Raw genomic sequence first — 61,249 nt, 5'->3', positions numbered from 1 at the left:
CACGTTTAAAACCGTTGTGAATTTATGATTACAATGTAATATCCATTGATGGTTTATTCCATCCCCCATTTGATTTGAAATAAGATTTTATCTACCAATACGTGTAAGTAATACTATTGTTTAAAAGAATGAGGCCAGAATATTTTCGGCGAATATAATCAATTATGGGAATCAGAGGCTCTTTGTAGCTAGTTTTGCACGTACATCCCCTCCTCCCCTTTGGCAACACAAAACAGGTAAAGAAAATAAAAAGAGGAAAGGGAGGATAAATGTCGTACGCGCCTACTGCTTGCATTGCCTAGAGTGAGTATTGGGCAGATCATACACTATAGTGTGTGAAGTTTAGAGCGGAGCAAAATTGTCGGCGGAGCAAACGTCATGGAACCTCAATTTCATCCTATATTTTGTTTCTTTCTCCTTCCATACATTAATTTCCAAAAGGAATGACTTCATTTGAGAAAAGAGAAATCGATGGTCATCGATAAGATTATCAATATTACAAGATAAAAAGACCAACTTGACTGAACCATGGATACTATTAAACAATGATAATTCCACATGTTCAGGAGGAATTGTTTAATTCACTTGAAAATGAGGAGAAATATTTCATATTTCATAGAATAAAATACAAAAGAAATAGTGAGTGGATGACGTCGTCAGTCTCCTCATTTATACTGACCAGGATGTGCATCACCTGTTTTGTGAAATTAAGCGAAACTTTAAAATGTCTAACTTTCTTACATCCGATTTTGATGAAATTTTCAGTGTTATGCTTCGGTTGGATTTTTCTCTTTTTATTCAAATCAACTTTGTGTTGGGGTAGACTTTTCATGATAGATGTGTTACATTTTCATCATAAAAGCATGCTATGCATTGCACACTCTTTTAGAAAATCTTATAGTAGAATTCGCATGTGAAGAATCTAAGTAATTTTAGGCTTTTAAGTTACTTTCTTTAAAAAAATGTCAGTAACTTCACTAATAAACGAATGGATTGTTTAATGAAAATCTTACGCGGAATTCGCACGTGAGCCTACATGGGCCCGTATTCTGAAGTAAAATTTAACTTAGACCATGCATGGTCTAAGTCTGTGCCAAAATTATGGGGAGCCGAAAATTCTAACATTCTGTGTATATTTCTTATGATTACTATTTTGTTTCATTTTGCTTTCATAATGATGAAAAATACTTCAGTTATCATTCCCAGACAAATTGGGTGTCATAAAATTGGCTGTGTACTGTTAAGGGTTTGTGCCCCAGTTTGGCTCTCCATAATTAAACAACAGCTTTAAACCAGGGTTTAATTAATTAAAACCCGGGTTCAGAATGCGGGCCTATAAGTAAATATTTGGCCATTTAGTTATTTCTTTAAAGTGTCAGTAACTTCACTGATACGAATGTTCTCAATTTATGATAAATTTCGACCGATACTGGATTACTATGGGGTATTGATAACTAACTCCTTGATTTGACAAGCCCCCCAAAAAGGGTTTCACTTCAAGAAAATGAAGTAAGGTCATTTTTGTGTTCTGAGAAATTTGACAAGCAAAATAAAAAGTTTTCTGCACAAAATGTTTTTATTGTTCACTCTAATTTTCGACGGTCCTCTATCTTCCTGAAGAAGACGGAGGACCGTCGAAAATTAGAGTGAACAATAAAAAAAACTTTATCGGCAATGAAAGCATTATCTTCAGCATTATTTTGTTACCTTACAGAAGCCAATACGTGAAACTTTAAGATATATATATATATATATATATATATATATATATATATATATATATATATATATATATATATGTAGTGTGGAATGATAAGTTTACTTCTACCAAACGCCTCTGAGTTGTGAAAATGAATGACGCAGGATTATTGCTTTATCTTTCGTCTTTATAATTAAGACTTCGTCAGAAGCGTCTGAAAAATATAAGAAGATACAACACCCAAGTTTGTCTTGCACATCAATGAATTATCATCATTATGATAATAATAAGTATTGTTTAATTTTGAGAACTTAAATTATCTTATCAACTTTTTTTCGTTATGTTTATGACCAATTAACATAATGCAATGATTCGAAGGCGTTTAATTAAACATTCACGCTTGCAATGATCATGTGGAATGTGATTAGCTCTTTTTTACGTTATTGGAAAAAAAAATGCTATGGATATCTGTCACAAACCTCCTTGCATACTTCATTTGATTTGATTTTTATGAATATCCCGATGTCTAATACTTCAGCGAGCACGTAATATTCGAAAATTATGTAAATAAGAACAAAAGTTCAACGCCTTGGGCCCACTCTATGCCGTATCCGGGGCCGTATCGAATGATTATTATGGTATTGGCGCCTTTTGGATAGTTTCCCTCTGAATCCATGTGCTAAGTTTGTGAAAAAATGTTCAATTAGTGGCAGAAGTAACAAAAACCGTCCATGAAACAAACCCTCATTTTACTTTTGTTAAAATTTTGATTTCCTCTCCCATAGACATTGTCCACGCGTGCGTGTATTTGACTTTTGTCAGACGTGTATCAATCAGATATGATTATACGTCTGCATGTGGGACCGACCTTTAACACCACCATCCGATAGACCTGACCGGGACTCGAACCTCGAACCTCTGCATCAATTTGTAACTTCCCCACATAGCTTGGATTACAGGCGCACGCCACAACGCCTTATGGGTGCATAATGTTTAATAAGTAACCCCTTATTCACAATGGTGGCACTTATAATTTTTTTTTTCATAGCGATATTTTTTGGCAGTAATGTTGATCGACTTACGGGCATGATTCTGTGCTAAAATGAAATCGATTTGTTTATTTATGAATAAGCACGCATCAATGGGGGGGGGGGGCATTTTCAATGTCACGGACTCATTTTGAGGGCCGGGTTATAATGTGAATAGGGGGGGGGGGGCAAATTCTGTTTCAAATGTGACTTAATTGATGTTGTTTTTATCATCCATCATTTTTATCACCACATGCTTTTCGAACTTTTTACAATTATTGGTTGAGCGAGCACACTTGAAAACTTAGGAATGAATAATCTTTATATTGCATAAAGCATTATTTTCCTAACAATTTCTCATGCAGGACCAGTTGAATTATATGGACTAATCAATGATGGATCCAGAATTTGAAATAGGGAGGGACCAATAAATTGGGGGAGGGGAGCCACTACCATTTTCCTATTTTAACATGTTTTTTTTTTAGTTATATACTTCCACAAACCCCTATGATGATACGTCACTAAACATTGTCCTCACTCAACCATGAACACAAAATTTTGTGTGGAGTGGCTAAATGATGGACAATGAAACAGCATTAGCACCATAAATTTCGCCAAAAAACAAAGTTAGCCCCATTTACACAATCTGAAAAACGACTCTTGTGACTTTAAATTTTTGTTAATTCAATCTTTGATTACTCATGCATGACTCAACCAATCAATCTATTTTTTTTTTGCAGGAGTTGCTTAATGAGTTTGATGAGTGTATAAAACCACCTACGAAATATTACATCCCAAATTATTATTCCCTTCAAAAGAAACAGCATATACAGTGCGTCTCCCAAAAAACAAATACACTTTTGAAATGGCTGCCGAATGAAAAAAATATATCACTTTGGGGAGAAATCACTTACATAATTATGGAAGCGAATAAAGTCAACTTCCAAAAATGTTGGACAACTATTCATGCTTGAGCGAGCACTGCCCACTGAAACAAAGGGTAAGAAAATTAGGCTGGGCTGGAATTAGCCTTCCAGTTTCTGTCAGTTTTTGAGATGCAAATCCTTTTGAACTTTAAAAGGTAAGGGCGTTGTGATAAATTAATGATCAACCGTGACCAGTTTTGGTTGTTTAAGCAATTTTTTTTAATCAACTTTAATGCATGAGTGAACACAAATGGGGCAGCATTTTATTCAATTCAATTCAAATAAATATTTATTTTCCTCCATTTTACAAAGTTACATTCATTATTGTTCACAAGAATACACTTCAAATCAATTTCTATAAAGAATATAAAATCAACTTATGTGTAAAGAGGAAGGCGTATGTCCCTAGAAGCATAGTGCTTGTGGCGGGATACGCCTGTGGACAAATATATACAATACACAAAATACAATACAAAGATAAGAAGGGCGAGGAAAGGAGAAGTATCACATTATCATGTGGATCTCAGCAATGTTTTCATGGGAGTCGGGAGAATAGGGGGTGAGATAGGACTAAAGTGAGAGAAGTAGGTTGATGGAATAAGTGTCAACAGAAATTTTGGCTCCCCACTCCCTCTCTCCCGCCCTCCCTTTCTGTTGAGCGACTGATTGCTATTTTCATGTACGCGTGAAGTCCAGAGCAGAATGTTGATTTAATGATTAATTATGATTTGGGGAATCAACGTTTTCCTATCAATCATAAATCAACAATTCATCAATAAATCAACTATTTCAATGTGCAATGTGATCAATCAAACATTCAGTTTTTCAATAAATTATTTCATAAATCATCATAATCAGTCAATTTCTTGGTAATCATTCAGTGGAAAAAAAGACTCAGCCACCGGTCACTTCAGTGGCAGTAAAGTTTTCAATATGCTACAATCCAGGAAGTGAGTGTGAGAGAGAGAGAGAGGGGGGGGGGGGGAACATATGACTTTTAATTTGTAAAAGGACAAAAAGAAGTGGAATGCCCTTTTAACCAAGTCTTAGCATATCTCACCCTCTTGCTTGTAACAGGTACCATCACATTACTCTGACTCTCAAGAACACACTGCTGAGGTCCACAAGATGAATATGCTACACTAAAATTACAAAACCTGTTCACTTATGCATTAAATTTCAATTTCAATTCAATTTGCCTAAGAAACCATAACTTATCTTATTCATTAATTTAGCATAACTCCCTTACCATTCAAAAAAACTTTAAGGCTAATTCCTGCCCCGCCTAGCCGAGTTTAGTCTCTCATGAGGAGAGAAGTGGGGGGGGGGGGGTAGAGATGGAGGGAGGGGTTGCTAAATAATTTGTTGACCTTTATCCCATCAACGTACTTCACCTAGTTCAGTCCTATCTTACCCCCTATTCTCCTGATTCTCATTAAGACATTGCTGAGATCCCCACGATAAGTCAAAATGCTTCACTTAAAATTGCTATTCAGATCACTAATGCATTGAATTTCAATGAAATTTTCTCAAACAACGAACTGATCACAATTGATGTTAATTCATCACAAAACCCCCAACTTTGCAAGTTCCCGGGCAAATAAAAAAAAAAACTGAAAGAAATTGGAAGGCTAATTCCAGATTTCCAGCCCAGCCTAATTTTCATACCCTTTGTTTCAGTGGGCAGTGCTCGCTCAAGCATGAAAAGTTTTCCAACTTTTTGATGTCATTTGAAAGTTGACTTTATTTGCTTTAATAATAATATATAAGCCTTACATGCTTATGTCCAGCTTATTTGCATTCTGCCAGCGCCATCGCCATGGCACGATATAGCCAAGTCGAATAATTCTTTTTTTCATTTGACATTTTAGGAACGCTGTATCTTCGCAATTGGGAACAGATACTTCATTCAGATTCAGAATATTTCAAAAATGAAGTCCAGATTTACAACTATTGACCTTCGGGCAATACTTTACGAACTTGGATCAAAGTAAGTGTCCTTAAACTCTTGGTATTTGTAAAAAATATAATTTTGAAAACGTGTGCATTTTGTAATAATTTAAAATTTGTGCTGTGCGTGTCGTAACTTCGTGTGGTGTGTAAATGTGGCGCTAGTATAGCGGCTAGCTTACCGGTACGGTACCCAACAACCCAGGGAGCTCCCGCATGCTGCGCGGGCGGGAGCCCATGGGCTTACCGTGTATTTGACCATACTCACGGGACTAGCGTGATTTATGGTCTAAATATTTCTCCAATTCCAAATGAATTGTGAAAACAGAAATTATGCACTTACCATGATTATATGGATGAAGGTCTAACAAGTGGCAGTTTTCCTGACATCTGGCATGTCTGGGCACAGACTGGAACCTAAATTTTCTAAAAAAACCCGAAAAGTTCTCTCCTACCCCCGTCTCGATCGGCCATTTCGTTACGATTCATAACAAAAATGGCCAATCGAGACGGGGGTTGTGCATAGCCTAGAGGACTCTGATCATATTTTTTATGATTTTGATATTGTCATTTGATCACTGAGCCTAGACAAGGCAGGCTATGCCAGCGTGGAGAAGATCGTAGTCCATGGCCATATGGGAATTCCCTTCATATTTAGAGTAACCCTCCCTTCATTCGACCGGCGCCGAGATTCGACATGGCAAATCTATTTTGCAAGCCTGCACACTCAAACACCAAAACTCACCCCAAACACATTTAGATATACAAAGACACTATCACTTCCCTTCAGAAAGTCCTCATTTTAGCTAAAAATTAATCTTTAAAAAGTCGAAATTTTCCCTCTAAAATGCCAGAATATGCGCCATATATCTAGAGCACGAGGCGGCTTAGCTCAGATTTAAGAAGCGGGGTCGCCGAAAACTGCGCCAAAAACGAAGAAATATTTGGTTCTGTTCCGAGTGCAAAAGCTTTCTCGCAAATTTAGTATCGTATCTTCAAATTTCCAATCAAAAAAGAAAATTTCGGCGGCACTGGAAAAATTTTAATTTGCACAGAAATCAAGTTGACGACATGCGTGCGGCAGGCCTTCGTTCGACATGTGCTCCGATCGCAATGCGAAAGCAAATGACCGTGGCACTTCCGGGTTGCACATCGCATGCGGTGCAACGCAATTCATGGATGCGCCATGTCGAACAAAGGCAGAGGGATGTCGAATCTTGGCCGTAAAACATTGAAATACATTTCAAGATTTTATGAATTATTGAGATTGAAACTAAAAATTAACATTGCAATTAAAAATAGACAAATATATTTAACAAATATTGGGGCAAATATCATTTTGTGAAAAGAAATTTGAGAACAAAAAATATTGCAGAAAATACTGCGAGAAATACTTTTAGTCTTGACCCTTGAACCCGCTCCGATATGACGTACACGTATGTAGCGGGTACGTCGCTTCGATCAGCTGTATTACCAAGTGCCGTTTTGAAGAAAAATTCATAGATTAAAAATGTTTTTTATTAACTAATAAAATATACCTATTGATTGTAAATATTTATTATTGCAATAATAAATATTTACAATCAATAGGTATATTTTATTATTTAATAAAAAACATTTTTAATCTATGAATTTTTCTTCAAAACGGCACTTGGTTACAGCTGATCGAAGTGACGTACCAGCTACGTACGTGTACGTCATATCGGAGCGGGTTCAAGGGTCAAGTCTATTGTCTCGCAGTGTTTACAATATGGATACATGACATCGGTCTGGTAAGAAATGTCTAATTTTTCTTATTTTAGGGGGGAAACTATCATACCTTTATACGCATTAGGTGTATAAAGGTATGCAAATTGATAAAATTTTGGTCGATGTATGGACCACTAGTTCTAATGTTAAATATGAAGGGAATTCCCATATGGACTACGATCGTCTCCACACTGGCATAGCCTGCCTTGTCTAGGCTCAGTGATCAAATAACAATATCAAAATCATAAAAAATATGATCACGGAGTCCTCTAGGCTAGGTTGTGCATATATCACTGTTTTGTGAAAATAAGCGAAACTTAAAAATGCCATAACTTATTTTACATCCGATTTCGATGAAATTTTCAGCATTATGCTAGTTTGATTTTTCTCTATCTATTCAAATCAACATTTTTCTGGGGTGGACTTGACCTTTAAAGGGGAAATGTGCAGATTTTTTTTTACAGCAAAAGTAGATTTTCATATCTTACACAAAATGCAGTAATTGGGACTGTGTAATACTTTTTTGTTAGTGCAATGCACTGCCATGTGAGGCAAGACATAGGCAAGAGTTTCACATGCACCCCCACTAAAATTGAAAATTAAAACAAGGATAAGGTTTAAAATAATATATCTAGCCCTCATATAGAAGGTTTTATATTTTGCTCAGGAAGAGAAAATTGCTATGCAATGGAACAGAAAATTGAGTGTAAAATTGTGGGTCTTCTCAGAGGGACATATCCACCACATATTATTGAGATCATCATACATAGGCCTCCTAGTCATATCTGATTGATATTTGTTTCTAAAATCGTAATCACACACACACATCATATGGGTAGATATACTCTTCTTCCTTTTTGTCTCGCTCACCAGAGGTGAAGGCGAGACTTAGAGATCCAAATGTCGTCCGTCCATCACAAACCTTATGACACATAACTGCAACCGCAAGTCGCTTTTCAACCAAACTTGGATGGTAGATGGACTTGGAGGACCTGCATCTTATGCTGCAGTCGGTTGTAACATCAATCAGAGTCAAGAAAGAGATGAATATTCTTCATTTTCCTGATAGTTTTCAACTAAATAAAAATAATTTCAAGGAATTATGGATAATAGATGGCCATTTCATGGATTTAAAGATATATTATGTAAAATATGAAATTATAGCAATCATTTTTGTCTCACCTGCGAAGCAAAGTGAGACTATAGGCGCCGCTTTTCCGACGGCGACGGCGACGGCGGCGGCGGCGTCAACATCAAATCTTAACCTGAGGTTAAGTTTTTGAAATGACATCATAACTTAGAAAGTATATGGACCTAGTTAATAAAACTTGGCCATAAGGTTAATCAAGTATTACTGAACATCCTATTAGAGTTTCATGTCACATGACCAAGGTCAAAGGTCATTTAGGGTCAATGAACTTAGACCATGTTGGAGGAATCAACATCGAAATCTTAACCTGAGGTTAAGTTTTTGAAATGTCATCATAACTTAGAAAATATATGGACCTAGTTCATGAAACTTGGACATAAGGTTAATCAAGTATCAATGAACATCCTGCATGAGTTTCACGTCACATGACCAAGGTCAAAGTTCATTTAGGGTCAATGAACTTTGGACGAATTGGGGATATCTGTTGAATTCCCATCATAACTTTGAAAGTTTATGGATCTGATTCATGAAACTTGGACATAATAGTAATCAAGCATCACTGAACATTTTGTGCAAGTTTCAGGTCACATGATCAAGGTCAAAGGTCATTTAGGGTCAATGAACTTTGGCCGAATTGGGGATATCTGTTGAATTCCCATCATAACTTTGAAAGTTTATGGATCTGATTCATGAAACTTGGACATAATAGTAATCAAGCATCACTGAACATTTTGTGCAAGTTTCAGGTCTCATGATTAAGGTCAAAGGTCATTTAGGGTCAATGAACTTTGGCCGAATCGGGGGTATCTGTTGAATTACCATCATAACTTTGAAAGTTTATTGGTCTAGTTCGTTAAACTTGGACATTAGAGTAACCAAGTATCACTGAACATCCTGTGCGTGTTTCAGGTCACATGACCAAGGTCAAAGGTCAATGAACTTTAGCCGAATTGGGTGTATCTGTTGAATTACCATCATAACTTTGAAAGTTTATGGATCTGATTCATGAAACTTGTACATAAGAGTAATCAAGTATCACTGAACATCCTGTTCCAGTTTCAGGTCACATGATCAAGGTCAAAGGTCATGTAAGGTCAATGAACTTTGGCCATGTTGGGGTTTTTTGTTGAATAACCATCATATCTCTGTAAGTTTATTGGTCTAGTTCATAAAAAGAGGACATAAGAGTAACCATGTATCACTGAACATCTTGTGCGAGTTAGAGTAGTATGCAAAGTCAGCACTGCTGCTATATTGAACCGCGTGATGCAGGTGAGACGGCCAGAGGCATTCCACTTGTTAAATTTTATTTTTAAATTTAATTTTCATTTTTCATTTTTTTTAAAGCTGGGGTGCGATATTTTGTAAACGTAATGGCTGAGGCCTAGTTTCACCACAGATTACATGATAGCTACACAGCTATTACATTATCAATTTTAAGAAAAATCTACAATTAAGCATATACGTATTAAATTAAATTGATTTGAGCTAAGCTTTTTCGGTATTGATATTTTGAATACCGGTATTACTAATTGCTTCAATACCGGTATACCGACTAATACCGAGTAAATTTCCAATTTAATGTGCAAACAGTGTCCAATGTTTGTTTAGCCCTCATATGGCCTCCATAAACAGTGGATGCTTGCGGTCAGCTGAGGAATGCTCAGCATGGGCCATTCTCATTGACAGAAACTTTCTCAAAAAATATTTTCATGTTACTTTCTTTACCAAAACTTTATACGATCATGCTCTCTCTCCACTGAGAGGGAGTTGTGCATGTGCGTGAAATTATCTCAGCAAGCACGTGGTACAATTAATCCTATCTCCTTGCTGAAATTAATTAGATCGAGTCAAGTTACCAAATGCTATACTGCACCTACTCACTGCTACTTACTTTGCTAAACGTGTGTACATGCCCCAAGTTACAAGCACCAAATTCCAAATTCCCTGCTGAAACAGTCAAGGAGATTTGCGTGATATTCCCTCCACCGATCTGGCCCCACTCATTCACATTTGGATTCGCCCCTTTTGTTTACCACTCACATCAACACGTGTTCGTCGAAGGTTCAAAGTTTGTTGACCTCAAATTTTGACGTCTCGTAAATAACTTTTCTTACGTCCATTGTTTTGAACCCCCCCCCCCTCCTTTAGCTATACCATTCAGACCATGTTTTTTCTCGCTCTTGTGAATCTCTACATGTTGTCTAAAACCCTCCCCCTTGACTTCTTATCCCCGGCCGCCTCTTTCTCTTTTTTTCTTTATTTTGTTTTTCTTTATCTCCCCAGCCCCTTAATTCCTCCCTTTCTCTTTCCCATCGGTCCAACTCTCCCTGTCACCACCCCTCTCTTACCACAAACAATCATCATCCTCCTCTTCTCCGAGTCTCGATCTACCCTCCTTTTTTTTCTATTTCTCTCTTCTCTGCCCCCCCAAGTCTTGGTCATCAATTCTCTTTCATTTTAATGTCAATTCTATCTTTCACACATATGAAAATTGAGTTGATCACCATCTTATCACGCCACCAGTCCATCATAAATTTAAATTACAATCAATCCAATAGTTTATTTTATTTTATTCATGACCGCACATGCACAAAAAGGATACATCGCCCATCACGAATCACACAAACATTCCCAGCAATTTTCTTCCTTCCATTCACGATCACTTCACAGATCATTTTCAAAATAAACCAAGAGGGATGGCGTAACATTTTTTTCTTGTTATCAACATTTTCTGTCGTTTTTTTAATTTTCATTTTTTATGTATTTTTTTCTTCATATATTTTTTTTTTTGGGGGGGTGGTAAGACGACTTTTGTAGCAGGCTTATAGTATAGAAGTAAACTTGTCATAATTGAAACAAGTTACTGCAGCCCGAGAAAAAAACTTGCATGAAGAAAAAAAAGTGTTAATCCTTGTGGTTTGTCTGTCAATGCCCAGCACCCCACCCCCCCCCCCCCCCGCAAAAAAAAATCAGTGGAAATCCCATTGAAACAAGTTAATTGCAGTCCGAGAAAAAAAAATGCGTAAAGAAACAAAAAAAGTGTTAATCCCTGTGGTTTGTCTGTTAACGCCCCAGGTAGTGCTGCAAGTCAGGCGGCATGTTCGGTTCGGTTCGGTTCGGCAGGGTTCGGCAATATTTTTCCGAACTTTGGTTCGGTTCGGGGTTCGGCAATAGATGCCAAATTAAATTTAACATATAAAAAAATAAGATCGCCGACCTTCTAACAAGTAATCCCTTGGATATACAGTCATGTATTAATAATAAATTTTGTTTTTTAAAAAGAATAGTTAAGATAATTGTTGAACTTTCTTTCATTTTGATAAACAAAAAATAAGTCATTTCTACTTTCATTTTTAAAATGAAAATAAAAAAAATCAAAAGAAAAAAATATTGATAACGAGAGAATCAGGACAGAAACAGAATTACAAAGATCAGAATATTTTTTTCACGATTATTTCATGTAGCTATGATCATGATCGATTACGATGTGATTGCTAACGCATCTTCTCAAATTGGAAAGTGTTGATCGGGAATGTCGAAATAGTAGACAAACAACCTCCACTCAACTGTTATTATACCGGTAAAATTCACATTCCAAAGAATATGAGTGTTTTAGAAAGTCCCTATTTTCTGAAAAGTGGTAAAATCTGGTCAATGAATTACTTTAAAAAGATAAAATATCAGTCCATTCTTGGTCCAGAAAGATCGACGCTACGTGAATTCAAACATATTTCCAACACAAGAATGAGTACATAGGACTGTACTGCGTATTTTAGTGTTGTGAAATCACTCGGCGTTGATCGTCAGAACTAAGACGGAACTGATAATTTATCATTTCATTTTCAGTAATTGGCCAGATTAAACCACTTTTAAGAAAATATTGACAATGGAAAAACATTTCAAGTTTGGAATACAACTTTTACCTGTATAATAGCAACCGAGAGCAGGTTGTTTGGACTTCCTGTTTCAACTTTCCTTACCAACCATTTCCGGAACATCGATCAGGGAACATGCGTTGATTTGGTTTGAATTTTTATCTTTTTTGTTTTTTCACCCTCATTCCTTCATCTCTTATTTGTTTATCTTTTATATTAATATGGAAATATCAGAAGGTGGAATATATATACTTTACCATTACTTTGTCAGTCACAAGGAATGAATTTATGTCTTTTCAATTAAATGTACACCGATTACAGCAATACGTAATTCAACTACACTTTTTAACTGAGTTAAGCTTAAAATGTCCCCACATTTTATAAGGAAAAAAATATATTCATGTTTAGGCCTGGGACGATTGTCATTATTACCATTCGATTATTTCCTGGAAAAATAATTGAATGATTCAATTGTTCGTCGGGAATCACGTCTTTTAAGTCACAATAGTTGACCTACTTTATGGTGACCCCCCCCATGAAGAAATCTCCATCAAAGTCACATGTTTAGCATAAATGAGGCCCTTTTCCCCCTCCTCCATGATTTTTTATATCAAAAGAAACTTCATGAAATGAGATTAAATCTTTCAGTTTATTGTTCCAATGAAAATCTTTCCTAAATCAATACTGGTACCCTGGTATTATGCATGCATCCCTCCAAGTGCCACACCCCTGCATATAAATGAATCAGCCCCGATCAGCCAGCCGAGTCCAAAGACGTAAACAACTCATTCATGAAGTATATTCTTTGAGACTGAGCCCAGGTGGAGCATTTCACTTGAAAAATTTCATCCCTTGCCCACACCATGTCCCCGCCTTCACTTGTGGCACTGCCCACGATGCTACACATGTATTAAAAAAAAATATATTTCATTTGAAATACCTTTCAAAATTACAATTTTTTATCATTTGAACCTACATGTATAACTGGGTCTATTTTTGGAGACTAGTCGAGAAAGTACTGGTGAAGGCGGCGCGTGTTGGAATGTAGTTTTCATTGGTTGAGGGGAATATAAAAAAGGTTGCATTGTTCTGAAACATGAAAGAAATTCTCCGGCTCCCACCCCCTATCCTTCCCTCTCTCTTTCCCTCACACGCACACACACACACAGATGGGGGAGGGGTCAATTTATTTCTGAAGTCATGACCTTTCCTGATAAGGGAACCACATGCCTTCCGCTTCTTTGTTTCCCAAAGTTTCATTGGCTATCCGAAGGTCCAATCAGCTCAAGTGAGCTGGTTATGTGTTTACTTATTATTGTGCACGCACACAATGACTTATTTTGTGTATGAGGGCAAGGTCGGGTGGGATTAACATTTTTTCGGAGCGCTATCATGTTGGCATGTAACTGTGAATGTGATACAATCATTGATAATTTTTGAAACATTACCTCGGTAACACAATTTTTAAACCTGTAAAAAACAGCTGTCATCATTGTTTTCTTGTCATTTTATTATTATTACTTGGGTATTAGAGTTATCCCAACGTCATAATCGGGATCTGCCGAACATTCGATTAGTGTAAATTTTGCTAATCGATTGGTGATTGGCGGCATGCCAATCGAACCATTTGATCAATCAATGTTTACTCCCAGGCCTATTCATGTTTATAAAAAAAAAATGAAAATGATAAAAATTTAATCAAACACGAGACCGAAACTGTCATACTTTGTCATTTATGAGGAATGAATTTATGTCTGGTTCTTTTTCTTTATTAAATACAAAATGATTAGGTCCGATTACGATCACGATCGATTATGGCAATACGTAATTACACCACACTTTTATACCGAGTTTAGCTTCAAAATGCCCCCTCATTTTATCAAGAAAAAATATATTTATGTTAATAAAATATTCTTAAGTTGATAACAGTTCAATCAAAGACGAGATGGGAGCTATCATAGTGGATTTTAAAAATATATTGAGTGGAATTCTCTTTGTGCACAATCACTAACCATTATATATTTTTTCAATTTTATACTTAAATCTATGTAGTCATCGCATTCATGCATAGCATACAAACATTTTTTTTTTTTACCGAACTTCCGAACCAGGCCTTTGAGTTCGGTTCTGTTCGGTCCGGTTCGGAAGTGCCAAGTTCGGCGAACTTCCGTTCGGTTCGGCGGTTCGGCTGCAGCACTAGCCCCAGGGTTGATACTTTGTTGAAGCCGTATTACACCACGTGGTCAAAAGGCTGGCTAGACTAGGGAATGTTTCAAGAAGAGTTTTGTCCGTGATTTTGTTTGTAGAGGGATGTTACAAGCTATAACAAACCCTAGCATATGATTGGCAGAAAGCAAATCTGTTGTTGAAACCACTGAAAAGACTCTTCATGAAATGCTCCCCGTCTCGATCGGCTTCGTTTGTTTACTGTAGCTGTGTACACAAGGGCATGGAGCTGACATACACTAGCGATGGGCCGAGGCTTTTGCAGCGGCGAGCGGAGCTCAGACATAGTTCAGGGGCGATGTATTCATTTTGAGGTTAGATTTTCGGACTCTGATTTCATTACGTATGTTGAGAGAGCCAAACAACTTATTGTTTTGGCTTAATTTTACTGTAAAAATACCCATAGACAACAATACAGAAGAAAATACCGGTATATTTTCAACTTTTGGTATGATGGTATTTCGGTATTGAAATTTTAACGGCGGTATCCATACGGGTATGACGTTCATACCGAACGGTATTACTAATACTGGTATACCGAAAAAGCTTAATTTGAGCTCCTCAAGGAGAGCGATTCTGAGAAGCTCAATTGAACTCCTTGAAAAAACAAGGAGAGCGATTTATTGAGCTCCACAAAGTTATAAACAGGAAGGACTGGACACCTAACTCCACAACTGTAAGTCACTTTTCAACCAAACTCAGGTGGTAGACGGACTCGGGGGACCTGCATTTAGAGGTCACATGGTAAGGTCAAAGGTCATTTTCAGGTCAGCGTTAAAAGTTTACATGCAAGAGTCTCTTATGACACCTAAATCCGCAAGTGCATGTCACTTTTCACCCAAACTTGGAGTATCGATGTAGTTAGGAGACCTGCATGTCATGCTGCAGTCGCAGGTCACATAGTAAAGTCAAAGGTCATTTTCAGGTCAACGTTAAAGTTTTCCTTCAAGACTCTTATGACACATAACTCTGCAACCATAAATCACTTTTCAACCAAACTTGGATGGTAGATGTACATAGGGGATCTGCATGTTTTTGTGTTGGGAGGTCACATGGTATGGTCAAAGTTAATTTTGAGGTCAACATTAAAGTTTACGTGCAAGACTCTTATGACAAGTGTTATTCCATCCCAGTCATTTCACAATGAAGTTTCGATACAATCCTGTTGCATGCCCTAGCAAATCACACTATTTCAGGTTATTTTCATAAGTGGGCGAGACACAAAATCGCTTATGCCTTGTTTCAAACTTAGATAATCCTCTCTCACATGTGTGGGACACTGCCCTGCCGACGACACTAACAGCACAAAAGTGATGTGGTGCCCCCTTCCACTTCCTCCCCGAGGTTTAAGAAAATTTAATTTTTTCCCATTTCTATTTTATCATGCAGATTGCTTGGACTTCGTGTTCTTAATGTCTATGATGTAAATAACAAGACATACCTGATTCGACTTGGAGGGTAAGTGTATAAATGAGTTAAATTTACAAATAAGTTGATATAATGCCCAGCTTGCATTTCTGATCAGTGTATCCTCTGGTAGAAATTATAATCGATCAGAGAAGGGATTGCCAAATTGTGATGCATCTATGCCTTTGGCTATATAGCAGGATGTACAACAAGCTGTAGGCTATGTACTGCTGGCAAATGTTTGTGGATAAATCCCACAGTTCTCATCTCAAACTTGTCTTCACTAGCTTATTATTTTGTCAATTTCTTTTCCAGGACCGACCAGAAAGTGGTCCTGCTATTTGAGTCTGGCACTCGGATGCACACCACTTCGTTTGATTGGCCCAAGAGTCAGATGCCATCAAACTTTTCCATGAAGTTGAGAAAGCACTTGAAATCTAGACGTTTAGTAGAGATCAAGCAGCTAGGTGTTGACAGGGTTGTTGACTTGCAGTTTGGATCTGATGAAGCTGCTTATCATGTTATTGTTGAACTTTATGACAGGGTAAGATGAAAATTAATGGGCAAGTCAACCCTGGTATGCGTTTTGTCTTGCATGACCAAAGTTTGGCAGAGACCTAGTGATTACTTTTCCTGTTAGTCTGTTGCAAAAATGTTTTAGTTTTTGTTCAACTCTTATTTCTTTATTTCTGCATCAAGTTCATACTTGGTACATATGATCCTTGGGTAATACCACATGTGTGTCTATGAGGATGATGGGGTCAAAGATCATCTAGGGGTCAAATGTTCAAATTATGCGAGGTCATGTATATCCTTGTTTGAAAAGCTTGGTACAACAGATTTAGTGGGAAATATATATTTCTAATAGAAAAGTGTTATAGTGTCAACATCTATTATTTTTGAATATTTTAATTTTTATCCATCGATCGTTTGTGAATTCAAAATGAATAGATAAATATTTATACTGGAGGAGGGGCTGAAGGTATTTCATTTCTATACACACAGGGGAATGTTGCATTGACAGATCATGAGTATACAATCTTGACCCTTCTGAGGACCCGAAAGGATAGTGATGATGTTAGGTTTGCAGTCAGAGAAAGATATCCTGTAGACACAGCTAGACAGCCAGATCCTATTCCTCCATTAGAGAGGTAAGTGATTCCCATACAAGATTTTTACAGTGTTTCTAGCCCAATTTTTGTTTTACTTTTTTCAAGGCAGGGAAAAATGAGGGAATTTGATCTAAAAAAATACCTAAAATCAGGGAAAATGCCTCAAATGAGGGAAATATCAGGGAATTTTGATCAGCCCAAAAGTGGAGAGCATGGAATTTGGTCAGTCTCTGTTATATATTTTTTGTTGCTGCATATCAACAACATCCATTGAATGACTGGTTGTGGTGATACTAATTAGTTTTACACTATTGTTTTTATACTGAAAATACATGTAATTCACTGCAACAACTTTATTAGAAAAGATGCAAAGCTGGTATTGGGTTTAAATAATTATCACTCATGGAATGTTAAAATTTTATCAGGGAAAAATCAGGTAATTTTGTTTTCTTGAAAAGCTGGGAACCCTGTTTTTAGATTGTATTACATGGGCTCTCCGATGTGTAGAAATGGTGGTCAGTTGGTAACACGCTTTATTTGCCCCATTCACAAAGGTGGTTTTGTATCAATGGTCCAAAACCATGTTTAAGCAGATTTCCTGCATTTATCCCGCTTTTATCAGTGCTTAAAACCTATATTGTGAAAAGGTTCAATGCTCTTCTATAACAGTGAGCTGGATGCTACAGCGTTCTTGCCAGAAAAAAATTCACCCATGTCGGGGACTTGTGCTGCCACTCCCGGGGGGTGGGTGCGGGAGGGGGGGTTCACCCCTCCCACGCGGAAGCGACAGCCTTTTCATCAAGGAAGCCCCATTGTTGCGTATTTTTAAGCCCACAAAAATGCACATAAATGCTAGGCCTGGGAGTAAACATCGATTGATCGAATGGTTCGATTGGCATGCCGCCAATCACCAATCGATTAGCAAAATTTACACAAATCGAATGTTCGGCAGATCCCGATTATGACATTGGGAGAACTCGAAAACCCAAGTAATAATAACAAAATGACAAGAAAACAATGATGACACTTCATACAGGTTTAAAAATTATGTTACCGAGATAATTTTTCAAAAATAATGATTGTATTACATTCACAGTTACACACCAACATGAAAGCGCTCCGAATTTTTTTTAATCCTACCAAACCTTGCCCTCGATACACAAAATGAGTTCATTGTCTGCGTGCACAAAACAATAAGAAAACACACAACCAAGCTCACTTGAGCTGATTGGACCTTCGGATAGCCAATGAAACTTTTGGGGAAACAAAGAAGAAGGCAGTGGTTCCCTTATTAGGAGAGGTCATGACTTCAGAAATAAATTGACCCCTCCCCCATCTTTGTGTGTGTGAGGGAGAGAGAAAGATAAGGGTGGGAGCCGGAGAATTCCTTTCATGTTTCAAAACAATAATGCAACCTTTTTCTATCCCCCTCACACAATGAAAACTACATTCCAACATGCGCCCGTCTTCACCAGTACTTTCTCGACTAGTCTCCAAAATAGACCCAGTTATACATGTAGGTTTAAATGATAAAAAAAATCGTAATTTTAAAAGGTATTTCAAATTAAATATTTTGCAAAATATTTCTTTGAAATACATGCGTAGAATCGTGGGCATTGCCACAAGTTGGTGCGGGGACATGGTGTGGGCAAGGGATGAAATTGTTCAAGAAATGCTCCACCTGGGGTCAGTCTCAAAGAATAGTTCATGAATGAGTTGTTTACATCTTTGGACTGGCTGATCTGGGCTGATTCATTCATATGCAGGGGTGTGGCACTTGGAGGGATGCATGCATAATACCAGAGTACCAGCATGGATTTAGGAAGGATTTTCATTGGAACAATAAACTGAAAATTTTAATCTCCTTTCATGTAGTTTCTTTTGATATAAATATCATGGAGAAGGGGAAAAAGGTCCTACTTTCATTTATTCTAAACATGTGACTTTGATGGAGATTTCACCATAAAGTAGGTCAACTATTGTGACTTAAAAGACCTGATTCCCGACGAACGATCGAATCATTCGATTATTTTTCAGGAAATAATTGAATGGTAAAAATAACAATCGTCCCAGTCCTAACATCCATGCACCATAGCGGTCACGCACAATTCTCAAACTCCTTTGCTATTCGTTCATTGTGTGCAGAGAGGGCGGGATAAAGGGATAAAATGACAAACACAGTACAACTCCTTTGCTATTCGTTCATTGTGTGTATAGAGGGCGGGATAAATGACAAACACGGTACAAGTATATGTTCCTTGTATATACAATGCATTTATTCCAAGTTCCACTCCCATCATATCAGTAAGCGCAGCTACCGGTAGGTCATGGAGCATAGCCGGTGTGATGTGCGGGGCAGACGGGGGAATAGGCAACGGAACGACCGTACCGTGCCGTCATATGCCCGCAATAGCAGCCGCGAGCTAGCTGGGCGCCTTGCCACTTTCCTAGCCGTAGTAGGCCTGTAAGTGATCTTAAGTTGGTGGGACTTCGGCGCAACCCGATAAATGAAGTTGATATCACTAAGATGAGTTCATGGAGTGTATTATTTTTTTCTGAATATTTCTATTTAATTTTTCCACGCATGTCGCCACGCATGTCGCTGAAATTTTACGCATGGTTCCACTTGGTCTCCATTTCCGCACGCATGGTGTTTGCACCATGCGTATTATACACTGGCGAGAACGCTGGTTCTATCTGTCAATTTACAGTGGACTTTTTAACGCTAAAAAGCATAACTAAATAATAAATAGCAACAAGCATGAATTTAAACATTTACTCGAAATTCTTGCATTCAGTGTCATATACATGGCAATGAATTCAATGTAATGAATGGATGAAATCTGCATGAAGCATTGGTCATTGCTACATTGAAAACCACCTTTCTTTTCTTTTCAGTCTTGATTTGCACACACTCCAACTCTCACCATGTCATCTTGTATAAAGATAGTATGAATGATGTTTTAAAAAAGTTAGTGTAGAGAGTGCAATATTTAGAACAAATCAGCTAATGAGTGCAGAGATGTCTTTCTCTTGTCAAGAATCTTTATTTTCACTTGATATTCTTTGGAATTCTTGGTTTTAGAATGATTTGCCTGAAGGGTTATATTTTAAGAATTAACAGAGGGCAAGAAAAAACATTTTATATCAGATGAATGGGGCAAATACCATTGGTAATAAGCCAGTTTGTAGTTCTATTCTGCGCATGATCAGAGAAAGGTCATTTGTAATCAGTGACATGGGGGTTTAAACTCCTGTGAGATAAGCACCAACATTGATGTCCTGATTATTCATATATTCTTTTGGATTGTGTTTTTCATTCACATCCACAAAGAGCAACAATGAGTCCACAAACGACTGGTATTTCACAGTTTGTCAAGTACATTGTAAAGCATGCTATAATATGCATTAAAAGTAGAAATGCAACGAATACCTTCATGGAGTGTTTACTGGTGTGCTATTCTAGTCACCTGGTCTATTCAATTTCTTCATCCTGCTACGTAAGGCATGCTTACATGTATGTAATATCTTTCTTTGAAATCTGCCTATCACAATGAAAGAAATGAAAGGTCATTTGACCAAAATAGACCAGTTTGTAGTTACTTCATGGACAATTTTGGTCAAATGACCTTTCATTTCTTTCATCATGATAGGCAGATTTCAAAGCAAGATATTACGTAAGCTTGCCTTACATAGCAGGATGAAGAAATTGAATAGACCAGGTGACTAGAATAGCACACAAATGAACACTTAATGAAGGCATTTGTTGCATTCCTACTTTAAATGCATATCTTAGCATGTTGCACGTACGTGAATCCCTCCAACTCAGTGTGAAAAGTGGGCGGAGCTAAATCGGATTTTCGCGCCTAGCAACCCCGTTGGCAACGCATGTAAGCATCGTTCTGCTCACTCTCCATAATGTCTGCGATATTAAAATCCTAAAAACCAATAGAATCGTTAAAATTTAGTAAGGCTATGAATGTTTATCATTTACATTGACTATCGGTGTACAAACTCATACCGAATTTACCAGCAAGTGATGGTTATATTACGAATTATCAGCAATTTTAATGAGTGATACAAAGTGCCAAAATTTATGAGAATATAGTGTAAATTTTGTATAGCATTTCAAAATTCCTTAATTTAAATATTTTCATAATTTTTCATTGCTTTAAAAAACATCTTATCACATTTAGTATAATTTTCCCGAACTGATAACGTTGATAGATTACTGTTTCTCGGCTTTATGAGGAAATGGCAGGCCTTCAAAATCAGGTTAATTTTTGTTATATTTCTAAAAGAAAATTGTTAGATTCGAACTACTATACCAACTGTTTGCCAGAAGGAGGGTTATCATCTCATAATGTTGTGTAAATGATACATTACAATATATTTTAGGAGTGTAGTAATCCATGTTAGATAACATTTTTAGGATGAGTTTCGTAATGAAGAGAAAAATCAAGTTCATTCTTAGCACGCGAGCCGCAGAACGATAATTTTTAGCGCGCGCAGACATGGCTGATCCCCTGGTGTGTCGCGCGGGATTATCTAGTCCCATACTGGTGTCGGGTGGTATATTCCACGTACCTTGTCCCCTTGCAGTGACCACTGTAGAGTTATATAGTGCTTCATTTTGATACTCAATCTGTGAAATACCGATATCGAAAAATGCTCGGAATATACCTGACACATATTAATGATTTCATTTTCGAGAATTATTATTTCTTTCCTGCATGAATTACAAAACGTCAATCTTATAGGTCAAGAATCATGATAGAAATTGTCAAGATTTGGAAAATATAATGTTAAGTTTGCCCAATGTCATCAGTATCTCACTGTATGTTAAACAGAAAATATAGAACAACTGTATTTTTTTGTAAATTCCACGGCCGCCTCACGAACTTAAAGAGATGGTATATACAGAAGAAGAGGAAGGGCCGGGAGCCGGGTTCAGGTGTCTCAAGCGGATCGGGAGAAAGGGGGGGGGGGGGGGTCCTTTTCCCACTCTCTTTCAAATAACCTTATTTTCTAATATTAATTCCTGTTGTTTATCGTGGAGTTTTACCTTTTATCATAATTATAATTCTATACAATATGAGGATCCTACTATAAGTTTCAAGCTGTCCTGTTCAAGATTACTGATTTTTTTTCTGCGGGTCCCATTAGCCCCTTTTTCATCAATCATCTTCTCGGTGTCTCTGCTACCAAGATTGACTAGGGAGTGGAGGGAGGGGGGGGGGCGGGCATAAGTTATCATCACTCACTTTCGCCCCAGACAAGTGCCTGTTTGATATATTTTATTGCAAGAGCTTCTCTTTTCCTCCTATCTCCCTGTTCTCTCTTTTTTTTTGTTTTTGTGTTTGTGACATTTTATATCTCAAAGATCAGCTCTCCCAATCTAAATTTCAACCGTCTCATATTATTCCTTCCCTTCTGTTATGGTCAAGCTCTCCTCCAATAAAACTAACCTATTTGCCCCTCTTATTTCTACCGGCCTGCAATCTCATTTTGGTCCTTTTCAGTATCCCTCATCGACCCCTCCCCATTGCAACTCACCATGATTTTAAGTCATTATCACGAGAGCATGGATAGGAATATTGCAGATCTATAAAATTGCTATTACTTTGATTTTAAAATAATTTGAGTACCCCCCCCGGCGGCCATGCACGTCGGTTTCATATATGTCGCATGATGGTATAGGTGGCCGTGGAATTTACAAAATATACACTTGTTCTATATTTTCTGTTTAACATATACCGTGAGATACTGATGACATTGGGCAAACTTAACAAGATATTTCCCAAACCTTGATAATGTTGTAATTTTATACAGTCAATGTTACACATTCTTGACACTAGGCAGTTTGACTTTTTTGTAATTCAGGAAAGAAATAATAATTACCGAAAATGAAATAATTTATGTGTCAGGTATATTCCAAGCATTTTTAGATATCGGTAAACTATTAATTTCACAGATTGAGTATCAAAATTAAACACTAAAACTGCACAGTGGTCATCGCAAGGGGAAAAGGTACGTGGAATATACAACCCGACGCGGTATCGGACTGGATAATCCGAACGGACAGTCAAGGCGATCAGCCCTGTCTGCACACGCTAAAATTTATTATTCTGCGGCTCGCGTGCTAAGAATGAACCTATTTTTTCTCTTCATTACGAAACTCATACTGAAAAATGTTATCCAACATGGATTGCTACACTCGTAAGTTTTATTGTTATGTATCATTTACACAACATTATGAGATGATAACCCTTCTTCGGGAGAACAATGGTATAGTAGCTCGAATCTAACGATTTTCTTTTAGAAATATAACAAAAATTAACCTGATTTCAAAAGCCCGACATTCCATTTTAAGCGATGGAGAAAATAGCCTACCAAGGTTATCAGTTCGGGAAAATTATAGTTAAAGTAATAAGATGTTTTTTAAAACAATGAAAAATTGTGAAGATATTGAAAATAACGATTTTGAAATGCTATATGAAATTTACGCTATATTTTCATAAATTTTGGCATATTGTATCACTCATCAAAATTACTGGTAATTCGAAATCTTATCCACACTTGCTTGTAAATCTGATATAGGTTGATACACTGATAGTCAATGTAAATGATAAGTATTCATAGCCTTACTAAATTTTAACGATTCCATTAGTTTTTAGGATTTTAATATCGCATACATTTTGGAGAGTGAGCAAGACGGTGCTCACATGCGTCGCTAACAAGATTGCTTGGCGACCTACCGCGAGAGGGCTTTTATAATGGCGGGCTCCACTGAGTTGATACATAGCCTATAGGTGGTTCACGTACGTGGTTGCACAGTGTAATTTGCAAACTGTGAAATACCAGTCGTTCGTGGAAGCATTGTTTTTTGTGGATGTAAAAGAAAACGAAAATTCAAAAGAATATATGAATAATCAAGACATCAAAGTTGGTGCTTATCTCATTAGATTTTAAAGCACCATGTCAGTGCAAATGACCTTCTTCTGATCATGCGTAGAATCTTTTGATCATGCGTAGAATCTTTTGATCATGCGGAGAAAGGAACTACGAACTGGCTTATTGTCCATGAAGTAACTAAAAACTGGTCTATTTGCAGGAAAGAGGCCTTGCATAACTTGATAGATTGGAAACCATTCATGGTATGATTAGCCAGGCGGCTTCTAGAGAGTAAAAATCATTTACTAATGTAAGCTTACTCTCATACGAAGCCAGGTCTTCCTGGTAATTGACCCACACGACGGAAGCCAAAACCTGAAACTTTCACCCCCGAGATTTCTACTTTCCTTCTAAAAGATCTAACCCTAAATCATGTACATGGGATAAAACTTCATGTCCGACATTTCTACACCCTCATTGTTATTTTTTTAACAAGAATTCATCAAAAAAAAAATGAGAAAAATATGTACATGATTTAGGGCTAGATCTTTTAGAAGGAAAGTAGAAATCTCGGGGGTGAAAGTTTCAGGTTTTGGCTTCCGTCGTGTGGGTCAATTATCAGGAAGACCTGACTTCGTATGAGAGTAAGCTTACGTTAGTAAATGATTTTTACTTTCTAGAAGCCACCTGGCTAGGTATGATTGAGTCATATCATCTGATTAGCAATTGGTATAGGTTTTCCATATTCAAGTTCATAAATTTATTGGATAATTTTTTTAAACAGCTCATTGAAATACCTTTCTTCATTATAAAATCTTTTAATTCATTTTTCTCGGTATATTCCCCCTCCCCTTTGGTTGCAGGATTCAAGAGATCTTAGCTGCAGGAAAACCAGGAGATAACATCAGGAAACTACTCAATCCTCATTTTAGTAAGTTAAGAATAATTGATCAACTTGATAAAAAAATTATTTGATCAATTGATTTATGATTTTTATTTGGGTAGAGATCAGCCTTGCCAACATGTCTGAGATAGGTCTTGAAAAAATTTGATTTGCTTGTATAATACCAACCATAGAATAATAGAAGGCAATACATATTTTATAGTGTTTAGATCATGGGCTTAAACACAGTATCCCCAGATAATGTTGACTTGGAGTACTCCATTTCAAAACTGTGATAATGGCATAACCTTCCAATCTTTTGGATGGTATTCTTCATATACTTTTCAGTGTAAGAACTTTGTGAACAGTGTGTCTAGTCAATGTAAATTTCAGAGCCATGTATCATGAGACTTATCATCAATGACAAGTTAGATGTTATTGCTATTTACATCCATTCTGGTACAGTCTGGCTTACGTTACGCTGTATGGCCCGTATTCTAAAGTCCAGTTTAACTTGGACCATTGTTTCAGTCTGTTCTAAAGTTATGGGAAATCACATATGTCAAAAAAAAATTGCTGTGCTCTTTCCTGATTCTTTAATGTTGAAGGCAACTGTCTTATTTATCCTTCCTAGGCAATTATGAATAACCCGAGAGTCAAATGAGCTGATACATTGAATCTATACTGTTTGAGATTTTATTTCACAATTGGCTTTCCATAGTTACAACACAACTTTATACCAGAGTTTGAATTAAACCTGATTTCAGAAAACTTATCAGTAGTTTCTGAAATCATGTCCCTTGATTGGCCAAGAGGAGCTTGGTCATAGAATTCTAGCACTTGTCAATGATAAGTTTTATGAAACAGGACACAGAATATAATATGAAAATGTTGATAATGTGTGATAATTGATTTCATTTCTTACAGTCTTTGGACCTGCCTTGATTGAACACTGTCTTCAGAATCAAGGATTCCCTTCAAACGCTAGAGGAAATAATGGATTTGACATCCAGCAAGGTTGGTGTATAATAATTGTGATTTCTTTATTTAAATCAAAATATGCAACATAAACACCTAAAATGTGTATTCATTTCTGTCCAAATGAAATATTTGTTATTGAAGAGAAGATAATGTGCATAAAATTTAAAAGACAAAAGAAAGTGAACGAAATGGATGGAGAAAAGAATAAAGAGAGCAAATTAAGGACGTTCCACAGTTATATTTGTCTTGTGCACATGATATCTGTGCATATTTTACACTACTGTATTTGCATTGATGTCAAACTAGATGAACAGGTGATTAATCAGCTACATATCACATGTGTTATTTTATAAAGCTAATTTGTAGAAAATAATTGATGAACAAATGTTTTTTTGAATACTATTACAATTTCTGAATATTTTACTTTGAAGTGCAGCAATGTACAGCGAATATGACCTCAGTTTCGAATAAATGGTAGATTGGTTTGAAATTTTTCCTCACATAGATACAAAGCCTTTGGCTCATTTTTTGGTGTTTTGGTAACACACTTGCTGAGTCCAACAAACTGCTGATAGTTTTAAATCGAGCATATGAACCCCTAATTTTTAGCTCAACTGGCCTAAAAGGCCAGATGAGCTTATGCTGTGGCGTGGCCTCATCCATCGTCTATTGTCCATCCACAATTTAAAAATGCTTCTTATTTGTCATTTCAAGTCCAATTTCAATTCTGTTTGCTTTATATGATTGCTCTAGGTGGGGGATACAAAACTTCAAAACTCAATGAATGTGCTAATTTATGCACATTTTTCAAAATTTATCAAAAATGCTCCTACTTTATTTGTTGACCGATTGTGATTTTTTTGCTTTCATCTGGTAGAGCTTCATGAGGTTGACCAAACTTCTACACAGAAATTTGAAATTTTTAGTAAAAAGTAATTATGGTATTTCATGTGAAATTTATTCATAAATCACAGAAAATTCTATTTCTTCTTTATTTTTTGACCAATTTTGATTTTTTTTCTTCCATCTGGTATAGTTGCATGAGGCTCACCAAACTTGTACACAGAATTTTGACTAGAAAATTATTTATGCTAATTAATACAAAATTTATTCATAAATCACAAAAAAAATGCTTCTTCTCGTTCACTTTTGCATCAATTTTATTTTTATTTCCTCAAATTATTTTGCCAATGAAATTCTCTTCAGTGTCAACTGGGCTGAAATTCAAAATTGTTTTAAATTTTGTTGCAAGATGGCGAATGAGCTCCAAATCATTGATGTGCTAGTTAATGATTACACCGCTTAAGTAAATCTTCATCTACAGGCTTGCAAATTTTGGTGAAAATGACATGTATTTTGAATAAAGTGCAGCATTTAAGTCAGATTTGATATAGAAATGTCAACTTTTTAATCCCATCGTAGTGATCTTGTGGGGTCGAAAAATGCCAAATTCTTTTGAATGTGCAATTCTCGAAAACTTCCAATACAATGAAATTAAAAGCTCAATAGCAAAAAATCAAGCACATAAACCCATGTTATTTTTTGCATATTTGAAATATTCAGGTGCTAAAGTAACGGTGTGCAAACTTTGGTGAAAATGACATGTCCTTAGATAAAACAAGATGAATTAGAAGCAGAATGTTATGAAGTATTTGTGTGTATTTACACATCCATTGAAATTAACTTCAGAGTAACGGTACTGACTCTTTACAGATCATAGTTAATGTAGAATTTGAGAGATTGTTTCAGCACTTGCCATCTATTGTAACCCTTATGTGATGTTGCAATAAACTTGTGTTCAATTGCAAGTCAGTTTTTTTGGTCCCTAAATCAGTCATGTGTCTTGCAGTTAATTGCAAATTTGTGATTTGCTAATCTGCTCCTTGAAACAAGGAGTGCAAGCTAAAATGTATCTATCAATTTTATAATTGCAGTGGTATATTTGTAATTGATGGCATATTGTTTCTTGCAACACCCCTTAGTTAAATAGTCTGTAAAAATGCTGATTTTTAGAAAGATGTTTATTTGTTTTTAATTGTATACATGCAGACATGTCTCGGGTTATGGCCTCCTTGTCAGAAGGAGAGCAGTATGTGGAGAAGTCAGGTTTGGAATGCAAGGCAAGATATCTCTTCATATTTTGTTCGTTTTTTTGTGATTTATTAAGGACGTTTTACATCTTTAGTTGTTTGCGTCCTGATCTGCGCATGTTTCATACCATGCGCATTGACGTCCCATGGTAGAATAGGTGATTGATCAGCTGTACATACCAGCTGATATTCATTTGGTCTGCGTTTTAAATATGAATGAAATTAGTTGAATTATGAAGCAGGTCAGTGGAAACATGTGTGTACCCCAGTTTTATTGATTCTTTCTACTTTGTATAATTTTCTTTGCAATTCTAGATGTATGATGAATATGAAATTGTCAGGGTAAAACAAAACATGTGCAGAATCTTTTTGTTTTTTTTCATGGAATTATGTTGTAGCAGGTTATACAGGTATGCCAATGTTACAAGTCTGCCAAAAACCATGAACTCACTTGGTCTTCAAAATCTATGTACTTCATAAGCAGGTTGCCAGTATTGTTGTCATCTATGTCTCTGTAAATCTTTATCAGCCAGTTTGGTTGGTGATGTTTACATGCTCATCTTTAATGCATCACTGTACATGACCACTCTCTCTGTCATCTTCTATCTTTATAGAACATTAAGCATTGTTATTTTATATATTTCTACCCAGGGCTACATCATTCAGAAGAGAGAAAAGAAACCCACAGCATCACAAGATGGTGAAGATTCAGAACTATTGACGTAAGTATTTGATTTATCAATGATACTGACATTATATCTGAAAGAAAATGATTTCATAGTGGTTTTCAAAGTATTATAGTTGAATATGTTGGTCATCGTTGTGCAAATTTTGAGTTGATGGTGATCACTCATTTTTAGACAAATCTTCATTCCTAAAAAATATACAAATTTTCTGATATATTGCTATGTTAGGCAATTCCACTCAAGAACATCATGACATTGACTGTGATACATATATTTGTGTATTTTATAGCATACATGCCTCAGAAACTAATTATTTTCTGCAAGTCATTTGTAAGTGAACACTAAACTTAGATTTTGGCATCAGCTGATCTAATTTTGATTTGATTTGATTCATTCATTTATTCACGGTATAAGCCCTAATTAGCTGCTAGGCTTTACAAAGGGGCCATTCAAATGAACAAAAACAACTCGTACATATGACAATGAAAATATGCATGATATGCAGAGATAATTGAAATAGAGTTACTGATTACACAATGAACAAACAAATTCTATAGAAATAGAATAAATTTATGTACATTCATGTATGAGGAAGTAAGTATACAAGGGTAACAGTTGACTGAGCCATGAAAACTGCATGGTTATCAGTATGATTTAAAGTACTCAAAGTTATATAAAATGGAATTGAATTTAATATCAAGATATTAATTTGTTATATAACTTCAAAGCAAATAGGGGTATTTATTGTACTGACTCAAATACAAGAAACATTTAGTAAAAAAAGGTTTAAAAAAATAGATTTGCGAGTAATTTAAGACATATTCTAAAAAAATAGTGGACATTCCAGCCAATCTCACTTAATCCATAACAGAAATCATTTTCATTGAAGTTCTTGTAACTTCTGTAGGTTCTGTAAACGTGGACTGTTTTGATAGCGAATGTATGGTTTTTTCGCCATATGATATCCAATGAATGGTCACTGGTTCCAATATGCATTACGTCACTTTCAGCAGTTTTTGTTTCATTGTTCCTAAAATTATGGTCGATTATCTTTGATGTATCAGGAGTTATTCTTGTAGGCTTTTCAATGATCTGTACTAATGGAAAATAGTTACACATTACTCTTTATCTATTAGTGTAACAATTATCATAGTCTCTTGCAAGGTAATAGCAGTTGAAATCATGTAGAGAAAATTATATCTTTGTTTTCTTCATCTGCTTTCATTAAAATCTTTTCAACAGTATCAAATAAAACAATATTAGAATTAGGCATTCTGTACCAGGCAAATATTGGTGATAATTTAGGTTGCATTACCTCAACATCAACAAATTGAGCTTCATCCATTATCAAGTCTCTTACCTTCATTAATGGCGCAATCTTTTCTAATTTACTTAAATCAATACTCTGAGAATATTATGATCTTTCTTGTAGACAACATAGTCCTCAATTGTATTGTGGCATCACATATGTTTTCACAAATGAGGAGTTTCATTTAGTGCCAATGTGTCGAATCCATTCTCCTGCACAGTAACTTTCACTTCATCAAGATTTTGGAGAAGTGACCTTTATGTTATGATGTGCTATTCTAAGACCACTTTTATTCTTGATTTTCATATTGTTATTTAGATATACTGGTAGTTAGTATGCTGATTTATGCACATCTTCATCACCATATTTTACTGGTTGGTGAAGAATTGATCTTCAGGATGATTATTTTCAGATAATAGGTTATCTTCGATAATAGGATCATCTTGTTGTGACTTGTGAGCCAATTGAGGGGGTTCTGATAAAACTGTTTTTTAGAACTACAGATAATTTCATCCTGATTATTACGTTTAATTGTGACGATTGTTGAGGATCATTGTATGGAATTGAGTAGATTTCATTGCTGCCATCCGCATTTTCACAAACATGATTATCAATTGAAAAAGAGTCTGTTACATTAGTAATATGTTTTTTCTTTACGTTTCTGACAATACAGTCACTTTGGAATGAGTTGTTTTTAAGAATTTTTTGATACATATTCCATCGTTTCGTTTGCAAAAAGCAAGGCTCTCTCTTCATGGCCTAGAAGAAAAAGGACAGGCCTTGATCTTATGTCCATGTTGACCACAATTGTGACACTGGAGTTCAGTCCCATGTCTATATGATCCTGATCTGAGCTTAGGCTCTCCTCAAAAAGAGCATTCTGGTAGAGGACCTCTATTAGTAATATACACATGAAACCAAACTTGAAACCTAACCTCAAACCTAGTATTTAAACTCACATCTGTGTGGTCCCAAAACCCGATCAGAACCCTGACCCTCAACCCATGTGTTTTTATAGAATTAGACAAGAGTAGTACTTTCAGGAGCAAATTTAAGTTGAAATATGATTTTTTATTATTATTTCAGGTACACCGAGTTTCATCCATTCCTGTTTAAACAACATGAATCACAACCATACCTAGAATTTGATACATTTGATCAGGTACGACAATGAGTTATGGATAGTCATATTAAAGAAAGATATAATGTTTATATGGAATTCTGTCAATAACTTCCATTACTCTTTCTTAGAAGAGAAGCTATGTGTATATATTTCTGACATTTATATCAAGATATTTTGTTTCCAGACCTATCATCCCCTTTTCTCTATCGATAAAGAAATGTAAGAGTTCCACATGTATTAAAATGTTGCTTCTAATCAAATTTTTCTTGAAAAATATGTACATATTTTGTTTATTTAACTATTCTCAGAATAGAGCTTCCATGCCCTTTTAAAGAGATCTTTGTATGTTTGAGTGTGGTTTATGAATCAGAGTTCCATTATCACCAGTCTGGATTTATATTTGTCCCAGTACAGTAGGAAATTTGAAAGGAAGTCATTAGTTAGGTTGGCAAATTTCCAATCCTCATTTGCCGGCATGTATATCAACAATAAAAAAAAACTAACTCGTCCTGTGAAAAGGCATTAACAGCTCAAGTTGTATCAATAGTAGAGTAACTTCCCCTCAATTTGATCAGGAATCATTGCACCATTTTGTGTAAATAACTGCTTTGTATGATCAAAAACAGTAACGTGCCCAATAAAAAAGCTCTTGGCTATTATCCTCTCATTATTGATATTAACCCTCACTGCTGTTATGTTTGTAGGTCGTTGAGAGTAGAACTCATTTCACATCACTAAGCTTCTGAAAGTCCAAGATATAATTGTCTATTGACAGAATGATTTTACTCTAGAAGACATAATTAAAGGGTAAATTGCATGATAACACGGTTATAGTTGGCTACCATATATCCAGTTCATCTCATGTGTTTTTATCAAGAAAAAAAAAACAACTAGTGTTCATTTAAAAAAAAGAGCAGCAGTTTATTACTGAGCAAGTTTAACTGATATTGATCTGATAACCTTCGTTCCAGGCTGTAGATATGTTCTTTCCAATGATGGAAAGTCAGAAGTTAGATATGAAGGTTCTCCAGCAGGTAAATATAGCATTCACACTTTCTTAACCATAGTTTGAAAAGGTAAATTCACATACTTGTGATTTTTTTATGATAAAGAAATTATTTCAATGTCTATCAGAATTTTACAAGGGGGTGTGTATGTTTACTCTCTCTATTGATGAAAATGTTGGTGAAGGTGATGATGATGATGATAATGGTGATGGTGATGATGATGATGATGATGATAATGATGATGATGATGATAATACTGATGATAATAATGATGATGATGGTGGTGGTAATGATGGTGATTGTGGTGGTAATGATGAAGATGATAGTGATGATGACGATGCTGATGATAGTGATGGTGATGATGATGATGGTGGTGGTGGTAATGATGATGATGATGATGACAATGACAATGATGACAATGACGATGATGATGGTGATTGTGATGATGATGGTATTATGATGATGGTGATGATGATGATGATGATGATTATAATGATGGTGATGATGAAGATAAATTTCTCAACCATTTCTCCTTATTTTTTGAAGGAAAGAGAAGCATTAAAAAAGCTGGATAATGTGAAGAAGGATCATGAAAAGAGAATCAATTCACTTCAAAAGAATCAGGTAAATATTTGCAGTATGTACTTATATGACATTCTAAACTACATGAATAATAGAAATCATTATTTGTTATCCGTTTTATCTATCTATGAAATTTTGAGCTTGTTTACCTCTCGCTTACTGTTTTCTACATTCTGTAGATGAAAAAGAAAATCAATAAGTTTGGGAATGAGCTTAAGATGGGAGGGTGAATCTTATTGATAAAAATAAACTATAAATAAAGTAAAAATAAATTATAAAAGTGTTAATACAAATTCTTGATGAGTTATATTGTAGATTAGATGTGAAGTGAAATAATTTTGTGATATGGTGGCTTGTTCATGGAAACACAAAAACCAGAGGGCTGTTTTTCCACCCTGAAATATTGTATTTCCTTTTCTTTGCAGGGGCCTCCGTGAAAAATGATTCAGATAAACTAACAGAGGAACTAATGATGTAATAACTAATTTTCAATCCTCGTGAATTGGATATAATTATTTGTCATGTCTTTAACAGGAACTGAATGAAAAGAAAGGAGCACTGATTGAAATAAATCTTCCTCTGGTAAGTATCATGGGGGATATCAATTTCCTTGATAATATGTATGGATTGTAGTCACATGTTGGTATACTGCTGCCATAGAGACAGAATTTGATTTAGACCTTTCATTCATGTTCCTTTCTATATGATATTGTTCATTTACAGGCTTTGAATGTGTAGTATGATGCAATGAAAAGCTCCCTTATTGTATAAAATTAAATATTCTCCACTTCATACAATTAAAAAAAACATAGTGTGTGTGACATCACCATCTCTTTCATTTGGATATCATCTTGATTTTGTGTTTTGTTGAAGATAAATAAAAACTTCAAGAAAAGTTATAACTTTCTTATTTTACATCCAATTTTGATGAAAGGTTCAGAATTATACTTGTTTGATTTTCTGTATTTCTTAAAATCAAGCTATCATTTAGATTGACTTGGGCTTTGATCAGGGATGGTTTACTGAATGCTCCATAATTCCATTACTGATACACTATAATATTATACATCTAATCTTTTTAAAAATTTAACGAAGTTTTAATGTTCAAATATGGCTATTTATTGATGAATAACACAGATGGTATATCTCTAATCCCTTAATTTGACAGTATTGATCAATCGCTTCTTGTAAGAATGTAAGGGTTAGGTCTCTGTTGTGGAGGAATCAGCAGATTACTTGTTCATCCTTTATATACACAGGTTGAGCAGGCCCTTCGAGTGGTCCGTAGTGCAGTAGCTAATCAGATAGATTGGAAGGAGATTGACAGTATCATCAAGGAAGCTCAAACACAAGGTGATCCTGTAGCATCAGCTATCAAAGGCTTAAAACTTGACACCAATCATTTCCAAATGCTTCTCAGGTTTGTAAGTCAGGGATTTCAAGTTTTGTATTAACACTTTATGTTGATGTTAGCCTTTCTTTACATCAGCTGCTCATCACCAAAATTAAGATAAGACTGATCTTGGGACACGTCCTACTTGTTGAAGGTCTGTCAACATTTTTATTTTGGCCATTTATGTAAAGAGCTGTGGAAGTAGTTAATCTAAATTGTCCTTCCAACAATGATCTTGAAGTAACACAATTACACATTGCTTCAGGACTCAAGTTGATCTAAGTCCATAGGCAATGGCTTTGGATGCACTCTTTGCATGTTTCTCAATCTCTATGAAAATAGCTACTGTCAATCGGATCTTTCCCAGCTGAGATCTACTTCGCAGTAAAAATTTAGTAAAAGGGGTGGTCCGGGCTGAAAAAATCTATATCTTAATACATAGAGTAGAATTCACTGAGCAAAATGGTGAAAATTTCATCAAAATCGGATAACAAATTGAAGTTTAAAGTTAAGCAATATTTTGTGAAAACAGTCATCATGAATATTCATTAGGTGGGCTGATGATGTCACATCTCCACTTTCCGGTTTCTTATGTTATTAAAATCATATTTTTTCAATTATTTCATACTTGTGTGAATAATATGTTTCCTTTGTAACGAAATAAGTTGCAGCATTAAATATCTAATGCTCTAAATCAGTTGTCAATCCAATTTTTCTAGTACTTGGAGGAAAAAATTTGAATAAACCTAATTTCATATAATAAAATACAAAAGAATAAGAGGAGATGTGACATCATCAGCCCACCTAATGAATATTCATGATTACTGTTTTCACAAAATATTGCTAAACTTTAAAATTCAATAACTCTGTTAATTGTTATCTGATTTTGATAAAATTTTCAGCTTTTTGCTCAGTGAATTCTACTCTATCTGTTAAGCTCTAAATATTTTCAGCCGGGAGCATCCCTTTAAGTATATAAAGCCTCTGCTTGTTTAAGATGTCAGATCCTCATTGGTATATGGTAATTCATGTTTTTTATTGAATGAATCACATCTAATAGATTGAATGATTACCCATCAGATGTGTATGAATAGTAAAATACAAAATGTAATCATCTCCATTTTGGTTACAGTTATGTTGTGTTCATCAATGAAATAACCCACTTTCACCCATGACGTGGTTTTCTATTGATTCATATGAGATGTATCTATTTTTTGTTCATGATATTAACAGGGATCCCTACATGCAGTATGATGATGAAGGAGAGGAGGAAGAAGATGATAGACCTCAACCTTTACTAGTAGACATTGATATTGCTCTCTCAGCTTATGCTAATGCTAGAAAGTAAGTGGATCTGTTTTTTTTCCATGTAACCACATTGAAAATGGAAAATTGAAAGTTCTTACTTTAGTTCTTTAATTGGGATTGGAATTGATGAATGTTCAAAGTTAGTAATATTTGTGTCCCATATTGAGACTTGGACATGAAAAATATCACTTGAAATCTCCTTAAATTTTTGCTTTTCAAGCTTTTACAAACCAGATGAAATACATGTATTTGAGCTGTCTTTTTGAATAATATTTTGTCATTTCTCTCCAGGTACTTTGTTCAAAAGAAGACATCTCAAAAGAAAGAACAGAGAACAATGGAATCATCAACAAAGGTAATGATATCACATTTCATTGATAGCTTTACTATAACATTTTTGTTTCTTTTCAAATTTCAAACCAAACTACAATCTATACAAGATCATATTGAAATTTATTTGAAATTATGTATTTTGTTGACATTTTAGACAAAATCTGCATATCAAAAACTTATTAATTTTATGTATAAATTAATTATGGATATCTTTGTGGAAACAAAATGGATTTCCAGTTTACAAAGTTTTATATGATTACCGATAATATATTAGGAATACCACTATATTTATCTTCTTCTGTGGCAGGCTATTAAGTCTGCAGAGAAAAAGACCAAGCAAGCTTTGAAAGATGTAGCTACAGTAGCAAGTATCAACAAATCTCGGAAGACATATTGGTGAGACTTCATTTTATTTTGATTTAGTGTGATGAAGTTTGTTTATACTAAGTATTATCTTTATGAAGCAAGTGTTTAAATGATTTGTAATAATTGATATAAAGAGATATCAAATGAACAGATAATGTTATAAAAATTTCATTATACTTTGATTTTTTATGCTCCTATGCTTTGTGATATCTACTTCAGTTTATTCAGACTGTGAGCTGTTTTATTTTTGTTTGCATTTCATTTCATTCATTTATAATTTCTATTTCTGTTGTTATGGAAACAGGTTTGAGAAATACTTCTGGTGCATCAGCTCAGAGAATTATATCATAATTGCTGGACGAGATCAACAACAAAATGAGATAATTGTCAAGAAATATCTCTCTCCAGGTAAAATAATGGCTTCATATTAATTTGAAATTAAACTTTTAACTTCTATATTTGTTTTTGTATACATGTTCATGTCATGTAATTCACATGGATTTTTCAAACAGAGCAGACGAGTTGTAGGAGACTTGAGATATTGGTGAACTTTGAACGGAATGACACCGCCCCCTTCTCTTCTTGTCTCTCTCTCTCTCTTACTCTCACACTTTCTCTCTCTGGTTCATATCTTCGATATATTTCTGTCTATCTACCATTTGATATTACCATATGACTCTCTTCCTGTCTCTCTCTCCTTGAATACAGGTGACATCTATGTTCATGCTGACATACATGGAGCTAGTAGTGTGATCATCAAAAATCCTAAAGGTGAGGTGATATTCCAATTTCAATTCATAACTCTCACAATGAATAGATATTCCATTGCTGCAAAAAGCAACATATTTATGATAGAGGTGTATGAATTGATATTGAATACTGTTTATGTTAATTTACTATGAACTATTTTAAGAAATTAATAAAGTACAGTGCCGTCTCAATATCAATTGTCTAAAACATTTTTACCAATAAAAAAAAATTTGAAATAAAAAACCTGCAGAATATTCATAATTTTGTCCATATATCATATTGTCAAAAATATTTCAATTGATATGTCAATATTTATATTTGTTTTTGTTTCAAAATGTTGTTAGGAGGTCCTGTTCCCCCTAAGACTCTTCAAGAAGCAGGTACAATGGCCGTGTGTTATAGCGTTGCTTGGGATGCTAAGGTCATTACTAGTGCTTGGTGGGTACGTCATGATCAGGTTTCAAAGACTGCACCCACTGGAGAGTATCTTACTACTGGAAGCTTCATGATTAGAGGTAAGATCATTAGTTACCAGGGTCCTCTTTCGTGTTGTTGATGACAGAATTTTACCACACATTTGCTTTGAGCCAATCAATTGTTATTTCAGCATGCTATTTGCCATTGATGACACATTTTTATAGGGGCTGAATTCCAGAAAAACTAGCACTTATTTAGAAAATGAAATTAAGGGGGAGGGGTTACCATTTTAAAGAAAATTCCCAGCAAACTTTCAATAGATTATTTCTTTTAATACATTGTTGTGAAGATATGAATATTTCAGTTTCCAGTTTATGACCTTTATTTGGACAGAATGATCAGTTTATAAACACTTGATATATGAGCATTTTTTGTTTCATTCTTAGCTATTACTTATTTTTGGTTCCATTATCTGTTACAGGTAAAAAGAATTTCCTTCCACCAACTCAACTTGTGATGGGTTTTGGCTTCTTAATGAAGGTATGTAGTAAAGATGGGGAGCTTGTAGATTTCAGTCTCCTATGTATCATTATATTGTATTTTAAAAATTACTGTAGGAAAAATATATAAGCTTGGAGGTTAAGATAATGGTATCTCCACTGTTTCAAATAATTTAAGACTTGTGTTACTTGAGCATCGAGTTGCTTTGCTATTTTAGGATCTGTGTTGTAGTCTGTAGTGTGAATTCTTATAGTACAAGACCACACTGTTTTCACCCTCATACAATTATGGTAAATGGGCATGAATTTTATTTCTCACAGTCACATAAAACATTGACCAGCCCTTTCCGGTAGAAACAAATAGTTCTCAAGTTATTGTCTCTTAGAAATCTTCTTCCCGCAAGCATTTACAGATAGTAAATAAAGAGTTTAATTTTAGAAAGCTCATTCCACTTATGTGGTGATTCATTTCTGTAATGTTTCTTGTTTTATTTTATCTCATCTGAATTCAGATTGATGAGAGTTGTGCATGGAGACATAAAGATGAGAGAAGAGTACGAGGGACAGATGAAGAAGATCTGTCTTCAGTTGCTGACACAGTAGAGGTAAGATGTTAATTAGTATATGTTTCATGACTAAGGCAGAAAGATTGTTATAGATGCATTATATTGATTGCATTTATGTAATTTAAACATTTTCCATTCACTTCTAATCACTTTTCCATAGAGGATTGTGCTTGTGTCAATCTTGACCATGGTGCTAAGATCAGACAATATACTGATCGTAAAAATTAGTCTTAGATAAAAGTTGAATTAGCTTGTGCGTAAATGGTGTATGCTTTATTGTTGTAAAGCACGTAGGGACTTCTGATAAAGTGTTATGTGTTATAAGCGAGTAAAATTATGATGAGTTAGATTTTTCATAAAACAAATGTCAACAGTATCAGTTCAGCAAGGTTTTGGTGGTTCATCAACTAAAATTTAGTTTAAAATTGATTTTTCAATATTGATGTAATACCTCTTAGATTTGAGAGGTAACATAAATCGAATGATCAAATGTTACACTGTGCTCGCCATAGATCTGTAATTGACATAATCATAAACTTGATGTACCCTTTTTATTATTGCAATGATTTGGATATTGTATGCATAATGTTTGTTTGGGTTTTTGTTCATTTTATTTTATTCCAGACTGATATTATTGTTGAAGATATTGAGGAAGAAGATGATGAGGATGAAAGTAAAGAGGAGACAGAGCATGATCTCCATGAAACAGACGGCAGACAGGAAGATACTGAAACAGGTTTGGTCTTAGGTTCCATTTCATTAAAATGCCGTCACTAGCAAATTCTTTTCAACAAGACAAATGTGCTGTCAGGTGTCACAAATTCTATAGAGTTATTAATATAACAATGTGCTGTCAGTAAATCAAATTACATTATTTCAGAATTTATAAAGATTATTTTTATTAAACTGTTTGTAAAGTTAAGCACAACTTTACGCACGACTGGAACATGATCTTAGGTCTTAACTCAACCACATAGGGATATATCACTGTGAATGAGAAAGGGAACCCAGTCGTGTATAGAGTCATTTGTATCTTACAAACAGCTTTATGAAACACCCACCAGATCCTGAAGCCTTTCATAATCTAAAACAGATTCAACAATGTTAATAGCTACAATATCACCGACAACCCCAATCATCCATGCTGGTATATAATGTACAAGAGAATGTGATGAGGGATGATTTAATGTCCAATGATGTTTGTTAAACAGATATCTTCAAATATTATTCATAGATTTACAAAGTTGTGTCAATAGATTTCATGTAGATGAAGAATTGATTGCTTTATAAATAATGCACTCTACTGTATAAAAGCTTGCAGCACCTTATCAAACAGGCCATGATTGGCTTTCTTTCTTTTTCTTCCTCTTTGTCTGTCTCTCTGCCCCTCTCTCTCTCTCTCCCACTTTATGTGGATATATCAAATTTATTAGGTGGTCTGTCGTTGACAGATCACCTATTAATTTCGTCAGAATTTTCTTTTTATTATTTATTTATTTTTACGGATTTTCTTGTCGCCAGGTTATCTCAAAATAGACTTAATCAATATCATTGAATTTCATGTCATCTATAGGATCTATCATGGACACGTCAAAATAAGCTTTTCAAGGTCATCAGGTCATGATGACGTCATCTAGGCGCCATTTTGTAAAATCACATTATCAATCATATCTCCATTATCAATTATCAAAAATCAATTAAATTAACATCACATCAACTTCAGGTCAAAGGTCATCAGGTCACGTCATCAAAGGTCACCTGGAGGTCACGACGCGCACGTACGCGCGCGTCAAAATTTTAAAATGCTCAAAATCACTTTTTTACCAAACGAGAGTACGTTTCAGGTCATTTTAAGCATTTCAAAAATTTGCGCGCGCGCACGCATGCGCGCGCGTTTTCCTCGCGTAACACCTTAACACAGTGCAAAAACACCGTTTTTTTTTACATCATTTCATTGATAATAAAATTTTGAACAATTTGATACCTTGATCAACCTTCTACGACCATTAATGACGAAATTAACACCCGTTGAAGTCTGCAGCACGTGTGCGCGCGAGCTCTCACTATAGGCCATATATGGGCAAAAACATGCCTATTGTAAATTCACTGTAGCTCTTTAAATAGTCCATTGACCCCCAATTTTTTTTTCATATATCGATAGAGTATGAGTTGTAGATTTGATTTCATGTCATCAATGTCCCTAAATTATATCGTGACGTCATCAAAATGGCGCCTAAACTAAAAATTTCATTTTTTCAAAAATGACGTCATCAAATTTATGAAAATTTGGTTGTAACTTCTCATATATAGATCGTTTTTCGCCCAGATTTCGATATGTTGTAGTTTAGAATGTACTCTTTCTCCTCAGTTAACATAAATATTCGTTTTGAGAAACGCATCATTGCGTAAAACAGCGATGAAAAGAGGCATGTCATTTTTCCTCATTTTGCGTGTAATCTCTATGGGACATGACTTTTTCTCAAAACCAGATTCGACATTCCTCTATTTCGTGAGCCATATCTCCATTTTTTCTTGTCAGTTTTCTTTAAGCTTTGAGTATGTTGTAGCTGAGATTCTAAGCTTTCGCAAGTGTGCCCACCATTTTTTGATCAGATGCCGAGATCATGCCTGTATTTCGCTTGCAAAATTGGACTTGTAATTCTCAAAATTGCTTACGTGTATTCTCTATGGGGAATATCGTGCCTTTGACTGCTTCTTAAAGGGCGCGGGTTCGAGTCCTGGGGTGAACAAGATGATTTTTTTTTCACTCTTTTTTTCTTTTTGCCACTTCTTACATGATCCTTTATGATAATTTAAAGGTATAAAAGTTTAAATTTAGCAAGATAAAACAGATTATAATTACTTTTTTTCATATCACATGTATTTTGCGTGTAATCTCTATGGGACATGACCTTTTCTCAAAACTAGATTCGACATTCCTCTATTTCGTGAGCCATATCTCCATTGTTTCTTGTCAGTTTTCTTTAAGCTTTTAGTATGTTGTAGCTGAGATTCTAAGCTTTCGCAAATGTGCCCTTCATTTTTTGATCAGATGCCGGGATCATGCCCGTATTTCACTTGCAAAATTGGAATTGTAATTCTCAAACTTGCTTACGTGTAATCTCTATGGGGAATATGCTAGCTAAATGGATAACGCATTTGACGTGTTCGTCCGTATTGCTGACGTGTATAGGTCCGTGTTGCTGACGTGGTGGTCCGTGTAGCTGACGTGTAGGTCCGTGTTGCTGACGTATTGGTCCGTGTTGACGACGTGCTCTGCCGGTATGATCCGTGTGAAGCTGCCGTGTTGATGCCGTGTTCACAGTCATCTGGGGCAAAACTATCCCGGACCTCCCCGGATCATGCCGGCATTGCCGTGTTGATCCGTGAGGTATAATCATCTATCTTGTATCTATCTGTTTGAAGATGTATGTCTGACGATTGTCATCACCACATCAATAATCACATTTAGTAATGGTCAAAACTTATTCTTAGAATGTCTACGATCAAGATTATCAATGATATCTAAATGATTTATTTCATACATCAGCCGACACTGAATGACAAATCATGACAGACCACCTAATTCGTCCGCATGACGAATTAAATTCTAGTTTCTTCTTGTCTTTTGTCTCCCACTCTCTCATAGTAAACAATTAATTTTCCCCAAGTTTTAAAATGAGAATATGTTGAATAAAATTTCTGCTGTGATTTATTGTAATAAATTTAGACTTAACTGAAATCAAAGTGGAACCAGAAGAAGAAGACAATATTGATGGTGAAGTTCCCAATGTGGATGAGGAGAATGAGGAGGAGGATGATGAGGAACATTCATCAGAGGTGAAACAGGAAGTGGATGATGACAAGGAGAACTTCTACCCTGATACTACCATACAGCTCCATCATGTACAGGGTGAAAGGTAACGAGACAATATTCTTGTTCAGAAATATCGTAAGACTGTCAATAAACATACTTTCTGGTGGGGCTGCTTTCTTATTGGGATGGAAATTTTGCATAAAACTCTTTATAGTGCCTATGCCTTCTAACTACCATTGTAGCTCTTCCCAATACCCAATCAAAATCAAATTTTAGTAGAAATTTTATCCATTTCAAAATTCCATTATTTGTAAACTTAATACAGTGGAGATCAAGGCCCTGAAATGTAAAGGTTTATGTTGGATTGCAGTAAAATGAAAGAATGATTCTGATTGGTTCCTGGTCATTGTTCTCACTAGATGTGTTTGCAACAATGATCTTGATTGGACATTTTCATGTTGTGATTGATAGACAAACATACAGTATAATAAAGCCCAGGAAAAAAGTTGTAGGAATGAAGATTGTATTGTGGTTATCCAGTTGCAATCAAGTGTTGTACCTGGTCTCTGTAGATAGTAACTCTTTTAAAACATTAAGATTTATGGGTCACTAGAGAAACTGAATGGTATATAAGAGTATATTTTAGTACAAAAATAAACAGCTCATTAACAGTTCTCAAGATTTTCTGACACAAACTAATATAAACTGCATGTATTCTGCATCAGCCAAACTGAAATATGTATTTAATGACTATCCAATGCAGCCTGCCTTCAACTAAATAGTTGATTTCAAACCAATCCCTAAAAATCAATTTTCAAGTAATTACAATGAACAACTCATTTTGAATTAATGAAATGATGTGACCATTTTCAAATATGAAAGCCAACAAACAAGTGGATTTATTAGTATTTTACATCTAAGCATGAAGAAAAGGTTAATTTTTAGTTTATGAATGGTAACCCAATTTTCAGGTATGAGAGCCATCGTACCCGTGGATCTAGTATGATGAGTACTGGTTGTTACCAGTCTGGTGATGGTGATATTGATGAAGAAGGCAAGGCTATCATCTATCTAGGAGATGATAAACCCATTGTTCTTGGAGGACCCAAGGCTCAACCTCAGGTATGTATCAATTAAATAGAGTCTGTCTGTCTGTGTATCCTCTGTCAATCTATCTCTTAATATGTTCATCTTTTAATTGAAAACGTATTTTGTTTTAGTTGTTTATCTTTCCATTTTCTCTTCTCATTTACTTATCTATTAATTGTGTGTTTCCATCTTGATAATTTGCTTAGTTTTATATATTCATTGATTGAAATTTTTGAGTATTAGGCATGAATGATGGTTTCATTAAAGATGCATTTGCTCACATTTTCAGCCATAATGAACAGTATTTGAGTCAGATTTAGTTGTAGGATATTTTGTAATTTTCAACATGGAGTGATACAATTTATGTTTTCTTTAAAATGTTTGATGATATTATAAAAAAAAATGTTTTGTAAAAAGACAGTAATATATACTGTTATGTGATGATAAGACATATCTCACATATTCAATAATATATCAATACTTAATCAATACTTCTACAGGAAGTATAACAGGAAATCATATGTTTACCAATTCCAACTTTCTTAAGTTATCATCTTTAATGAATATATATGAACTGTACATCATGCAGTGCTTTGTCTCACTTAAGTCTGGTTGAAAGTTAAAGTGCAATAGATTCCAACCCCAACATAACAATGCCTTTTAAACATAACATTACCAATTACTATTATTTATAGGATAATCATAAGGAAAGTACAATATTTTTCTCGTAATAATTATAATTATAATTTCTTTACAAATTATGTTTACAGCATAAACCAAATCCAAAATTGTCTGCTAAGCAAAAGAGGTGAGTACTATCTTGGCATGCCATTCTATACACTCCATTTATTCTTCTCTTTATATTCGTTTTTAATTGTGTTTAACGGTTCATATCATTATGAGTTTGAATGCCTGATATTTTGGTGTTATTTATTTATAACACTGAGAACAAATCAACATCAAAATTATGTGTACATAAGTTTTTTTTTTTAATTTGACTTTGAAATCATGCTGTTTTTTTTATATATATTTACCATTTGTTTAGAGCTACAACAATGAGGTTGTCATAGGTGTTTATGAATGAATATTGATAATTCTTTGTTTGAAATGATAGAATTTGGAAGCACGGCAATATAAATTCACTACTGTCAAGGAATATTTTTAAAATACATCTCTTAATACAGAGATCTTAAAAAACAGAAGAAAAGACAGGATGGGTGTGCCCCCATCAGATCAGATGAAACCCAACCAGACACTGGTGCTATAGCTGAGGATGTGGATAGCCAAGAGGAAGAAGAGGAGAAGAATGAGAGGATAGGAGCAGTGGAAGATAATGAAGTAGAAGAGGGAAGGACAGAAAGACAGAATTCACACGCACCATCTGTGTCAAGAAGTGTCTCACAAAACAGTACTGTAAGTATAAAATGACACCCTTTTCACCTTCAGATGAAATGGCTCTCTTATCTTCTAGTGAGTCTTAACCTCTAGTAATCCATTTTGATAAATATTTTTTTCAAGCATGTCTACTGGAGGTGAAAATGCCAAAAGCAGGGAAGATTCGGGGTTTATTCCTGATAAAATAAATTATGCAGTAGATCAAGTTATCAATTTGTTTGTACATGTACTGTATCCCTAATTATTGCCTTATTATCTTTGGTCCTTTTGACCTCCAATCAGAAAAAAAATGATGGAGGTAGTTATTAAAAATTTGTTACGTATTCCTGTATCTAGAAATATTTACATTATTTTTTTCACTTTTTGTTTTAAATATATTGCATTTGTGATATTGAATGCTTTTACAAATATTCATTCTGATATTTTATTTTCTTGGTGATCAGATTCTTGTTGATATTCATGAGTTCTCTTCTTTATTGTCCATAGAATGCAAACCAACCACCAGCCAAAAGAGGCCAAAAGGTAAATATAATTCAAATTCAAAACTCTTTTTTTTACATTTTATGTTTCCATATTTGTAATGCCATTTTACTGCATGTGTGAAAACAAAGCAGTTTTCTATAATGAATGCATTGAAAATATGTTGGGAACGTGATGCCCCCCAGAATCGTTATTTTGATATCAGTCTCTCTTTCTTTTTTTCTCCTGTTCTTCCTGTGTTTCTCTTCAGATCTTGCTCTGTATTTGCTTATTTATATATACATACTGATGACTCAAAGAAACTGTATGAGACAGTGTGTGTTATGCATATTGTAATGCTTGCAGATCAGTTGCAACATTTCTTACCAGAAAATTTTGTATGAATTGTTATCTTATAAATATCCGAAATTGATTTTTCTGGATCTGATCCAATCAGCTATTCTTGCAAGAAAATGAGTCTTATGAAGTTAAATGTAGGAACTTTTATCTCCCTTTTCATTTCAGCACAAACAGAAGAAGATCAAACAGAAGTATAAAGATCAAGATGAGGAGGAGAGAAGACTTAAGATGGAAATCTTGGCAGTAAGTAAAATTGATTATAAATGTAATGGATGTGAATGATATACTAACATTTTATATTGAGCTAACTTCCATGGAATAAAGAAAAGAATGGTATAAAGTGATCACCGAACCCTGTAGCACAAAGATTTGTGATCAATTTCTTATTTAAATTGAATTTATTAATTGACAGTAGGTTTGTTGAAAACTATGCTCATGCACCAGTCATCTAAATCAGCCATTGCCATTGTGCACTAGTTTGAAACCATTTTGGAACTGGGTGTAGAACATTTAACAAGAATATTAAGATTATGGGTTCAACTCTGAGATATTAGAGAAAGTGTCTAGTTATCTTTATATCCTACATAAATTAAATCCTGTATGTTGATTGGTTTAAATAGCATCACATGACCAAAATTATTCTCACTATTTTGTGATGATGTTAAAAGTGAATCATCCACTGAAGAAAATTTACTATTCCATGACGTCAATGATGGAATATTGCACTATTCCATCATTGACGTCACAGATCTTGCAATCTTCAGGGTGCACGTTCAGCGAGGTGACTCTAACGGGCAAGTCCTGTGAAGGGACGGCACAGGCATAAATCCGCATTCTGCTTAGCACATGGCTTCAGGAATAGTAGGTCAATCAGTGCTGCGAGTTGTCTTTATTTTGGTTCAGATTAAACAAGGATGAACTTCGAGTAGAGGAACTAAAGTATCAATTATCTATTGTTCTAACTTATTAAATGTAGGATATAAAACAAATATATTACCAGACCTTTATTTTGAAAGTATAGAGGGAATTATTCATCCTCGGTTGTACTGGCAAAATTACTATTTTCCCCTTGGTGCTTTGTCCCTCAGGGAAAATAAGTAATTTGTATACTATTTCTGTGTGGTGAAAAGCAATTACTCATTGTTTTCTCCACCTAGCTGTAACCATGGCAATCTCTTCTAACCCTTTATATCTATACATCTCTCACTATTTCTGTCTTTCTCAATCTCTATGTCTGTGTGTGGCTCTATCTATTTATCTATATATGTCTCTACTCTGTCTGTCTCTGTCTCTCTCTCTCAACAGTCTGCAGGTAATTCTAAGGAGGTCAAGGGCAAGAAAGGAAGGAAAGCCAAGCGACAAGAGGAGCAACTCAAACAAGCATATCAACACCATCAACAAAGACAAAACAAGAACTCTAAACAACATCAAGAACAGAAGCAACATATTAGTAAAGACAGTCAACAGAATTCACAAAGAAATCATAGTAAGAGACAAGGCATGTCAGTATCATCCCAAGGAGGTCAGGAGCAGGGTCAAGGGTCAGAGGTCGTAGAAGAGATTCAAGGAGCTGACACTGAAGTGGCATCAGAGGAGATAGTGGAAGGAGATGGAATAGAGAATGCTGGACAGTCAGGTAAGAGGAATCTGTCAATTCAGAGTTATGTTTCTGTAAAATTTTGATAAAATCACAACAATTTACTCTAAGTAACGTGATGCATTCTGGGACAAAATAGACTTAAAATTTAGATCTTCCTCTGATCTGCTACTTTCTTGGCAACTTCAAATATATATTTTTGCGAACAGAGATATCTTTTCACTATTACTATTGCAGATGATTCTAGTTTTTGGTTAGAAAAAAAAACAAACATGTATGTCTGCTGTAGCATAAAGAAAAAATCAAATGATGTACTCATGTTTTGGAAAGTAAGGTTAATTTAGCAAGGAGGAAATAATGGGGTGCTTCTATAAATATCTATGCCTAGCAACATATATGATCATTTTAGTCCATGGCCAGGATTCTCTGTGAGTCATTTGATTGCTACATATTATATAGATGACTATTATGATAAATTCTAAAAAAATTGTAAAAAATACATTTGGTCATTCTTTCTCCACTTTTGTATCCTACTAAAAATTTCAATGAAAATACAATGTTTTGTGATCCTTATTGATGTCTTGCTAACACAAAATACCATGCGAGGAATTTTTTCTTTTTGGTATGATTGTTTGTTTTCACTTTGTATGTTAAACAGAAGAATCGTCTATTAAGCCTGTAGTAAAGACACATGTCTGGGAATCTAAGAAAAGGAAAGGAACCACTGATGAACAAAATAAGGTACTGGTATTCTATTTCTCCTTTTCCCTCTCAATTCAAGACTAACTGCTAATTGTTACACCTGTGAAATGTTGCAAACTGAGTTTAAAAGAAAATACATTAAAATATGAGAGAGAAAGATTGAATGAAAAACAAACAGATGTACAGATAGACTAACAGACAAAATGATAACATAGCTGGCTAGCAATAGGTCTTTCGAGCTACTCTTGCTATGGTTATGGCAAAATTTCAGAAATATACTTAGGCCTACATGTAGTTCCCCTTTCATTGTTTGTCTGTATCCCTGTTGTATCAGAATTGACAATTTTTTTTCTTTGTTTCATAGGAGGAGTCTGATGATGAGATAGATGCAACTGAGGCCAATTCAAGATTGATGGAGGTAGATTACAATTAAAAAGAATTATTACCTTAAATAAATTTCACTATGGACCATAGGTTAGCATGCAAGACACATTCAATATCTTAAGTGTGAATGAAGAATGTCATGTCATAATGAAAAAAAATTAGCATTTCCCTCCTCGCCATGTTGTTTGATTGGATTCAGATATTTATGTTCATGATGTGTTATATGTACAATCATATGCATTTCAATAGTGCAATCATTTTGGGCAACAATGTGCATGGTTTTAATCAAGATAAGTTATAATTGGCATCAGGATACACTCCTTGTATGTCATTTAAGAATTATTAGCATTAGAATTTGCTGTCAGTTCTAATTTTCCCTTGCTTCCATTCGCAATATATTGTATCTATCATGTGTCATTTTATTGGTGTGTATGATGTATTATGCATACATTTGCTGACTAAAGACTTTTCTTTGTATTAAAGATGTAATGACTGGAATAAAAAAAAATGATTGAAGGCTGCTGCAATGTAAAAATAAGATACCAAGCTTATGTAGAAATTAATTGATGAGATTTTTTTTCTTTTCAGGAGAGTGTATCTGTTTTAGATACCTTGACTGGTTGTCCTGATCCTGAGGATCTTCTCCTGTTTGCCATACCAGTATGTGCTCCTTATAATGTTATGAACAACTACAAGTAAGTTAATCAATCCTTCATTCATATATCTGTAAAATCTATATGTGTTCTCAGCATTTAAATATGTGTATATTTGGTGATATAAGCCTTCAATTTGATAAATATTCTTGTTCTTTTTGCAGGTTCTTTGTATACTTTGTTCTCACTCTTGTTAAGTTCAATTCTTAATAATTGTTGTTTCTGGAATGTAATTCTTTATATTTCTGTCATTCTGTCACTTTCCAAAATAAATTGTCTTGAAAAGAAATCAAGAGTTGAAGCTTTATTTTTCAATGTGAGCCAGTTGTGAGAGGAAGTATCATCATATTTGTAGTACATTCTTACATAGTTTAAGTCATCCAAATATTGTGAAATTCCTGAAGGTTTCAGTCCATATTTTGATGGTCATTCCAATGTTGTGTTCTGATCAACTTTATCTTATATGGGTAACCACACCTACAATTTACAAAAAAAAAATACATGTAGAATAATAATAATATGCACTTATACAGTGCATCCCAGAATAAACGAAACGAGATTTAGCGATCATTTATCATAACTTAATCATAAATAGAATATACAAATGACCTACCAATTTAAAGCTTAAAATCTCCTCTTTCATCTAATATTACTTAGGTTATTTCTTATTCACGCATGAGTGAGCAAAAACAATTTGAAGAAAGGATACCAAAAAGTCATTTTGCGGGGGGTATCTGGGTTTCATAAAGAAAACCACATTTCTGAAAAGTTCAATATCTGCTCTTTAATTTGGTATCTCAATTACAGAATTTGGTCAAGAAATAAAAAAGTTCTTGTCATTTGAAATAAGGCTTGTATTTCCATAATTTCATGAGATAATCGTGTTTTCACCGGTTTCCCACAGAAGCTTTCGCTTGGTGAACAAAAGATTTAATGCATGGCTGATCATCAACAAAACGGAGTGTCGAGTGAGTTAGAAAGCCAGCCTGGAGAACCTCTTCATTTTATGAAATTATTGAAATTAAAGCCTTATTTCAAATGACCAGAACTTTGTTATTTCTTGACCATTTTCTGTAATTTAGGTACCAAATTAAAGAGCAGATATTGAACTTTTCAGAAATGTGGTTTTCTTTTTGAAACCCAGATACCCCCGCCAAATGAGTTTTTGGTATCCTTTCTTCAAATTGTTTTTGCTCACTCATGCGTGAATAAGAAATAAGCTTAGTAATATCAGATGAAAGAGGGGATTCTAAGCTTTAGATTGGTAGGTCATTTGTCTATTTTATTTATGATTAAGTTATGATAAATGATCGCTAAATCTCGGTTTCGTTTTTTCTGGGACGCACTGTATAGCGCAAAAGTATTTCTATTCTATCGCACTGCAAAGAGCTTCCTAGGTGATGTACATACTACTGGAATAGATGTTTTTTGTTTTTTTACCTGAAATTATATAAACTTGTTTAATTCTGAATGTTGAGGGGAAGTTTGTTCCATAGTCGTGCAGCTGACATCAGAAATCTCCTAGTGTTGCTTTAGTCTTCTGTGTGGGGTACTTGCAGCGTGAGTGTATCTTGTGAGCTACGAAGGTTATGGTCATGAGATCGGGATTTCAGTTTCAATAGATCTGAGATATTGGGGCACAACTTGGGACCTGACCATTAAGACCTTTTAACCCTAAATCTCCCAGGGTATTTTGATTCTTGTCATTCCAAGTGGGGGATTATGGACCCCCCTTAAGATCTCAGCCGCGGATTTCGCGATCACAAAGAAAATTTGCATGATGGTAAATTGATATATTTTTTTATATGAATTAATTATGCTTATAAATTAGCATAATTAATTCATGAAATCATACTTTTTGCTCTGATTCACTAAATAAAGCTCCTAGAATGCTATTTTTGGTGAAAATATTCTTTATAGCATTCCTAACAACTGTGAATGAAAAAATTCTGGTACCAAGACCGAAGTATTTTATTGTTTTTTTAATTTCTTATGTATTTCTTTGTTTATTAATTTTTGTTTTTTATTGTTTTTTTGATGGAAATCGTTCCAGACTTAGTTCTGATCATAAAGAAGGCAAAATTAATTAAGTTTAATCAGTAAAAGTAGAAATAATGATACATTTATGAATTTTGGCTAAATACACAATTGCATTGGATTTGTACATGAAATCACGTTTATGAGCAATTTTGGGTCTGACATGCACTTACATAATGTTGCGTAATGTCGTAACCGCGTACCCGGGCCCCACAAATTTGGTCTAAAAATTTGCGCGAGACTTGAAAGTAAAAAGTCAGTGATCGACGAGGTCTAAAAATTTGCGCAGCAGATATATCGCAAAAAATTGTGTGGGGGGGGCATTATGGACCCCCCCGGGAGAATTAGGGTTAAGACTATCATTAGGATCTTAAACATGATTTTTCGCAGGACAGGTAATCAGTGTAATTCTCTCAACAATGTAGTATTTGTGTTTTATAATTGATTTTCTACAGATTTAAAGTCAAGCTTACTCCTGGAACAAGCAAAAAGGGAAAAGGTACATACGTTTTAAAACTTATTCTTTAACTTTATCATTGTTAAAGATTTGACGGAAATTAATGAGTTAATACATGTGTATATATTGGGTTGATAATGAATTGATGATATTATTGGAAATATTAATTGGAAAGATCTTTTAATAGAAGAAATAAATATTTAATGTTTTGTTTTGATCGAAGAAATAAGACTGGCAAAAGATATATTCCTTATAAATTTCAAGATTGCATAATCCTCTTTCAAAGATGAACAATATTTGTATGCAGCTTTATCAATTACATAATTATTTTGTCTTATGCTTCATAGGTCAAATATTATTTTGTCACGTATAACCGATTAATGTCTTTTATACTTGACTTGTATGACTAATATATTGAAATAGTATTTGACCCATAGTTTTTCTTGTCGTATATGGCCAAGTAGTATTATATAACACATGAATTACATTTCTACAGACTAATCTCAGTTTTGAACTGTATGTGATGCACTATTTGACTTTAATATGGTACTTGTAACTGTTACATATGACTTACATGTGACCCATATGTAACTTTTCCTATGTTTTTGTTTGATCTATTCTTCATCAGCTGCTAAGACCTCTCTCAATATGTTTCAACACTCCAAGGAAACAACACAGAGAGAAAAAGATCTTTTTAAAGGAGTCAAGGTTTGTATTCAAGAGTTTATTCTAAAATGATTGATTCAGATTAATGAATGTATATTTCATAATGATTTTTTTTATTATGTTATTGAAAGTTTGACATCTTGTATTATTTCAATTTAACCACCCACTAGAGGTAGTCTCTGAAAGCATGTCTGTCTGCCTGTCCATTTTCCCCTCATGTTATTTAACATAAACTCAACTTGTATGCGCATATAGGTGGGAGAGTGATGTATTTAGATTTAGTGGTTATGAGGTTAAGGGTCAAATATTACAAATATATTACATTTCCAATAGATTCTACATTTGTTTTTTAATCTTTATCATGAAGTTTCAATAGTGGTAGAGATGTGTAGTTTACTTACAATTACAAATCCATATAGGTTTCTGTTTTTAAGACATTGACAATCAAAGTTCTTCATTCATGTATCTGTTCCAATTCATTTACAAGATATCCAAGTGTATAACATCAAATAATATTGATGTCATTTGTTATAACTTAAGTTCATTTGTTATAACTTAATATTACATCTGTATAAACTAAGTTTTCTATGAATTCAACTTTATGACCTGTTGTTGTTTTTCTATATTTTTTTCTTCAGGATGCAGATCTTTCAAGGAATATACCAGGGAAGGTGAAGCTGTCTGCTCCAAATCTCAATCAGAAGAGAAAGAAATGATAGGAATTAAGGTTTAGGTATCCACAACATAGTCTTCCTTGTATGTGATAATGTAAGATGTATTTCAAGAACTTATTACCATCTTTGCATTATATTGTAATGCATTAAAAAGTTTGAAATACAAGCTTGTTAATGCAATCACTACTCTGACAACAAAACCTTGTTTCTCAAAGAGGGAAAAACGTTTTGGAGAGAGGGAAACATGGCAGCCAAACACTGTTTTCAATATGATACTGTTCCCTTTGAAAATGTGTAGCTGCTTCATGTTCTAGATAGAGATCTTTGATTTGGATTCAAATGGACATCCTTTGGTAGATCTAGTCATTCAAACTTAAAAATGATTTTCCTAAATATTTGGAGTACAAGGTCTGGTATCCCTAGTAGTGCATGTAATTGTTATTTGAGTTGTAAATCCATTTGCAGGGCGCGACAAACCCGCTTGCCCGCTTGCCCGGGGCAAGTGAAAATGACGTGCGGGCAAGCACCTCTCAAAGTCAATTGCCCGATCGGGCAAGTGGTTGTTGCGTCTTTTTTTCTGTACCGTACCTTGTTTTTCCCATAAATCATCCAAAATCCACACTCAAAATCATTAATAAACCTTAAAAAATAGCGAGTAGCGCAGTTTCAAATTCCGAAATTGCGTTATTTTTTCTGTACCACGTATTTCCATACATGGTACCAGGTATGAAAAAAATCAACGCAATGGCCGGGAAACAGTTGAATGTAGTATAGGGGTCCATTATGACTACCACCATGTGCAATTTCTAATGCACATTTTCCCCCTTCCGATATCACAATTCTGTGATAAAATAATTAGAATTACACAGGAAATAAATCACAGAGTCTCGCATTGGTGAGTTGTCATGTCATTCGGCTTTGCTTTTCAAAACGGCCTATTAACATCCAAAATAACTTGCCGTATTTGTTGATTATGACTTAAAATTCATTTGTTTCCCTTTTTGAGGGGATGAGGTAAATATCAGACAATAAATCATCAAACAAAGCTCCATCTATTTTACAAGGCCGGCGGGAGGCTCACACACGTGTGCATACTAGCTAGCCAGTCTGAGCTCTGTCTCTCTGCCAGAGCTCTGGGGGACAATTCGCTCAGTAAAGGCCTCAATGATGGTGATTTTCTGTTTCAGACAGAGTTTACATTTCGGGTATATTATTCAAAACTTCCAATAAAGTTTGATGATTTCTTCATTGTCATGTATATTTAAGTTATTAATGAATACATTCTCACCAAATTTAGACTCCCCCATAGAGAAATGCAATTTTCGTAGAAGTCTGCGTTTTCAAAGAACTTCAGGAAAAGTTAGGGTATGTGGGCCTTTATTACATGGCCGAGTACAGGTTATTGTACTGGAATAGGCAAAGTAGAAATTAGATATTGAATTCATTTATATCAAAGTTCAACTCACACTCACACTCACACCCACACAAACACACCCTCACACACGCACACACACACACCCAAGATTCTAAGCATAGTGAAAAAAATTACTTAAAAATCATACAATATTAAACAATGTTACTAAATAATTCATTAATAAGTGAACAGGTATTCCTCAAAATAGAAAAAAAAGAAGCATGTGAAAACATGTAGATAAAAATTATTGACCGAATGGAACATCATAAAATGATGAAGAAAAGACTTGATGGTTTCCAACTAATTTTTTTTTTTAAATCAAGGAAATATGGAAAATAAATGACCATTTCATGGATTTAAAGATGCAAAATGTGAAATTTTAGCCACTCCACTTTTGATGATAAAATAATTTTTTCCAAGTCAATAAAGAGCTGAACATTTTTCACTGGCTTTCTTTATAGTTTCCAACTACGGTAAATGAAAGCAATTCTAAGGAAATATGTTACGCAGGTAGCCATTTCATGGATTTAAAGATGCAAAATATGAAACTTTAGCAACTTTTGTTGAAGGGTTTTTTAAAACCTTAAATACCCAAATATCGATTTTTTTTCTCCAAAATAAACGTAGACTCAGGCCTACGTTGCTGAAAATATCCTTTTCAATGTGTGTTCTTTTATACTGGACATGATTCTCAATTGTTATTTTGTATACCTTAATAAAAATAATAGTGCCGTCATAATGAAAAAATTATTTGAAAAATTGGGCAAGCAGTTTTTTCTATTGGGCAAGCAAATTTTTTCGTCACTTGCCCTGTTGGGCAAGTTTTTTTTGTAGATGCATTTGTAATTAGATGTTTGACTATTTATCAGTACTGCATCTTGTAAGAAAAGTTCAGATGTGAAGGTTTTCATTTTCATAAGTGCAGATGTGAAATTTGATCTTAAGTGGATTCATTGACTCATAACCTAAGGTGGTATTCTTGAACACTGTCTTAACTTTTGTCATAAATTTTGTAATTTCTCCCCGAGATGTGATTCCGCTCTGATTGGTCACAAATTTGTATGCTGAACATAGTCTTTTCCCTATTATATCTCTCTAAAGTTTCTGCCCATCTTTTTGAAGGCAAACCAATCAAAATCACTGTTAGTTCCGAGTGGGAGCCCTTCTACGAAATGGGAAGGCCCAGGGCCACATAGAGTGTATCCTCAATACAGTAGCTGGCATTGCACAATTGCACATAGTTATATTGATGTGCTTAATTACAAAGAGTAACAGAGAGCATAGAAAGATTTTTAGAAGAGAGATTGAATGAAGAAAAGGAAAAAAAAGAATAAAGGGGAATTATGTAGGGCCTGACTACTTGTAGCATGAAAAATATTTTTGAAAAATTGTGATGGATGAAGAATGAAACTAGTACAACAATCTGATCTAAAAAATATTGTACGCTTGACATATTGCTGGGTTGGTATCAGAATATTATGGTACTAAAAAGAAATTACTAACTTAAGGACTGCTAGACCCTGTCATAAATTTTATCATATCATTTGCTTGTATATTTGGATTATGCACATTTATGAACTGCATATTTTCGTGTGAGCTAAAGAAGAAAAGACAAAATTTATGACAATTTTTATGAAAAAAGGTATGACCGCCAGAATACAGATTTTGTCATATCTCTGTGAAAAGGCAAAATATTGAGAAAAGACAATATTCAGAATACCGCCTCTGATTATAGTATATTACTTCTAGCTGGTGAGGAAGGATGAATCGTAGCAGTAGAATCAAACAACATGATGGTTCGTATTTTCTGCTGTTGTTTTCTCTTTTCATATTGAAACATTCTGAAATTGGGCGAGTGGTATCATTTAATCACATAAGATGGTATAAAAAAAAACAAATTAAATGGTCGTAGAGGAATGTGTGGGGTTGTAAGGAACATTGATAATTGGTAGATTATGCTGGATAATCATCATGATGGCATGGTTTTGTGAAATTTAGCATAGCAATCTGTACTGACTGCAAAGAAATGTTGTTAGCGCTAGCAATGCGCTGACAGAGGCTTTGTGACAACCGGTAATGTGGCAGCGGTGCCTAATGTTACAACAATGCATTAAACATTGAAATACATGTAAATGTTTTGACTTCACATAATTCAAAAGATGTGACTGAGCTTACTGTTGGCGCTCTGTGAGCCTAACAATGTTTTTGTGCTGCTGGCACAGGCTGTTTTAAAGAAGTGATGTCATAGAACAAATGTGAATGAAATATTTGAATTGAAACAATGAGATTATATTGTTGATTTAAACCAAAAGGAAATTCGAATTGAGAATACCATGATTGACAGATATCTACTAGGCTGTAGTTTGCTGACATACCAGCATGGTGAAATTCACTTTATAATTGACAGGTGGCTTGATGTAATCAACAACATTATTGATTTGGAATGTTTGGCTTTGGAAGAATGATGTTCATTACAGGAAGGTAGATTTCAGTAATGTACATCATACCTTTCTCAGTCAGTCAACCCTTTGAATTTGTTTTATGCTACTTTGTAATTTATTTGCAAATATGATACTTCATTTGAATTTCAATTTATATTTTCTCAATTCAACATATAATACCTCTTTATTTCATCTTTAACATACTTAGGGTAACTGGATCATTGATAAGTATTTTCAAAGGTTGGTAGCTGTGTTTTAACAATACATAATATCTGCTGCAATTCACTTACTGATCTTCAAAATCCAATAATTCTTACTCGATGAATGAGACTGTTCACTCTCCAGTACTTCAAAAATATGATTTAGATTTGAATCTTTAAAGTTGTGATAAAAAACAAGGGTTTGGAAGATTAAAAGTTTAATCTTTTCAAACAGAAGAATGAAAATGATACAGGACTTTATTCATGTATGGAAATCTTCTCAGTTCATAGTTGGCCATGATCTTTGTAAACTCTCTTAGAAATACTTGTTATAATGTCTTTAATTATCTTGTTATGGTTCCACTTCAATATGTATCACCTGTGAGATTTAATCATATATTGGTCTTTGACATACAGGGGTACTCTGATATTTGATACTGATCAACTAGCCCAGTTTTGGTGCTCCTTGATATACCATGTGTTGATCCAGGATTTTAGGGGGGGGGGGCACATTTTCCCCAAGGAAAATTTGACAACCCCCCACAAAAAAAGGTTTTTCACAAAAAAAGGTAATTTCGTCCACGTAAAACTTGGAAAGAAAGAAGAAAAAAAAACAAAAAAAAGGTCCTCACTTCACTTCTGTTTCAACAATTCCCTTAAAAATATATGCTGTGACTTTCAAAAGGGTGCACACTTGTGTACAAAGGCATTTTTACATTTAAAAATTTAATTATGCATCTCAAAAGGATCCGCCACTGGTTGGTGTAAAACAATCTTGCTCAGGTTGTTATTAAGTTCCTCTAAAATAAATTTCATTTACTTTGATTTTGCATCTTAACCGGTTTACCATTTGATGTTCCTTTTGCTTCATTGCTAGTACATTACTTTCATCTGTGTATAGACTGGAACCATATTATTTATACTTAATAATACTATTTTTATGAAGTCTGATATCAATGGTATTCATGAAGGGGGTGAGAACTCCATTAAAGGTAAATGCTAGTTTTGGTAATGATATCAAAATGAGTTCGTACAGAATCCAATGAAATGACCACCAAAGTGTCTGTTTGTATAAATAAAACGCATGTGCCAAAGAATTCTGGAAGAAATTGTGTAATTGCTGAGAAATCAGCAAATAAGCACAAGAATCGGGTAGGGCGTCGGGCCCGACGCCCTAAGCAATAATTATACATTGTCCCACGTGCGCTTATCTGTGTTGGGGATCTCCGGTGTGAACATTTTTCAGCGTAGATTTCAAGATTTCACAAAGTTCAGTTAATGTAACTGTACCAGATCTAGATCCTCGATGATATACTGACAATTAAGCCTTGTTTTACAGACTTTCTCACGAAATCAGTGTTTACTGCAACTACTGGAATTTCTCTTTAAGATATGAATGAATTACAGTATATTCCTGATATAATTTTATATTTCATAGGTTATGTAGATTCAAATCAGAAATAGGTTAATAGGCCATCACGTGACCATAGCTGCAAGGATCGCATTTGTTGTATTCTAGGTTTTAACATCACCTCAGTGAATATAACTGCGTTGTATTGTCAATTGCAGCTTTATATTCACTAAGGTGACATCACTCGCTGCTTACAAGTTGCATAATCAGGTATTTTATTTGATGTTCACACTAGTGTTAACGCGTCAATTGCATGAAGATCGCGTTTGAGGTATTTTTCAAAAACTTTCTATTATGACGTAGATGGATAAGAGCTGCAGCAAGAATTTTGGGCTTATCAGAGAGCGAGAATGATGATGAATGCAATCTCTGATGGCGAATCCACATAGACTATGTAATATAACAGATATTGCCTGGTCTATCTTTTTGATAAATAACATTTCATCTCCCCTCCGAATCTATATTTTTTTCCTCGGGAGAATATTTTCCCTAAGCACTGCGCGCTTTGGGCAAAATATAATCACTTTGAGGAAAAATATAAATCCGTCGGGGAGAGGAAATGTTATATTCAAACTCTAGGTAGGCAATATCTGTATAATATTTCTGGTCACAGCTTTCAATATACTATTTTTGACTGTGATATATGAGTTTTCTGTTATAAAAATGATTCTTATACTGAGACTGAGTTTTCACTGCAGATGAAAATATCATATAATGAATGTATAAAGTGCAATGTAAAATAAATCATGATATTGATAAATATAACATGTCTTATTTCATTATTATGTAAAAAAATACTTACCAAACTTATTCAAAACATTCATTTTTTAAATGTTTTTTATCAGGAAGAAAACAAATTAATTTACAATCTAATTCAGAAAAAATGTTCTCTCTTAAAAAAAGTGTTCATCAAATGCATAATATCCCATGATAACATTCCGCTCTATCATACCCTACCCATAAAGTAAGAAAGAAAGAGAGAGAAAAGGAAAGAAAGAAAGAAAGAAAGAAAGAAAAAGAAAGAAAGAAAGGAAGGAAGAAAGAAAGATAGAAAGAAAGAAAAGAGAGGGGGAGAGAGAGAGAAAGAAAGAAAATGAAATGAAGAAAAGAAAATCAGGTTTAAAACTGCGGCAGGTTGAGGGGAGAAATAGGATAATGAGTGAGAAAAGAGAATGAGATATTAAGAATGTAAGAGGAGAAATGCTTTCCACACTTAAAATGTCCAGATCTCCTTCGGGTGCAACAGCTCATTAGTGAGTGGTAGGAGAAGTAGAAAGAAAGAAAAGGAGGGGGAGTGGAGGAGGAGGGAAAATAACAGATGTATCATTAATTTGCTTTTCTCTGGGAAATCATTGCTGAATTTCTTTCATATGATAAAAACAAACATACGTTGTTTCAAACTTTTATTTTGAAGTATCAAAAGGCATGTTGAAACCTGCACGATTCTTGATTCTCTAGCTTCATTCTTGATAGATCTCTTCTTTAGACTAGCTCACGTTCTCGTTTTTCTTCTCTCCCGATCATGTTCTCCATCGATTTCCTCTTCTCATGGGCCTCATGTCCTCCCTTCTTTTTCTCATCTCATCTATCAAAGTTCTCATTTACTGTCCTTTTCCTTGCCCTTCTCCTTTCTGAGCATTTATCCTACTTTACAAATAGCAATACCCTTTAGGATATCGAGGGGCATGAAACCGGGGGGGGGGGGGGGTTGGCCTTTCTTCTTGTTTGGTTTACTAGGCAAGAATAAATGACTTGCCATTGCTTGGAGCTTTTTTTTTGTTGAAAGGATGAATATAGCTTCTTTCCCTTCATTTTTTTTCTTGAGCTATATTCGATTTTCTTTTCCTCTAAGCTTCTTTTCTTCTATCATCTTTTTTTCTTCTTTCCTTCTGACTAGGTTTCTTTTCTGTTACTTTTTCTTTCTTTTTGTTTGTCTTTAGCCCCCCCCCCTTTTTTCGTTTCTTCCCCCCCCCCGCTCTTTTCCTTTTTTTCTCTTTTCTTTTAATTCTTGTTTTTTCTTTTCTGTCCTGTCCTGTATGGCACGCATATAAGGAATCAATTAAATATATATTTCACTTAAAAAATATATCTTTCTCTTCCACTAAACCATTTCACTTAAAGAAATTTATATTTCACTTTTAAAAATAAATTCCACTTTATAAAAAAATATATTTCACTTTAAAAAATATGTTTCACTTTTCAAAAAAAAAAGTATTTCACTTTTCCCCAAAAAAATATGTTTCACTTTTCAAAAAAAATATATTTCACTTTTCAAAAAAAAAGATATTTCACTTTTCAAAGAAATATATTTCACTCTTCTAAAAGATATATTTCACTTTTCAAAAAGAAAATATTTCACTTTTCTAAAAAAAATATATTTCACTTTTCCCAAAAAAATATATTTCACTTTCCAAAAAAATATATTTCACTTTTCAAAGAAATATATTTCACTCTTCAAAGAAATATATTTCACTCTTCTAAAAGATATATTTCACTTTCCCAAAAAATATATTTCACTTTTCCAAAAAAATATATTTCACTTTTGAAAAAATAATGTTTCACTTTTAAAAAAAAAATCATTTCACTTGATACATTTTAATTTTGAGAGAAAACAAATCCTTTCACTTTTGTTGGATAACACATGCGGCTGCCGTATTAGACCGTAACTATCCTCACGGCAATGTCCATTCCTCTCGCTACGAAAAACATTTCACTCGTGTTGCAAATTCATTTCACTCAATTGCAAAAAAATACGTTCCTCTTTTTTCTCGGCCTGTAGGCGGCGCGCACCATTGTTGGCGGGATGAGGAGAAGATACATGATATATCTATCTATCTCTCTCTCTCTCTGCCTAACATATATCCATCTGTTTAAATATGTCTATCCTTCTATCTATCTATCTATTTATCTATCTAATATCTATTTATTTCGTTTAATATGTCTGTATATCTGTGTATTTATCATTCAATCTTTATATCTAACTATCTATCTATTTATCTATCTTATGTCTATCTGTTCAGAATACATATGTCTACTTTTTATCTTTAAATCTAATAACTATTGATCTGTCTAAATAGTTATGTCTGTTTATTTGTTTGTTTATCTATTTAATATCTATCTATCTATCAAATTTGTTTAATATGTTATTCTATCTGTCTACCTATATCAATAAATATATCG

The 61,249-nt window shown here is 34.6% G+C and overlaps 1 protein-coding gene across 1 annotated transcript; it reads left to right on the top strand.

Moving 5' to 3' along the window:
- The first annotated feature begins 5,556 nt into the window (after positions 1-5,556).
- Positions 5,557-53,059, top strand: LOC121419224 (nuclear export mediator factor NEMF-like). The gene is made up of 35 exons (XM_041613584.1): positions 5,557-5,643; positions 15,996-16,064; positions 16,329-16,557; positions 17,019-17,164; positions 24,883-24,950; positions 25,830-25,919; positions 27,933-28,003; positions 28,625-28,695; positions 31,055-31,130; positions 32,063-32,125; positions 32,645-32,722; positions 33,215-33,262; positions 33,940-34,100; positions 35,307-35,417; positions 35,673-35,736; positions 36,022-36,110; positions 36,385-36,488; positions 36,789-36,851; positions 37,175-37,345; positions 37,729-37,787; positions 38,260-38,352; positions 38,938-39,049; positions 42,044-42,233; positions 43,102-43,252; positions 43,990-44,027; positions 44,404-44,632; positions 45,101-45,136; positions 45,599-45,676; positions 46,739-47,069; positions 47,689-47,771; positions 48,097-48,150; positions 48,705-48,811; positions 51,262-51,305; positions 51,892-51,971; positions 52,568-53,059. Exons 1-35 carry the CDS (start codon positions 5,585-5,587, stop codon positions 52,643-52,645), a joined length of 3,594 nt encoding a protein of 1,197 aa, XP_041469518.1. The 5' UTR covers positions 5,557-5,584; the 3' UTR covers positions 52,646-53,059.
- Positions 53,060-61,249: the final 8,190 nt, after the last annotated feature.

This window comes from Lytechinus variegatus, chromosome 7 (genome assembly GCF_018143015.1).
Source record: "Lytechinus variegatus isolate NC3 chromosome 7, Lvar_3.0, whole genome shotgun sequence".
Lineage (NCBI taxonomy): Eukaryota > Metazoa > Echinodermata > Echinoidea > Temnopleuroida > Toxopneustidae > Lytechinus > Lytechinus variegatus.
This window is presented reverse-complemented; position numbering and strand designations above follow the sequence as displayed.

Excerpts from the sequence above, each read along its gene's own strand:
- LOC121419224 (XM_041613584.1), top strand. The coding sequence starts at position 5,585 with ATGAAGTCCAGATTTACAACTATTGACCTTCGGGCAATACTTTACGAA. Across the intron at positions 17,165-24,882 it reads CCTATTCCTCCATTAGAGAG|GATTCAAGAGATCTTAGCTG; the intron begins GTAAGTGATTCC and ends CTTTGGTTGCAG. Across the intron at positions 35,737-36,021 it reads CAATGGAATCATCAACAAAG|GCTATTAAGTCTGCAGAGAA; the intron begins GTAATGATATCA and ends CTTCTGTGGCAG.